The sequence below is a fragment of the Brachycentrus maculatus genome, unplaced genomic scaffold (genome assembly GCF_059751285.1).
Source record: "Brachycentrus maculatus isolate JH-2025_06_01 unplaced genomic scaffold, ASM5975128v1 h1tg001375l, whole genome shotgun sequence".
Lineage (NCBI taxonomy): Eukaryota > Metazoa > Arthropoda > Insecta > Trichoptera > Brachycentridae > Brachycentrus > Brachycentrus maculatus.
In genome coordinates this window covers 31,104-92,103 of record NW_028282028.1, presented here as the reverse complement: position 1 = coordinate 92,103, position 61,000 = coordinate 31,104, and the positions used below count along the sequence as shown (strand labels likewise).

General features: G+C 31.5%; 7 protein-coding genes across 8 annotated transcripts; 4 read left to right on the top strand and 3 right to left on the bottom strand.

Annotated features, from left to right (window-relative positions):
* Window positions 1–1,069: 1,069 nt before the first annotated feature.
* Window positions 1,070–8,175, bottom strand: LOC148299065 (protein-L-isoaspartate(D-aspartate) O-methyltransferase-like). The gene is made up of 6 exons (XM_088276410.1): window positions 7,776–8,175; window positions 6,802–6,938; window positions 6,256–6,481; window positions 5,052–5,137; window positions 3,062–3,139; window positions 1,070–2,014 (listed from the first exon to the last, which is right to left on the bottom strand). The coding sequence occupies exons 1-6, from the start codon at window positions 7,828–7,830 to the stop codon at window positions 1,919–1,921; spliced, it is 678 nt and encodes a 225-aa protein (XP_088132536.1). The 5' UTR covers window positions 7,831–8,175; the 3' UTR covers window positions 1,070–1,918.
* A 754-nt stretch (window positions 8,176–8,929) lies between these two features.
* Window positions 8,930–16,867, top strand: LOC148299064 (ell-associated factor Eaf-like). Of its 2 annotated transcripts, none has more exons than XM_088276408.1 (8): window positions 8,930–9,102; window positions 10,161–10,290; window positions 10,819–10,911; window positions 12,090–12,228; window positions 13,861–14,043; window positions 14,697–14,862; window positions 15,266–15,413; window positions 16,351–16,867. In XM_088276408.1, the coding sequence occupies exons 2-8, from the start codon at window positions 10,194–10,196 to the stop codon at window positions 16,452–16,454; spliced, it is 930 nt and encodes a 309-aa protein (XP_088132534.1). In that variant the 5' UTR covers window positions 8,930–9,102; window positions 10,161–10,193; the 3' UTR covers window positions 16,455–16,867. The 2 variants fall into 2 exon arrangements, with proteins under 2 accessions (XP_088132534.1, XP_088132535.1); XM_088276409.1 differs by having other exon boundaries at window positions 8,943–8,961.
* Window positions 16,868–18,055: 1,188 nt separating this feature from the next.
* On the top strand, window positions 18,056–24,380 carry LOC148299063 (putative protein FAM10A4). Its single transcript, XM_088276403.1, has 8 exons — window positions 18,056–18,121; window positions 18,226–18,414; window positions 19,916–20,001; window positions 20,904–21,115; window positions 21,243–21,352; window positions 22,282–22,441; window positions 23,204–23,383; window positions 23,743–24,380. Exons 2-8 carry the CDS (start codon window positions 18,233–18,235, stop codon window positions 23,944–23,946), a joined length of 1,134 nt encoding a protein of 377 aa, XP_088132529.1. The 5' UTR covers window positions 18,056–18,121; window positions 18,226–18,232; the 3' UTR covers window positions 23,947–24,380.
* A 719-nt stretch (window positions 24,381–25,099) lies between these two features.
* LOC148299062 (large ribosomal subunit protein mL38-like) lies at window positions 25,100–27,125 on the bottom strand. The gene is made up of 4 exons (XM_088276402.1): window positions 26,913–27,125; window positions 26,274–26,839; window positions 25,540–25,701; window positions 25,100–25,427 (listed from the first exon to the last, which is right to left on the bottom strand). Exons 1-4 carry the CDS (start codon window positions 27,101–27,103, stop codon window positions 25,153–25,155), a joined length of 1,194 nt encoding a protein of 397 aa, XP_088132528.1. The 5' UTR covers window positions 27,104–27,125; the 3' UTR covers window positions 25,100–25,152.
* Window positions 27,126–28,955: 1,830 nt separating this feature from the next.
* LOC148299061 (uncharacterized) lies at window positions 28,956–33,920 on the top strand. Its single transcript, XM_088276406.1, has 2 exons — window positions 28,956–29,122; window positions 31,276–33,920. The coding sequence occupies exon 2, from the start codon at window positions 31,460–31,462 to the stop codon at window positions 32,804–32,806; it is 1,347 nt and encodes a 448-aa protein (XP_088132532.1). The 5' UTR covers window positions 28,956–29,122; window positions 31,276–31,459; the 3' UTR covers window positions 32,807–33,920.
* A 1,947-nt stretch (window positions 33,921–35,867) lies between these two features.
* On the top strand, window positions 35,868–42,423 carry LOC148299060 (lysine-specific demethylase 5D-like). The gene has a single exon (XM_088276411.1). The coding sequence runs from the start codon at window positions 36,199–36,201 to the stop codon at window positions 38,584–38,586; it is 2,388 nt and encodes a 795-aa protein (XP_088132537.1). The 5' UTR covers window positions 35,868–36,198; the 3' UTR covers window positions 38,587–42,423.
* A 4,446-nt stretch (window positions 42,424–46,869) lies between these two features.
* LOC148299059 (synaptic vesicle 2-related protein-like) lies at window positions 46,870–55,716 on the bottom strand. Its single transcript, XM_088276405.1, has 13 exons — window positions 55,301–55,716; window positions 54,953–55,112; window positions 54,159–54,255; window positions 53,390–53,514; window positions 52,867–52,930; window positions 52,307–52,432; window positions 51,501–51,572; window positions 50,735–50,874; window positions 49,930–50,087; window positions 49,385–49,496; window positions 49,203–49,287; window positions 48,231–48,320; window positions 46,870–48,126 (listed from the first exon to the last, which is right to left on the bottom strand). Exons 1-13 carry the CDS (start codon window positions 55,428–55,430, stop codon window positions 47,980–47,982), a joined length of 1,506 nt encoding a protein of 501 aa, XP_088132531.1. The 5' UTR covers window positions 55,431–55,716; the 3' UTR covers window positions 46,870–47,979.
* Window positions 55,717–61,000: the final 5,284 nt, after the last annotated feature.

Here is a 61,000-nt window from a genome sequence, read left to right as displayed (position 1 = left end):
CCCCTCTTTAACCTTCAACATCCCAGGGACCCAACTCTAAAATTTAGAATTAGCTTCACATACGGTGCTTGAAAATGATGCGGAATGCATCGAAACATGTGTCACAGTAGATTTTAAGAAATAGTGGTATTTACCAAGTAAAATATTAATTAAAAACAAATATTTCAATTTCATTATTTTTTGTAAGCTCTAATCGGCCCGTTATTAAGAATAGATATCTAGTTGTGGTATAATAGGGTTTTATTATTTTTGATTACTTATTTTATTTTTACTTTATAGCAACAAATTGATTTTTCCTATATGTTGTTATTTCATTACCTCACTTTGTTCAGGATGAGTTAAACGAAATTTTGGGAAATAAAAATGACGCTGAAACTCTTTGGACTATACTCCATAATACTCATAAGCCCCTTCAATCAAGTGGAGATGGTAAAATTATGAAGAAAAATAGATTTGGAAAGCCCATGCGCGGAAAAAGATTTTAAGGTAATGTTTCTTTATAAATATATACATATTATTTGTGTTAAAATTTTGTTTCACCAATCCTTTCTTAATTTTTTTATTTTTCCAGGTGGAGTATGAGGTTACTACAGTCTTATACCTTCTGGTTCTTCAATAACATCTGTGGGAATCCAATATCATTAAGTTGGAATTATTATTTTACATGCTAACCATCCCATGATTATTTTGAATCTCAGAATACTTTATCCTCACAATTAGTTCTATGTACCTTTATTTTCTTTTATGCAGGTAACACCAGTCCTTACTAGAAAAACTTACACACTGAGTACAAAACCCAAATTAAAATAATAATTTATTTCATTTATTAATTATCACTACAAAACACAAATTGTCCAGTGACAATTTTATAAATGTCTTATTTTATCAAAATTAATTTTACATTGTCTATTTTGCACAAACTTCAAACACTTAAAATATGTGTATTTATGTACTCCTCATATTTTTAAATGAGCTTTGGTTATGTTATCTAAGAAAATTTTGCATGTATTTAAAGGAGTGTTATATAATTGCTCTGTTAATAAGGATAATAAAACAATTTTAAAAAATACTTTCATGAATTATATTGAAAAATATTTATCAACAAGAGTTTTTTTATTTATTTATTTAATAACATAAATAATATAAACTGAGGCATAGTTTCAATAATTTAATTAATGTACGCATTAACATCTTTAATGAATTATGTTAGTCATAAAAAATGTAAAATTTAAATGTTAACACATTTAAGTTTAACACTAGAACCGCTGAAATTGATTTTATTTAATTTTAAAAACAGTGTTCTTCTGATGTACACAAATTATTAAATTCAATATAATTTGAACGAAAGAGACTTATGCTTAAAAATAAATATCAAATTGAAGTCAAACTGAAAGGTCTAAGTGCTGGCCAAATGTCAAGCGACTTCAACCCGACATGCTGCATGCCTATAAACAAATTTCCATCTAGTAGGTAGTAAATGGTTACAGTCAAAAATCAACATTTTACTCTCTAATTGCTTAATAATAATTATTAAGAAAAAACAAATAGTTATTTGAAATATACTTAATATTTAAATATGTGAATGAATTTTTGTTTAAAAGATACCAAGTTTTTGGTACCAAGTTTTCAAATATATTTTTTATGTTTAACTGGTTCTACATAGTGTAGAAATTACCACTTACAATCATCAGTTGTAATGTGGTATTCTGTATTTATATAAGTGGTGGAAACAACCAACAGGACAAAGAAGTACAAACAAATAACAAACATTTTCATTTGTGTCCCGGCAACAAAGTGTTAATAAAAGGCTGTACTTTTACAATCAATTTAAATAACTTCTGGCAACACTCAAAACGCGGCAAACAATAAATATTATACACAACGTAATGATAATATATTTGAACAAAAATATCATAGGTCACTCTCTCCATTGGCTGTTTTTATCTGTAAGGGGAACGTAGCAAACGCCCATCAACTTTTTTGTCTTCACGGAACCATCTTCTAATTTATCCACCTTAGAAGAAACAAAAGTAAATTATTTTTCTAAACAATTGTACTGTAAATTTTGTAATGAATTTTAATCATATTTTTTTTTTTTCAATTATTATACGAGACTTTATTGAGGGAATCATCCTATGAACTACCTCTATTGACGTTAAAATGATTAAAAGTCCATGAAAACTGTCCATCAAAACTCCTCCCTTAGTTTTTCCCTCTACCTCCTTCCTTAAACTCCCTTTTTCCTTTGCCCTCCTTATTATCATCTTTTGTAATTTATGTTTTTTTTTTAAATATGTTAATTTGTAATTTATGTTTTTTTTTATGTTTAAGTACTATCTACCCTCTGATTGCAAACAGCTATATATGGTATCAAACGTTTTTATCAATATCACTAGTCTGTTTTTGGTTGGTTGGAAGATATTTCTTTTTAGCAATAAGCCCGCCAATGTACTTATTTATTTTCTGAACATGAAATTTAAATAAATAAAAAGTGAGCATAAAGAATTTATATACATATTGGTATACTTCTCCCTTAAAGATAGTTAGTATAAATAAAAAATTCACCTCGGTTACAATTTTAAAATGAAATTCAGTAATGAAATGTTGTAAACGTGATTGCCTACCATCAATAGGTATTTTAACTAGTTATCTAGTTTGTCTTAGAGCAATATACATTCAAAAAACAATAAAATAATGTATTAAATCGTTTTAAAACTTTATGCTTTGTCAAAATTAAGTAGTTAGCGTTTTAGGAGTTCAGTTCATTTTGGAAATTCAATGTAGATAGCGTCTTATACGCCTGAAAACTAGAAGTAATTTATTTATATATTTTTTTTGTTTGTGTATATTTGTATATAACGGTCAGTTGATAACATACACCAAATATCTCAAAATGTACAAAAATGAAGTTAGAGCACTTTACGTAGGGCACGTCGATATGGGAAAAATAAAGGAGAATATCAGCAATGGTTAAAGCACTCGAGGTAGCATACCCATATTCGTACAAGGTTGTGTAATTTGGACACATTAATGTGCATATGTCCCTTGAAAACAGGCTTACCTGGGTTAAATGCTGAGATCCACCTTCGGGTCCAACCGGTACGATCAATCTTCCACCAAGCTTTAGTTGGTCGATGAGCTGTAAAATAATATATTGCAAGATGAAAGGATCGCTGTAGAGGAGTAGACAAAAGTAAAGGGGTAGACAAAATTAAAAAAAGAAAGCTCCAAATACTCTGTATGACAGGTAAATGCGATCACAGGTGGATGGAACTCTATATCCATAAAATAAGAGTGTGTTCTTAATCACTCAATTTTATACCAAAGATATGCCTCGGGTGAGACGAGATAACTACGACGCGATGCATAGTAATATAGAAGACATATGATTGAAAAATAAGTTTAAAATTCTGGATACTTTCTTTGAACATCCAAATGGAAGATCTGCTCCATATCAAACGTCAAAAATAAGAAGTTAAATATTATAATTAAAATGTAATATCGTTTTAAAATCACTATCAATTGTATAAAGGTATTTGTACAATTGATATAGTACATATATTTAGTATATAGTATATGTAAGTTACATTTGAATTATAAAATGGAAAATCACAAAGTTAGTGCTTCAAATAAAAAAATATTTTTTGAATGTTGAAAGCATTAACTTTGTGGATCATATTGATATATTATTTCGAGAAATAAAAAATACTTTGTGTTCTGATCCACTCACATTTTTATTAACCAACTAGTTTCGGCAACAACCTGTTGCCCTCTTCAGGGTTTATTTATTACTTGTAATAAATAAACCCTGAAGAGGGCAACAGGTTGTTGTCGAAACTAGTTGGTTAATAAAAATGTGAGTGGATCAGAACACAAAGTATTTTTTATTTCTCGAAATAATATAAAAAATTATTAGTTAAATTTTGTTTGAAAGAAGGCTAGAGTGAGCACAATGCTATTTAATATTGGAAATGTTGGTCATACTGACATTTATATTTGACATTTTGTGGAATAGGTAAGTAGTTACGAGTGACATTTACTATTAAGAATAACTATGAGAAATTAGGATGAATCTACCCGGAATTCCACTTTTGGTATGCCAAACACTCTTAGAATAAACAGAAAGAGTCATCATAACAGAAGACATCACACACCTTTTAAATAAATGACATTTATAAAAAATAAAAACTAGGCAAAAAAAACATATCCTCAGTAAAATATATCGCTCACTCCTTTCAAGAATGTCATAAATCAAAAATCGTCAATTTTCAGTTGTGCATGTTTTCGGAATGCCCAGAAAATGTACTATATCCCAGCAAAAGCGGCATATTTTTAACTTAATATTTACCCGCTACAGGGCAGAAAGTGTTGTTTTTGCATTTTGAGGAAAGGGTATTATTTAATTATTTTTTTAAATATAATAATAATAATAATAAAACCCTTATCCGCACCCCAATGGTGCATAGGGCACTGTGTCTTAAAAACGCAGTGTTATCATGATCGTTTTACTTATGAAGGAAAGGTGATCAGCCCTCCGCTTCAGGTACCAGTCCATGGTAATATTGAATAAATATTACAGTGAAAAAATCACTTATAATATACTAAATACACTTTAAATATACTAAATATTTTTCAAATGGAGAAAAAACCTTCAGGTTTTACCTAAAAAGATCTGTTGCACAATAAAAAGTTCAGTAAGTTGCTTCATATTTATTTTAAATATATTATATTATATTTTTAAACTTAAAAAAAATCTCCTGAAAAATCAAGTCTTTTGATATATGACGTTGTTGAAAGGAGTGAGCGATATGTTCATAGCAGTTCAAATTCAAAATTAAGTAGCACACAGATCAAAAACTATAATGAAATAAGGACTCGGGAGCACATAAAATGGAAGAAGTTTTGCCTCTCTTAGCAGTCCTTATGTAGGAATATATATGTAGTATAATGGAACGCCGATAACATTGTGAGAAATTAAATAAAGCTTTAAATAAATAATTATTTGGAAGATGTTTTACTGTATATATATTTGAATAAAAATAAAAACTTACGGCATCTGGCATCACGGGAGCAGCTGCACCAACATGTATAGCTTTGTAGGGAGCTGCTTTATTATAGCCTATTCTTCCATCCCCAACTAAAGTAAAAAAAAAAGTATATGATTTACACACAACGAAGGTTTGATAGTCCCAAGAATTAACAGTAAATATGGGAGTCAAACACTGCAATATATCATTCCAAACATTTTTAATTTGTTGCCGATGGATGTTAGAGGTCAAAATAAAATATGGAACAAAAGCAAAATAAAGGAATGGGTAAATAATTAAGAGATAATTTTATGAAAATTGTAAAAAAGTTTATATTCTTAATTTTTCTCTCTTTTTTGTGTATATATTAGGTTAAAATGGTTAAAAACAATAAAAAAATGTATGCAAAAAGTACTCCACCGACAAGACACACAAGTAAAAAAAAGTTTTAAAAATATACGTAGTACTATATAATATTATCAAATAAAAAATATTATTCATGTTCCAGTGTTCCACCACCTCAATAATTTTTTTTAAGAAATATTTGTTTTTATTATTTATAAAAATACTTTATTCATACTATTTCATACTATTTCTGTGAGCCTAAGTGGCTGATTATTATAAATAGGTAGGGCTTTTTTAAACAAAAAAGGTCCCGGTCTCACTTCATGTCAACCTTTTTACTAAAAGAAATTGTTCATTACCATATTTTACCATTTTGACGAATTATATAAATATAGATTGTAATTATGTAAACGCAAACATTGTTTTGTCTAATTGATCTATAATTTTTTTTTAAATATATCGTGAAAAAGGGTGCTGGTTTACATGAAAAAAAGGGTTTTTTTTCATGTAATGGCGGAACGGCGTTCCAGAATGGAAATAGGTATCAAACTGTGGTAAAGTGGGTTATAACCAAAAAAATATGTATTATTTGATTGATTCTATTTTTATTTTATTAAATATTATTTATTCACATTGGTAGTTACATAATCTAAAATTATGGCATAATACTAATGTAGAATATGTCCTTAAAGACACATCCTGCAAACTACTAGAAATGGGTTCACTTTGAAAAAGTTTGTAAACCTGATCTTATATGTGTAAATATATTTTAAAATAAATATATAGCCATTGAGTCAAATATCTTAAAATGTATGAAGAATTTTTAGAGACAATTATATGGACTCTCATTCGGAAAATATCATAGTAAAACCAAAAATCTAACCCACAAGTTCAACTCTTCCAGAACTTAACAGTGCCGGGTTGTCCTTATTAATATTTGATCGTGCCATAGATACAAGTGAAGGTATGTGGTCTATTCCGACTACTTTTCCTGATTCTCCAACCATCATAGCCATACAGGCAGTCAAATAACCTGACCCAGACCCAACGTCCAAGGCCGATTCCCCAGGAGTGAGGTGATCCTTAAGGTATTCCAGTACATGGGCATGCTGAAAACAATAATGTTCCCACTGATAAGAAATAAAAAAATAATAATAATAAATAAGTAAAAATAAGAAACAGCTTCTACCTCCTCTTCAACCCTCAACGTCCAAGGACCCAACTGTAAAATTTAGACTTAGCTTCACATACGGTGTTTGAAAATGATGCAGAATGCATCGAAACACCTGTCGCAATACATTTGAAGAAAAAGTGGTATTTACTTAACAAAACCGATAGATTTTACCACAAAGTGACTGCCAAATCAAGTAATGAAATGATTTTATTTAATTGATCCCTACTAAATAAATGGTAATTATTTACTACGTACCATATGAGGGGCACTTATGGTGACAGAATAGCCGATTGGTTGAGGTGCATCTATGTATGGGGATCCAGGGCAGTAATTTTTTCTGTCCACAGCTAGCATAGCACTTTCTACTTCATCTGATTTTATGATTGCATTTGCTGGAAAGTTTTCAGATTCATTACAATTGTATCAAACAAACCATCGGACTGTTTCACTTCAAGCGTATTCACAAAATATAGAATTCAATTACGTTTCATACAAATCATTGCTACATTATCAGCCCCTTCATATTACATGTTTATTAGTGTCAGACTTAATTTCAAATTTTCATATCTGCTTTTTATTTTTATTTGGTCACGCTATATCTTTATTACCTTTTTTGGTACCTACCTGAATTCAACGAAATCTGAAATAAAAATCTGTTTTACTGTTTTTTTATCATTTACTCTCTTTACATGCTCAAATACATATCACAGCATCCGTCTCTAATTTGATCCATAATCATTATTTTATTGCTGCGTTATTTCCTTATTATCCCTATTAACACATTTCGGATGGGTGTTTTTTATGCCTGTGGACCACTGGCGACGGGATTTTATAATTGTGTACATATAGTTTAGACTTTTACAAAGAGATTGGTACATTATATTTATATAAACACATTAAATAATTCCTTCTTTTCTGACTTTTAAATGAAGCCGGCGCAGAAGGTAAAAATTACCCTTCCATCCCATACCTTTCCCGTCCATAGTGTGTTAAGTTCATATAACAAATTGCAGATACACTAATTTAATCTAATTTCATCCTTCTCTTGCACCAGGTTGTATTGTATGCTGCTAGTTTGGCTTTCTTTTCTTTTGAGATTCCAATAAATTAATGCTTCCCGCATACGTCACATCCAAAGTCATAAAATATAATAAAAATAATAATAAAACATTTCATTATACCATTATACTGTTAGGTATATAATATTTTGTTATACTTAAGTACATTACCTCTAAGATTTTTCACCATATCAGGATTATCTTTCCCGTGACTTCTCCAAGCCATGTTCGGTATTCTTTTGAAGAACTTCGTGATGTTTTCGAAGTAATTACATAAAAAGTCAATTATTTAACTTTGTCAAACCACTTTGTTTAAAATGTATAAAAAAATCGAGAAAGTTCAGGAAAATTTATATACTTATTTCGATGTGTGCAATAAAGACAAATGTAATATTGTAACCATTTAAAAAAGAGATGTAAACCCAAAAGCTTATCGATGTTCAATCACTCCGAAAAAAATAAAAGATTATTTTTAACAAATTTTCAAAGATCGCATTACTATTTTGATATAATATTTTGACAGCTGTATACGTGACGTCACGTTAATTTGTAAGGTAGCCAGCACACAAACGTCTAGTGCGCAAGCGTCATAGCATTTTCTTCTTCGCTTCGGAATTCCAAAGGCACAAATAATCTAAATGAAAATACAGTTTTTTTCAATGGGAATAATTTTTTTATAGGAGTTCCATGAATCTTCAAAGCGATTGAATAATAAATTAAATGGTAGAGAAAATAAATAAAGGGCTCTTAATTTTAAAATATAGTAATTTTGACATCATTTTATTTTGGTGAACATTTTTAGACCTTGCTAATAACAATAGTCAACACAATTTTTGGGTCTGGGTTCTGCATGTGATATTTTGGTTTCTCTTTTGTTACAAATAAAGAAAAAAATCCGATAAAAGTTTGCTTTTGTAAAAACTATAGCAATTTTTTGAATTGTCAAGAAAAATTACTTTTCCTGTTGCTCATAAAATCAGTTAAAATCTTTAAAACTTACTTATTGACGTAAATCAGACGAAAGCAAACTTTAAAAGCGTAAAATGGAAATTTAAATGTTTTTTCACGTCTAGAATCATAATCTAAGCATAACAGAAACCCAAAAAAAAGTTTTTTCGTTGACCAGTGTAATCTACTCAACACTTCAATTCAATATATTTTTTAATCATTCAGAAATTTCTATTTTTCGCGGTGAAAAAGTATTTTATTGTTTTCATTGAAATCCTCGTGTAGGTACTTTGATAAAAGTTCTTACCTAAAAATACATTTTCTTGTCCTAAAATGTCAACTTGTCACTTTCGATTCTCTGGTTATTTATTTACCTGATAGCTGTCGCTGCGGTCAACCGTCATGAGAAGTGGGTCGTATGTTAGACTTGTTGCCGTATTTTTATTTTGCCATATTTAACCCAAAATTATAAGTTTTGTACTCATTTATTTAATTATGAATATAGCAATGAACGTCCAACGGGTATAAAATTTTAACCATATGTTTTTAGGTGAGAATGACGTATTTTCTCATTATTATCTTACCATATTTTATAGGTTGTATATTTTCGACTTTCATTATTTTATAAGAATATGCATATATCTTGATAACTTCTTGATATTTATACATGTTACTCAGTTTTTTCAATCAAATAATTATATAATATTCTTTCGGCGAATTTATTTATATCAACAAATCGTAATAAACTTTCAAATATTTTTTTACGAATGATAGGTGTGTGCAATGTCATCAATACAGGTATGAGTAGGTTAGGTGGAAAATATTATTTTTCTCGTTTGAATTTGTACGCTGTAAAATTATTTCAATGCATCAAACTGTCTTTTCATTTGAGAGAGTTCCTTCATAGTTTTTTTTCATACAATATATTAGCAAAAACTAAATGGTTACTATTTTTGTGTTTACTGGAATTGAATTTTTTTAACTCTATAATAACTATACTATATAATTATACACAACATAACGTAAATATAAATATAAATATGTATATATATATATATATATATATATATATATATATATATATATATATATATATATATATATATATATATATATATATATATATATATATATAATATATATATATATATATATATATATATATATATATATATATATATATATATATATATATATATATATATATATATTTATATATATATTTATATATATATTTATTTATTTATTTAAAAACCCATAAGGAACGTGGCTTCAAGGGATTAATAGTATTTTAATTAATTTCTATTATAATTTTTTGAGTTGTGACCTCAGACTATGTTATAACTATATGTAGATTTTTTTAGAGCCATAAAAAAACATAACCATCTTATGATATTATTTGTCCGAGGTAAGGTGTATTTAGTTTCTGAAAGCAACTGTTGAGATTTGTAAAAACGACTCTCAATTCTACTTATCCTTACTTCTATAAACCTATAATATGTATGTTTCTATAATCATCCCGTAAAAAGGTTTCTTGTTACTAATCTATTTTTATTTTGTCATTTTTTACTAATAAATGTAAAAACTAATAAAATTAAACTTTTCCAGGTAGTTGACTGAATGGGGTGACCCACAAACATCATGGCAGAAAAGTTGAGATTGGGGTGCGATGTCCGAGAATTGAAGATTGGTGCCAGTTTTCTTAATGATAAATCATCAGCCTTTCATACGCTAAAATGTATGTTGTATAATGAATTCACTGAATACAATAAAGTAAAAAATTAAGTCATTTATACAACCCTTTTTAAAAATAACATTGTTATTTATTCGTTTGACAATAAATGCATTTATCCTTTAATATTAATTTATCTTTCGAATTTGTACAATTTTCTTTTTACTGAATATATGTGATAAAATTTACTGGCCACATTTTAACACATTTCGGACGGGTGTATTTTTATGCCTGCAGACCACTGGCGACGAAATTTGATAATTGTGTACATACAGTTAAGACCTTAACAAAGAGATTGGTACTTATTATTCACATAAAAACATTAAACAATTCCTTATTTTCTGACTTTGAAAGTAGGCCAACGCCGAAGGTAAAAAAATACACTTCCCGCCCTTAAGCATGAATCGACCTTTCCCGTCCTTAGTGTGTTCACACTAGTACTAAAAGTTACTGCATATATTTCTTGCAAGGATTTATTCTAACAAATTATCCTCCATTGATATTGTTTATTAGAATTTCATATATACATTTCAGGTGATTTTAAACCAGCCTCTGTAGACGCCAATAAGATGGCCACAGTAGATGTTGGCACCAACAACCAAGTGACCGTCACTGTACCTCATTTAGGTAGGAAAACCTTTTTATGTCGTATTATTTATTTATTTAATAATTACTCTAGTTATTTTATGCAATATAAGCATATTGTCATAATTATTTTTAATAGTTTGAGTAAAATAATTAACTTTTACTGAACTCAAACTACTTGCTTTATTCTGAGACATTTTATGATTTTTACAATTGTTTGTCTGATCATTAACCAGTTCCCAGTTTAGCCCGAGTGTGACTCGGGCAAGGAGTTTACATTGTAATGATGAGCCCGAGTGTTGCTTGGGAAAATCATATTCCGACTTCTCGATATGGATTTGCCTGAGCCAAATATATTTATGTATTTGTTTTTATTGACTTACTTGAGCGGTGTTCGGGCAGTCTTGTTTCGACTTTTTGGTGACAATTTCTTGCACCAGCAAATTGATCGCCAAAAAAATCAACTGTTAAGTGGTTAATTTATTTAACCACATGAAACACTAATAAAACAACTGATTTTAACAAATTTTTATCCAGTTTTTATTATTATTCCATTATTCAGGGAATTTAAAACAATATTGTCTCCTTAATCAGTAGTGTGACAATGTCTATCCGAGATTACCTTACAAGAGGGAGTGAAAATATAAATTGAAAAATAAGCAGTAAATTTTTTTTTGTCTTCTTAATTGAAACATAATTAAGTTTTTTTATCATTGGTGAATTCTGTTGATGGCCAAATTATAACATAGTAAACTCTCTTCTATAAAGTAAGTCCTGTTGGAGTTGGCCACTTTATGGACATTTGATGGAGGCCAATGATATGATATTATCTATACCAAAATTGTTGTACGCTTATCGCTTCAAATCTGTAACATTACCTCCTTGCCACATTTTCTCTCCATCGTCTGATATTTTGTCATTTAGGTGTGGCTATCCAGAGTTGTTCTGTTTTGGACAGGTTCATGTCAATCTGTTCAACTCAGCCATTCATTTTCCTATTCTGTCAATGCACTTATTATTAGACTCAACAAGTTCATCTTTCTCCCCCGGTTCGCAATTTAAATAAATTTGTATATAACCCGCCTCGCCTTTATGTTTATGGTCAAAGTAACATACGAAAAACGAAATTAAGTTTCACTTCACTTGCCTTTACGAAAAGAAGATAAATTACCTACACCAGCAGATGACAGGTAATATCATTGTGTGTTGTTTTTTTGCAGATGGAGCAGGCGTACCTCAAACAGTTTTTAAGGGGAATCAAAGACCTTATCATAAAGAATGTGTACTTATAATAGATAGAATAACAGGGGAGATGACTCTTGAAAAACTTTCCAGCAATATTCAAGTGAAAAAGACAAGGTGAGAGTAAAAATTAACAGTAATCTAGTTCAAGGGTTATTATATATTGTTTCGGCATTCACTTTGTGGTAAGACATGATGAAATTGTTTGAAAAAACATTTGTTTTTTACTACTTGAGTTTGTTTTAAAATGTATTCTTGCCTAATAGGAAAGGACATAGAGAACAGTAGGCTGGAAAAGGAGAATAGCAGTAATGGTTAGAGTATGTTTTATCACATACCTGTACCTCACATATTTGTTTTTCACCACTTGAGTTTATTTTATTATATATTCTTGCTTTATGGGAATATATCATTTTATATTTTGACCTGAATATGGAAGCATAGCTTTTGACATTAGTCGTTATAATAAAATAAACTCTAGTGGTAAAAAACAAGTGTTTTTCTTTCACAATTTCCAGGATCATTAAGTTTTATAAACCGTGAACTTGTTCTAGTTTTGGGGGAGGTTAAAAGAAGAAAAAAACCTTTTTATTTTTAATATATCCACAGTAAAACAATTGTGAGTCCTAACCATCATCTCATTTTTTTAAATGTAGTCTCGAGCGTTGTAATTAAAAAAATTATATTCGCCACTATAGCAAGTAAAGCAAGCAACCGGTTTACTGAGATTAACTTTGAATAAATTTCTCTTATAATCAATGTGCCAGTTAGTTCAAGGATAAGAAAATGGAGGGAAAAAAACAGATCCTCACCTACTGAAAAATTATTTACGGTCCATGTGCTTATATTATGATCCGCACATGTTTTAGGCAATAGACGATCACCATTCTAAATACTGCACCATCTAAAAATGGGGGAATATCTTTGTTTTATAATTTAACTATGATTTTCAAAATATCACGGATAATCCACTTTGTGGTTCATCAACTATTTCTGAGGTTTATGTAATTTAATAGTACTTGCATTTTTTTTTCTTCAAGTAATGTTTTGCCTACTGCTTTATATAGTTTATCAGATCTTAGTAAATCATAAGTTCAAATAAATAATGAAAGAAAAAAAAATATTCAAAAAAATCTGTATACATTAGCAGTGTGTAAGTTACTCAAGCTAGTACAGGTATGTGATATCAAGTACTCTAACCATTACTGCTATTCTCCTTTTCCAGCCTACTGTTCTCCATTTCCTTTCCCATAAAGCACTTATGTCCTTCACTTTTATCATCTGTAACCCATCTGGATCCTATAATGTGGAGCGCAGGACTTAGTATAATTAATGATCGACAACCTGTTAATTTGATATATGTTTGGATAGTGGTTGTGTATACCAGTGTTCTGCAAACATTTTCTATTCAAGGTACACATACCAAATTAAGAAATTTCAAAGGTGCATATTTACCATATTATGGTAACATATTTAACATATTATGTTTAATACGAAATGTGAGCCTACTTTACTGAGCACAGGCAATCAAAATTTGGAGCAATTGTGTTATTTTCACAAAACTTTAGGTTTTTTCCGCGGCACACCAACTAATCACTATGGTACACAAGTGTGCCGCGGCACACACTTTCCGGAACAATGGTGTATACAATATTCGAATGGAAGTTTAGAAGTTTTAAGGTAGGATTTCCCACTTGATCACATATCTGAAGTTCTATTATATAACAGCAATGTTATTTCTTTCTATAGGCAGGAACCTGTTCACAAAGCTGCGCCCCCGCCACCTCTGCCTAGGGCAGTAGATGCGGGCACCAGCAACTGTACGCAACGCTCCTCATCTCGCACCCGCGTCACCACATCTGCAAGACGTCCGAACACCACACACACACCTCCCCCACCTCGACATCGCTCACAGATACCCCAGGCAGCACCGTAAGTATTAATTTTTTTTTATTAAAATTTTACCTGGTATATACCACTATTTCTTATGTACCAATCTCTTCATTAAGGTCTGAAGTATAAGTACATGATTATCAAATCCCATCGCCAGCGGTCCACAGGTGTAAAAAACACCCGCCCCAAATGTGTTAAAATATATTGTGACACATGCTTCAATGTATTCCATATCATTTTCGAACTTGATATGGAAATGTGTTAAAATATATTGTGACACATGTTTCGATGTATTCCGTATCATTTTCGAACACCATTTGTGAAGCAAAATCAAATCTAAATTTTAGAGTGGTGTTCTTGGGACGTTGAAGGATGAAGAGGGGGTAGGTCCTACCTAATACTGGTATTTGCCAAGTAAAATTCAAATTTAAAATAGATAGGTATTACCACAAGGTCACTGCTTAGTCAATTAATGAAATTATTAACTTTTAATTATGTAGTAAGGTGGTATATGTGTAGATACTTGACTACAAACTAACTACATATGTGAAATGGAATTCTTTTATTTACCTTTTATTTACTTCAAAATTCTAAAATCAAGACATCATTGGTGTACTGATCTGGTCTAGAGTCATTTGTGGGTTGATTGTGCATAACAATCTACTATTTATCTATCTTTTCTTGGTTAATAGGTGGACAGTCAATTCCGGTCAAAGCACCCTTGCTAGCCTTCCTATGATAGGATTGGATGACTTGGCGCAGCCTAGTGCAGTTAATCATATGAATCAGATGCATATCCCGCCACCAATGCCAATGCCCGTAAACGGACACAATGTTGATTCTCAAATTACAAAAACGGTAAGATTTTACATCTTTTCTATAAGTGTCTATCTTCCTTCCTACTCTTCTCATATATTTTGCTGATTGTACTTTATTTTAAACTAGCTAAGTATTACACCCTTTAGTTCTACATATCTTATGTTTAATTTGAAAATGCCCATAAGAACACTAGGGTTTAATATTGGTTTCCTATTTCTGATAATTTTTTTGTCAATGTAACACATCGTAAGTTTCTCTATCTCAATTTTTAGAGGATGCATAAATTTAATATTTTTGTGATATAATACTTCATTCCAAATTTTAAATAAGAAATTATTCAATGAAACGCAACATTATTTTTATTTTATTTTAAAATGAGATTGTGTATTTTTTACTTTTTTTGTTTATGTAATTTAAACCATGAATCTTATCTTATTTACAGCGTGAATCTGATGAAGTGGGTGTCCTCAGTTCTTCCAGTGGTTCTTCCAGCAGTGGAAGTGAGAGTGAACATAGTGACAGCGGAGGAAGTGATAGTGAACCAGAAACTAATCATGCCCCTCCCAGTCTTCCTAAACCAACTGTCAACGGTAATTTTTCTTAAATATGCTTGCGTAAAATTTGATTCCTCTTCGTTCAATTTACATTGTCTTTAAATCTTCATTCACTAAACACAACTATTAACTGTTCAATATCATTGTGTAAAATGTGACTTGGAAACTCAACAAAATGCTAAGTGGGCTGCTCTTCAATAAATTAATTTATTTACAAGCAGACCTTAAGATTTGTTAGAGAAATTCTTATATTAAAACAGAATATATTAAAAAATCTTATATCAACTTTCATTAGATATAAAATATTAAATTTACATATTAAAGTCAAATTAATTACTCGAAAGTGTTTACAAACTAAGTTTCTCTAAAATTTTGTGTGGGCATTTCCCAAAGATAATGTTATATATGTATAGTGCAAAGAATACTTTTTTTCGAGTTTTTAGAAGTTCTTATTTGAATCTAAGTGACATTCAAATTCAACACATGCGCCGGACAAACCTAATCAATATGTCATCTAAATGTATTGGTAATCAATATTATTATAAACACAGAGGTCGTAACATTAATGCCCAGGCATAGCAGACTCTTATATCTTTTACTTAATATATTATTTTACATGGCGCCTAAAAAGTATTTTTACATACATACTCAGATCACAATGTGTACCTCAGCCGTTTTCTGAACCGTAGTATACGTTGCGAATACACTATAGGTATATATATATGGGCATAGATTTTTCACTGTTTTTAATAGGTTACATATTTTTAGGTTATAATTTTATGAATATGGATGTATATGAACTTTATTGGTGAATAAATTGATTTAATAAAACCAAACTTTATTTAATAATATTTATATTATTTATATTTATATTTATATAATGAGGTAATATTACACAGTTGAATCCAAACATATGTATTCTACATTATAGATACTTAATTAGTTTCTGAATAATATTTGTGACATTTTTCAGGTGCGGTGAATGGAAGCAATCAGAGTACTGCTGAAGCATCGATGCCGATGCACCTTCTCAATGACGACCTATGCCTTTCAGAATCAGGCAGTGACTCAGATTGAGTACCATTTTAATTTAAACAAAACTTATTTAAGTACTTTGTATATAATATCAGATCCTATGTTGTATGTTATTATTGTTATAAGCAAAAGTGATTTACAAGTTAGCCATTTTCTGTTGTCAAGTGGATTTTATTTTTATAGAATACTTTTAACATCAGCATCGCATAATATATTACTTTTTCATGTTTTAAAAGTTAGGTGATTCAACAAGAATGTACTAACTTTGCTTACCAATAACCCAATTACTTTTTGCACATTTATACATATACTGTAGTACTTTTGTTTTTTTTTTATTATATATTATTAGTATGTATATGAACTTAATTACTGAGTCTGAAATCATATGAATAAATTGATTTAATAAAATGATTACTTTATTTAATTATGCAAATATAAGAGTGTTAAACTAACAAGTTTTATTTCTTAATTACCTTTATTCTCAATAAAATCTTTCTGACAAACTTGACCGTGGAATGTTGACAAATGAAACTTACTTTTTTTTCATGCATTTTGGAAAAAATACATCACTCATGACGAAAGTGTCGCCATCATCAATTCTTCAAATTAGTTTTCTAAAATGTAAGTTCATCAGTGATCCGCAATATGATTCACACATTTCATATGAATGAATGGTGACTTTAAAAACTTTGAAAAACTTTAAAAAATTACACAAAAAAAGCATTTCGCTCAACATTATGTACTAAGTATATCCCCGCCTGCAAGAAGTTGCAAAACTCTACTAGATGACTCATTAAATTAACAAGCTAAGGTCAGAAAAATTTATTCGATGATTGTGTATTCCCCTTCCCTATTTACTATGTATTAAAACAGTCTTGGTTAAAGTGGAAGGTTTTAAATCCTCATAGTAGTTTGTAAGTATTCAATTTAGTACTATGCTAAATGACATAGAATCAAAAAAATTGTGAAAAATCATTTGCTTAATTTAGACAAATTTGTTTTTAGAAATTGTGAAAATTAATATTTTTATTTGTAAGAGAAAAAATAATTATCCCTTAAATACGAAAAAAATCGTATTAGATCATTCCCCGCCATCCGCAATGATGAGGAGCTTAACAAGCTGCTCTTCAGCGTGACCAACACTATGTAAGTCATGTCATTGACCAAGAAAAAGTCGAAAAAATACGTCGCCTCTTTTTTCCCACCTTAGACTCTGCCTACTTGTCTTTATAAAACTTCTTGAGGTAAAACTTTACGAGAATGGCACTATATAAAAATTCCAAAATTATTTTTATCATATTTCAAAATGTTATTTTTAAAAATATATCTTCTTCTTCTTCAAACCCTTATGCTCATAGCCTCAGAACACGTATTTTATATTTATCTCATTCTTAATTTTTTTTAAACCTAGGTTATTGGGTCTCGTGTATTAATGAAAATGTTTTTGTATGAATAAATAAGAAAACTAAAAATTAACATCAGTATATAAATTGGTGAAGCTGGAACATTCCGGAAAAGCGAAAAGGAAGAAGAAGAGCCCCTCGTTTATGACGGGTTAAGTACTTTTGCATAATATTGATGACTATGTTAAACCGATTTGAGAGAACAGTCTAGAAGAAGCAAATGTCACATTGCGCCGCTCCAGTCGCGCCATTTTGCGGTGTTTTCATATGTTTGTTGTTTTCGGTCAGCACTCGAGAAAATTAACCGTATGGATCTTTTTTTATCTTACATCCAAAATTATTGTTTTAAGGAAATTTACAGTGTTGCGCAACCTCGAGTATGTGTATTAATTTTTAATTATTGTTTTCAGTTCCAAAATGAACTGCCCATTTAACGCCGAGCAATTAACCCAGCTGAAAGCATTTGTGCAAGTATGTAAGACTATGCCACAATTATTGCACCACCCTAGCCTGGACTTCTTCAAAGATTTCATCGTATCACTGGGAGGAACTATTCCGGTTGCGGCTTTTAAACCTGAGGCAACTCCCACCGGCGATCAGTTAGTATAAGTCGTTATACACACATAGCAAACGTATTTTACGTTGTCTTATATCATTATATGAAATACATCATAATCATTTTATAGTGTTTGGATAGGAAGTTTAAATAGTTACGAAAAAACACCCTCAAGCCTTTAAGCGCATAATAAAAAATAATAACAAAATCAATAATGAGACCTATGAACATTAAGCTATGAAATCCTTTTTACACACCACGTATACATGAAACATTTTGATTTCACTTAAATTTATTTAAAATATCTTTACCTTCAAATGAAGGTCCATATCAAATTAAATTGGACCAGTTGGACTGACAAACTTAACAAAATAGCATGAAATAGAAATGGGCATATAAAATAAACTTGCAAAAACAAAATACAAAGGGTATAAGAAACATATGTTTTGATTATAAAATGATTTTGCACTACATTACTCAAAAAATACAATTATAGCCTTGCTGCATACAAATTTCGAATTTTTATATTCCATGAGTCGGGTATTTTCACTTGTAAGGAATATCACATTCTACATATATTTTTAAATTTTTCTCCTGTACCTATAACAATAAAAATAATAAATCAATAATTTCATTCATGATTTTAGTTTGCAACAATTGCTTATTAAAAAGCCATTTTAGTATGTTAGTCATGTCAATCAGATTGAACCAAATTGACAAATCAGAAAACTGACCTGTGCTACAACCATTAATATTCATCACTTTTTTTATGAAATATTCTATATTATTACTATTATTTTAATGAAATTTTTAGTTACTTTTACAGAACAATATACCCAAAAGACCATAGAATTCAAAATGATAATAATAATTTTTATATATTTACTTCCTTAAATGTATAAAATGGATTTTTCATAAAAAATCTAATTGAAAGAAATTTCACAATTGATCCAAAATGAATATGATTTCCTTTTCTTTTTTTCATTGGCAAAAATCGATAAAATATTCAACCGCATAGCACCGCGGCATTCCCAACACTAGTAAACGTATATCTATATTTTTGTGTTCATGGTCTCTATTTTTTTTTCTGACTCACACTTTATTACTAGGACAGACACTAATAAATTATATATACCCTTACTCACCCTATCACCCCTTTTGCCCGCTAAATACTTTGATATACATTTTCGATGGTAACATATTAAATATCATCTTTATAAAAAAATACAATATAATTTAAATTCAGGCGGTGTTAGCTGATACGTGCTAGATAATCTTAAACCACTAAAAAACTAATCTATTAATTAATGGTGTATACTATATAGCGTTCTGTGTAACTACAATATCTCCAATAAATACATTGTGCTTATAATACTTTTGAACGTACTGCATTTCACTATGTATTCACTGTCAGAGCAGATAAAAATAAATAGCTCTAGACGAAGAGCGCATTTTTGCACGATTGAAGCACTGCTTGTCCGCATGGTGAAGGTGGCTTTATCTTTTTCTTTTACAAAACATTTAATAATAAAATTTACTTTTAGTGCACCTCCACCAAAAGAGAAAGAGGAACCTGTTATCCCTAGCGACGATTCTGAACCGGAATCTGAATTAGAATTAGACATGGAAGGTAATTCAATCATTATAGTACAAGTGATTCAATTCAGATAAAAATCTAAATAAATAAATGGACATAATCTACATACATTCCTAACATGAATAACAATAAACTAACAATATTGCCCAAATACCTACCTTTTGGTACAAATTGTGGGTTATTTTAAACTTTCAAATCTACGTGTGTATGTAGTTTTTCCATAATTGCATATGGCATAATTTTAAGACCAGGTGACGGGTGATACACAAATGGAGAACACTTCACAATCTTTGAGTATAAATCTACTTCCTTAACTGAAAAGGCTTTTTGAATTGTTAATAAAAGAGTGTCATTATAGAGTCATTTCTTTATTTGGATGGTTACATAAATATATAATTTTTTTATTTGTTTATATTCTTTTTTAAACAGGTTGGTGCAAAAAATTTTAATATACTGCTCAACTCTTTGCACTCAAAAGTTCCATATATGCATACTGCCAACTCCAACAAATTCTGTAACTCATTACTATTTAGTTGTGTTAACTCACTAAGGATGAAAAAGGTATTTCTACCCTTTCGGTCGATTGATGCTTAAGGAGGGCATGGGTAATTTTACCTATTGCGCCGGCGTCATTTCAAAGACAGAAAAGATGGAATTATCCAATGTTTTTATATGAATATTATATACCAGTCTCTTTATTAAGGTCTTAACTATATGTGCATAGTTATCAAATCCAGACGCCAGCTAATAAGATTCTGATCAAATTATATTGAAATAACGATAAATAACGATATATTAAAAATATAACTTTTGTATCGAAACTGTAGAATGCACAACTCGGGCAGCTTGAAGCATTTGACCCAGTTTGCTAATCTGTTTCGAACCTCACGATATAATGTATTACTTAATAATTCATGTTTTTTAAACTGCTTCAGGTGTTATCGAAGGTGACGCATTGGATGATGCTCAAATAATGGGTGATCCTGATAAAGTTGTAACAGAAGAAGAGATCGATCAATCAGATGAGAAGCGATCTGCTGCAATGCGCCATTTCTCGGAGCAAGAGTTTGATGATTCTCTTAAATTGTACAATGAAGCCATTCTACTTAATCCTACCAGTGCATTGCTGTTTGCAAAGCGAGGACAGGTGTGTTTGTTGTTTTAACCTAAATTTTATTATTTTTATTGATGTACAATTATTTGCCAATATTCTTTATCATATTATACATGTAGGATGTGTTTATTATAATTTTATGTATTGCCTCTTTTCGCAGGTGTATTTAAAGCTCAACAAACCAAATGCATGTATCAAGGATTGCACTCGAGCTCTTGAATTGAACTGCGATAGCGCAGCAAGTTACAAATTCCGTGGAAGAGCTTATCGGTAAATAATTTTGCTTGTTCCTGATTCAATGTTTTAAGCCTGTCTAATGATTTTCACATTAAGTTGTGAAACACCTGATTATCTGTATCACTATACAATTTTTTTTACTTGTTTTTACATATTTTTTATGCATGCAGTAAGTAAAGTATTGATTTATTGAGATGTTAAATAAATTTCAAATACAGATGTTTAATTAAAGGTCGAAATGCACAAATCAATATTACTTATATGATTTCAAATTAATTTAAACATCATATCTAAGTTGACAGTTGTTTCGTTAAAATAATTGCCATTTGCGTCCTGTGTTGGATTATTTCTGTGTTGGCCATGTGATCCGCTTGAATAATACGGGTAACCGCCATGCTTGGGACACATCGCGTATTTACTGTGCAACAGATCTTTTTAGGTAAAACCTGAAGGTTTTTTCTCCATTTGAAAAATATTTAGGATATTTAAAAAAATAATTAAACAATAACTTTTCTTCAAAATGCAAAAACAACACTTTTTGCCCTGTAGCGGGTAAATATTTAGTTAAAAATATGCCTCTTTTGCTGGGATATAGTACATTTTCTGGGCATTCCGAAAACATGCACAACTGAAAATTTACAATTTTTGATTTATGACGTTCTTTGAGCGACATCTCTGACCACTTTCATAATGCATGGTAAATAGGTGAACATATTTATAAAATTATGCATTTTTTTTATTAACCAGGAAATTTATTCAATTGATTTTTTTTTTCACCACTATTATCATCAATCAAGACACCACTCTTCATATATATTTTTGTTCAAAATCATGTTGTAAAAATATATTATAAATTTTTATATATTTATTGATTTTTTTATTGCATTTGTTTGTGGAAGAATTGAAAATTATTTTTGGGAAACTTAAATTTCTAAACCTATTCCTGTTCTCATTTATTTCAGACTTCTTGGACAATTTGACAAGGCCGCATCAGATTTGAGGGAGTCATGCAAAATTGACTATGATGACCAGGCTCAGGAATGGTTGGCTGAAGTCACTCCTAATGCCGACAAGCTGAGGGCTCATGCTTTGAATGCTAAACGACGCCAAGAGGAAAAAGAGGTTAATTGAGTTCCGAAATATACTTTCTAACGATTTTCTTCTTCTTCTTCAAACCCTTATCCGTACCCCAATGGTGCATAGGGCACTGCATCATATAAACACTGTTATCTTGATCGTTAACACATGAAGGAAAGGTTATCAGCCCTCCGCTTCAGGTACCAATCCAGGGTAATATTAAATAATTATTAGAGTGAAAAAATCACTCTTATTTATTTAACCCCCCCTTGGAAATTGAACCCGGGACCTCCAGAACGGTAGCCGAGCGTGCTGACTACGGAGGGGATAAAGATTTTATTGGATCCAATTATTAAGTTTTGTAATTGTTTTTGGATGCAAAGCTGGTTTAAAACTTTTTCAACTATTTTGTTAATTTAAAATGCACTTCGAACTGCTGAAAACCACTTTTGTGGTTTAAAGTGAAAACTATATTTTCTTAACAAAGAGAATGTAAAATATATTTAAAAACACATTTAGTAAACTAAGGTATTACATATAAATTATGTATTTAATACCTTAGTTTACTAAATGTATGTATGTTTAATAAGAGTATGATAGGTTTTCGGAATTAATTCCGAAAATCTAATACATATGTATATGTATTATGATTTCTCAAAAGTTAGGTTAAGCAATTAGGTTTTTAACCATTCAAAACAATTTGAGGTTTTAAGTTGATGATGATTTCAAAAGATGTTTTAAACATCTTTAGACTTGTTACAAACATGGAAATTGTGTTGGTATATTATTATGGCACTTCATTTGCAGCACAAAGAAAAATTGAGGCGTTATGAAGAAGCAAAGGCTGCCCACGCTTCGGCTGCAAAAAACTCGTCAGCTAAATCGGGAACGGGAGATGCTGCTGGAGAGCAAGAACCTGCTGGACCCTTCAATATGGAAGACTCCATGGGATGGTTCAATGACCCTGAACTCATTGCAGCTTTCCATGTGAGTGGAATCAAATAATAAAATGAAATTATTACAGATTTCTAGACTGTAATTTAGATTTTTCGGTTTGGCATATGGCAACACTGACCACAAGGCCACAAGCGAGCAGTTGTGTTCTAAACGAGCACTGATCGCGAACAGTCAGCAATGGCGTAACATTGTAACGTAACATGCTCGCCGCGATCGATGTTACGACGAAATGCTCCGGTCAGTCACCACCCTAAGACTTTTACTCGAGTAATTTTTACACATTTGTCAAAATATTAGCACATGTTTGCATAGGTTTTGAATATATGACTTTTTTCTCAGTGACAATGTCAGTGAAATGTATTACATACAGATTAACATTTTTTTTTTAGGATCCTGAAGTCGCAGCCGCATTTAAAGATGCCAGTGCTAATCCAAGCAACATTTTCAAGTACCAAAATAATCCAAAAGTGGCAAATATTCTTAACAAACTGTCATCGAAGATGGGAACAAGTGGTGGGACTGGATTCCCAGGATTCAACCCTCCCCCAGCTGGTGAAAAATCGCAACCCAATGATGATGTAGGACTTGACTGAAATGATAAATAACCTTACACATTCAAGACTGCCACAAACACGAAACTATTTATGAACTAGTCACTCGGCTTCTTATATACATAAATATTGGTCATAAATATGAAATGTGGCTTTTACTATGGACTTCAGAAGAAAAAATACTATAAATCAATCTGCATTCATTTGATTACTCTTTTGTAAAAAATAATAAAATGATATAACTTGTATAAGTTTGGTTTTGTACTCAAAATATAATATTGCTGGATAAAAAATACTATTATTATATACTGGTGGATAAGCTTTTTTTATTATTAGATTGAGAATGTCTTTATAAGTTGCGTAATGCATAATTAGAATTTTTATCACATATAATAATAAAATTATGCTCATCAGTTTAAAATCATACTTTATTTTTGTCTTAGATTTATGAATAAATGAGTCGTAACGAGGTTAAATGTTGTTTTATTGCATAACTAAATTTGTCATTCAATATACTGAAAATAAATAGCATACAAGGTCCAGTTTACAATTAGTTTATCAAACTTAAATGAGCAATGTTGATGAGAAACTATTTTTGTAGAAAACCCTTACCCACGGGCTACTTACCACATATTATATATATGATTTAATGCATGTGATCTGTTACCTATGGCAGCCTGTATAAATGAGCCTGCGAACTAGCTAAGTTAGGTCGCAGGGTTTTGGGAGCACAATGTAATGTCTCACAGCCGCATGGTCCACGCGCTTTACTTCAATTTCTTGTAGAGAAAGAAGCCATTACCTATGAATATAAATTCATGCGTATACTTCTTTTTCTAGATCCGAGATCTGTTTTCCTTAAAAAGATTTACTCCTGAGATGCTGACGACGACAACTATTTCTGATTGCATCATAAATGGTGCAAAAAAAAGCACTAGGATATATGATACACATTAACCTAATTGAATAGTGGTATCTCTCCTCTATATAACAATATCATAGTAATGCGCACCGGTAGTATGTTTGCAAAGATATAAACAATATTAGTGTTACATGTTTTATCAACTAAAACTTATGTATTTCTGTATTCTAGAATCCATACACTCTCTGCAACATGCACAAGATGTTTCATATACACCATTGTTGCCTCATCCCGATACAATCTGATTTTATAAAAATAAAATAAAAGAATCAATTAACTACATATTTATTTATTTATGACTACAAAATGAATGACAATATATAAAATTAATAGTCATTAATTCTTCCCCATTTTAGCCTGATCTTCTTTTCATGGAGTTTTAGCCACGAAGGCATGTCTTTAGGGAAGGCGTGGGCATTAGGATATCTCAATGGTGGGTCGGGTTTCTTGAAAGGATCTTCTGCTTTCAATAGTCGGAGCAAATATTCTTTGTTTATCTGTTTAGGATCTCTATATCTATCCATGTACGTATTGAAAGGCTTCCTATAAGGAAACCAAGTTTGCGGGGCGACGTGACGGCGAGGAAACTCGTATTCAAACACTGAAAATAGAAATATCAAACTCAATTATGGTACCAATCAATCTCACAAATGTAACACCATTAAATAAAGTAAACTCCAGAGTAACATACTTTATTATAAATATACACTTACCTGGCTCTCTCATGTTCAATTTTTTATGGAAGAAATTAGTCAATGTTGGATCCCAATCTGATTGAAAAAATGATAAGCCTGCGGGAGTGATAACGTCTTGACACTCTTTGTACCAGTCTCTTGTCTTAAAAGTTCGATCTCTAAGCGGTGAATCAAAATCAACTAAAAAAATATAGGAATATATTGTTTTTAAAAATCAAAGTGCAAAAGATCATCTGTTCTTTGTAACATCAAAGAAAAACGTATGGATTTTTTCTGTTCATATATATATAATATATAATAAAACCCTTAGCCGCACCCCAATGGTGCATAGGGCACTGCTTCGTATAAACGCAGTGTTATCTTGATCGTTTACACATGAAGGAAAGGTGATCAGCCCTCCGCTTCAGGTACCAGTCCAGGGTAATATTGAATAAATATTACAGTGAAAAAAAATCACTTACATTTATTTGACCCCCCCCTCGGAATCGAACCCGGGACCTTCATATACATAAACATTTTGACATGCTTAGAAGGCATCAATGGAAATATTTATATTGAAGAAAAGAAATTGTTTACATCATTGTACACATATTTTTTTGGATTAAAGTGAGTTTTTTTTAAATAAAGGACTGTACTGAAATTATGAATTATTTCTTGGAACAAAAAGAATTGTTGATTGTATTGTATATGTTATATGGGTGGCCCAGTTGTAGGCCAATGACCTATGCCTTCTTAATTAAAAATTAACAAACCTGATTTTAGAGGAAACTCCACCTTTTCATTCTGTTTATAAAGAACAAAAACATATCTATGGTAACCAGTGCCCTTAGGAGGTATCGGTTGCAAGTACTTAACTACTGTTTGCCCTTTGCTGACATCATTTCCCGGTATATTTGTAACACACCAATGTATATACTCTTTGCCTGCTTCGGTAAAATGCCCGTCTAAGTTTACTAGCGTCAACGTCCACAAGCTATCTTTGTCACTCTCGAATAATACTTCCGGAGCCTCGGCTGCTTCTGCGGGCTTTACAACATTCCCAAAGTACACAGGACACAAGTTTTCATTATAGGAATATAGAATATTCAGTTGCACTCTAGGTATGAAGTAACCTTCATCATACAGATGCTGATAAACCCCGTAATGTTCTGCAATCCTTTTGATTTGGTACGGTCCATTATATTTTTGCCAATCCTTTTCCACTTCTTCTAAATCAATTAATAGTTCATGATTTCGTGAGAGCTTTTCCAAGTTCTTATCCGTCCTTTGTTTTTTAACATGATCGAGGCGCTGAGACAATACTTGTGATCTCGAAAAACTGCAACAAAATAAGGTTCAGAATATATGGAAGAAACCTCACGATACAACAGTTGCAGTAATAAATATGTAACCTCAAAGCTGGAAAACCGATATTGATCCTTTTAGTATATAACTCATCTTTAACTTTTAAATCATCGATACGTTGCTGAAGATTTCGAGCTACGCCGGGGGGTTTTCCACGAATCGTATGACCTCGCCTGACAAAATAAGATTTTTGGATATAAAAATCGTTCAAGATACATTTCCAAACATTGACAGCCATCTTCACTGTTAGCACAGACGTTAGGTTATTTTCGATGTTGCTATTAAATTAACTAAAATAATTTTTATCAACGACAATTTTTACGACATTCCAATGCCTTCTACATTTTATAATTCTAACTAACTAACTAACTAACCATCACGCCGCTTCCCCGCAGGGGTAGGCAGAGAGAATAGAGCGCCACACCACTCTGTCCTTGCAAACATTCTTCGCCTCTTCCACGTTCATGCATCTCCTCATACATACCCGCCGATTGTTACGACACCTAACCTGACCACTTTCAAGTATTTGGCATACGTGATCGTGCCATGTTTTTCTCGGTCTTCCTCTGCTTCTTTTCCCGCTAACATTCGCCTCATAAATTTGTTTTACCGTTCTTTCCTCACTCATTCGTTCTACATGTCCAAACCATCTCAACACACCTTTCTTAATTTTATCGATAATGCTTATCTCAGCTTTGCATTCTTTCCTTATTTCACTATTCGCACATCTATCATACATCGTTTTGTTACACATTCTTCTGAGAGATCGCATTTCGACTGCATTCAGTCTACTTTCATCCTTCTTTTGCCAACTCCATGTTTCACTTCCATACATTAGAGTTGGAACCAGTACTCCGTTGTGCACTGCCAGTTTAGCTTCCTCTGATAGGTTTTTATAATTCAGTATTGTTAAAAAAATAAACAAAAAAGGTGGTACAATGGTAATAAAAAAACAGATATCTTCCAAAAAAATTGGTTAAAATGCGCTCCCTCAGACGAATGTGTGGAAAATCATTGTTTGACAGAATTAAAAACGAAAATATAAGAAAGGAATGTAAGGCTGAACTAGAAATAATTGAAAATATTAGAAAGAGTTATTTACGGTGGTATGGACATGTGGAGCGAATGGATAGCGAGATAATGACTTAGAAAATATATGTGGCGAATGTGAGAGGGAAAACAGAACGAGGACGACCGAAAAAGACTTGGCACAATCAGATCAATCAGAACCTAAAATCTGGTGGTGTCAAAAGTCTGCGTAATCGGAGGGCATATATGACTAGATGTACGGATGTGAAGGAGGCGAGGAGTGTATGTCAGGACAGAAGAGTGTGGCATTCCAACGACGTGATGGTAGTAGTAGTAGTAGTAGTAGTTAAAAGTAAAATGAACGCCAGTTTTCTACAACTCAACGACCACCTAGTCTTCTAGCTGGCCATCGTTCAACGGGATCAAACCCCAGGAGCCGCCTGTCATTTTAAACATGTTTTAATAATACATAATTAATAATACAGAAATTCAAAACCTTCAAGCTCTTCAATATGTGGAAATAAATGGCGAATAACAAACAAATGACAATAGTTGCTCTTCTTTCATCACACTCTTCACGCTTACTCGGAATATTAAGGCGCACCCTTCTGCGTACTATCGAGTTCCCGATTAACAGATGTTTTCATGGCCTTGGTCCATGGAGAGATGGATCGTTTCCGTCTATTCATACGCGTGATCGCGGAATTTTAGTTTTATTGCCTCTGAGAGAGTCTTTCACGATTCTATCGTTTTTTTCCATACCACGCCATTCATATTATTATTTGTATATTAACAAACCCCACCCTCAATAATGAAATCAATATTAGAGCAATAATTTTTGCCGCCTCAACGCAGGGATCTTTTCAATTCGTAAAAGAGATAAATTATCATAATTAAAATTTAAAGTAGCATGATAAATACACGAGTGAAAATTCTAAGTAATGACACTCCACAGTTTTTGAAGGAATCGGCGCCAACCTATATACTTTAGTAGTCTGTGATAATAGTTTAGTAGGCATTAGTTATACGTCACTTGTTTACACTTGAATATAGCTGCAGTTGGTAATAATTTCTTGAGGAAACTTAAAATTCCGAGAAACTTGGCTATGGCTTGAACAAACGTATTGTTTTTGAGTTTGCAAAAGTTTTTAAGTTGAAGTTCTTTTTTAACTGTTCTGAATTATAACTTGTAATTAACGTTCTAGGTTGTTAAGAGTATAATGAATTGGTAATTATTTAACTTACTTTTAAAAGTTAGCCTTATATTATTATGATTCAAGGTAACATCACACTTACCTGTTGATTATTTTCGTTTTTTTTTAAGACAATGGGCTGCAATGTAGCGTTTATTTTCTTACTTATAAATGATAATGTGATAAAGTAAATCTGAAAAGTATGTTCGCATTACTCAAAAGAATTCTTGTTCGATAGGAAAATGAATTATTGGGCTTTGAAAAAGTTTTTTTGACGTTGATCTTCATAATGCAACAAGTGGTTAGTGCGTGGCTGATTTTTTTTCCGCTTTTATTGGATTGCAGACGAACGCTTGTAAAGACTTTTCATCATATTTACACTTTTTGTCTTGTACCGCCTTACCCGTTTATTTTGTGCGTTTATTAAAAAATAATAAAAGTGTTATTTAGTAAACATCAACAAAATATTGTATTGTAATAACCTGACATTAGAAATGTCAACAGCAATGGTTCAAAACACTAAAATGATTTAAATGTATAAATATTTTTTTAAATGCGTCTGATTTCAAGCAATGTATTTATTTTTCTGTAACACGGTTGTTTTATATTTTTTGCCGCTAATAGCATGTTTTTTTTTTAAAGCAATTTTTCTTTATCAAATTTTATATTACTTTTTCACTATTATTTTAAAGATATTGTGTAGTGGTTATCGTATTGGGCTACTTTGCTAGAGGTCCCGAATTAGATTCCCAGGGATGTCGAATAAATATTACACCCTAATATTTATATGACCACTGATGCGATATATTGCCCTATGCACTGTTGAAAAATTGTTAGAAAACGGGTCTCGTTTTATCGGTAGTCCTGCAACTACTATTGTCACAATTATGCATTACTCAGTCGTTTAATGTAACAAAACCCCTTCAGATTTTTTATTCATACAGTTTAAAAAATTAACAATACAATTTACAGATTTTTAAAACTGTCAATGCAGTGGCAATTAAAAACCAAATTAACTACAGTTAATTAAAAGAAATACATATTTTTCTATGCTTATGTAATAAAATATGTAAACATATCTGCCAAAAAAGAAACAACACAGTATTTTTAACAGCTTTTGTTTGGCCTCATGATCCTTTTTTTTTAATCTACTTTTTTTGTAATTGAAGACCATTGCTACTTAACGGAGTATTTCAGTCTCCATTTTTAGCAAAATCAGCCAATAAATAAAATTATGTGTAAGCAATGGAAAATAGCCAAATTGGTGTATTAAGTGCAAGCGATAAATTTCAGCAATTTATCATTCATCTAGAGCAGTGGCTCTCAACCTGGGTTCGATCGAACCCCACGGGTTTGTTGAGTCTGTCTCCCGGGTTCGGTGGAGGTCAAAACACCATCCCCAATTGTACAATATTATGAAAAAAAAACAAGTTAAATATTTGTGTTTTTATTACTTACACAAATATTTCAATTTCATACTATTTCTGTGAGCCTAAGCGGCTCATTATTAGAAATAGGTATCAAATCGTGGTAAAGTGGGTTCGAACCGAGAAACTCTGACTTAAGAGTCCGCGACACTAACCACGGGACCACAACCTGATACGAAACTAATCTACTACAATAATGATACGATGTACGATATATTCATTTATCCAATAGATCTAGTATATTATTTAAAAGGAATATATCAAATATTATGAAAAATGATACGAAGTACAAAATATTCATTTATCCAATAGATCTAGTATATTATTTAAAGGGAATATATCAATCTAGCAATAAATGTTTTCAATTAAGGGTTTGGTACCTCCAACACGGTTAAGAATCACTCATCTAGCGCATTGGCTCTCAAGCTGTTTAGTGTCACAACCCCCCTAAATAACCAAAATGGTTTAAAAAAATATGTTTCAATTACATTATTTTGACATTTATCAACACTTGATTGTGTCAAGAATATGATTTTTTATATACGGATAGTATTTTTGGGCTGCCTGTAACCCCCTTTTGTGCCTTATCGTGACCAGTGACCACCAGGTTGAAAAAACAATGCTCTAGAAGATGCTCAAGGATGGCGGAACTTCTGTTCAGAGAATTTCGTTAAATATGTTTAATATCTTATCACAGACGCTTTGTTTGATTAACTAATTATTTTTATTTTGTTTTAATTGTCTCTTTTTTTACATTGCAGGTTCTTCCTTATATCCATATCCAAGAGCTGTTATTGAAAGAAAATTTGGCATTTGCGTTTGAATGCAAGATTGCAGATTTATAGTTCACCTGTTATATTGCAATTAACAAAGCTGGCGTCCGTAACCTTACAAACTACTTGTAGGCAAGGCATTATAAGGAGTTCTCAAGACAATGTTCCATCGATGGAGGCTACAGATACATCCTGGGAATGTATGCGAAGTGAAGTTCTACAAGATACAAGTGAGTCAGATTCCAGACTGGCCGGGGAGTTTTCTGCAAGCTCATCCTTACAATTCTGTCTCCGTTGGAATAACTACCAGTCAAATCTCACAAATGTGTTTGATCAGCTCCTGCAAAATGAATCTTTTGTCGATGTGACACTCGCATGCGATGGACGAAGTCTCAAAGCTCACAAAGTAGTTCTGTCAGCATGCAGCCCTTACTTTCAAACTTTGTTTTTTGAGAATCCCTGTCAACATCCTATTGTTATTATTCGCGATGTAACTTGGTCTCAGTTGAAAGCCGTCGTGCAATTTATGTATAAAGGTGAAATAAATGTCTCGCAAGAGCAACTAGCACCATTATTGAAAGTAGCCGAGATGCTCAAGATTCGAGGACTGACTGAAGTTAATCCGGATCAGGATGTCACTGAAGGAGATACATCCTCACATTCCAGTAATAAAGATATTTTTACTAAAAGAGAATTACCCCATTGTGATATTGAAACCCCCAAGTGTAAAATTCGTAAAAAGAGTTCTCCGACCCATCAACCCCCAAACACAAACAGTTCAGAAATTGGATCTCCTTCGTATCTAGATATAACTACTTCTTTTCTTCAATCTCAAATAAAAAAAGCAGTTACATCTCAACAAAATCATGCTTATTCACCTGTACCGATCCCGGAAGTAAACACATTTTCTTCATCAGCTGCCACTGTAACTTCATTTCACAATGATACGACAAACTCTAAAGGATCTCTCATTGAATCTCGCGAAGACAATACACATAAAGTATGGAAGAACAATCAAAGTTTACTCGGTGCATCTACATCTTCTAATTCTGACTTTGCTGGAAGCCCCATGAAACATAATAACAAACCCATGACTTGGACCCAAGAACAGTTGCAAGATGCTATTCACGCCGTAGTTACTCAGCGCATGCGGTTCACGCAGGCCTCTGTGAAATATGGGATTCCTAAGGGCACACTTTATGACAATATTCTCGGAAAATCAAAAAGGATGGTCGTGTTAGATGAAGCTGGCTTATCTAATGACGAGGAAAAAACTGTTTTAGAGTTTTGTTGTGATGTCTCAGTCTCGCCTTATAACAGACGTACGAAACGTTCCCTCGCCATTGTACTTACTTTTGTCGAAGCACTGAGACGAGTTCGTGATCCAGAATTCACATTCACAGGTTTAGCAGGATTTCGTTGGTGGTGGGCTTTTTGCAAAAAACATTCCATTGTGTCATTGTATTATGACAACCAAACAATACAAACTAATTTTCCTAGTGCAGATTCATCGGCCTGACGTTTATATCTCTATTTGAATCTTTATAATTCCATATATTTTTATATACATACTTAAGATATAATTTTTTTCCATTTTTATTACCATAATTTTTTACAAGCAATTTTTGTAGTTTTATTTTTTTATCCCTTAAAAATATGTTGTGATTTAATTTATCTGTTACCTTTTTTATTAATAACACTAGAACCCCAACCAGTTATTTTAACCAATCAAATTATTGGACTAACTTTTAAAATCTTGTATATATAGTGAACTAACAATTGCTTACTTTTTGGAGTAATCACAGTGTGTAGTATAAATTTACAGCTATGTACATTTAATCACTTTAAAGTTATAATCTCTTGCTCTTAGGATAAGCATCAGCTGCTAAAGCGCAGTAAAATTATGTAATAGGTAACCTAAATATTAATAATGATACAGGTAATATAATAGGTAAACCTGGCAAATTTTTCATGCCTCTCCCAAAATAGAGGCAAGCACTGATCTCTACAGACAAGCATAGGGGCTGCATAGCAGTACTATATCATAAAAAAATATTCTATACTACTTTTTTTTAAATTCTTGAAACAAAAAGTAGTATTTTTTGTAACTCCTAGTGGTTAATTTGTTTCTCAGTATGTGATACTTGTATGCGGTTCTAGTGTTAATAATCAATAGAGTATTTTTTATTTGTGTGTAATTCAAAGCTCTGAATCACATGTTTAAGGGCTAGAATCTAATCCATACATGAAATTCAAACTTGATTGACTTTATATAATTTGTATTTTGGACAGATATAAAAAAATGATCTCTTAGGTGTTTTATATCCAGGGTTTTTAAAAAGGAAAAATTGACATAAGTAACTGATTATTTACGGAAGACTTCATACATTCATTAAAATAATAAAAACACTTAATATTCTACTTATTATGTCTAGCTTTATTTATGTAAGGCCATTTTTTACATTAATATAAGAAATTATAAGAGTAAGTGTAAGAGACAGGTTGGTGGGCCTGTAGTTTGATGCCCTCTGCGGTTGACTAACTATCTGACTATGGCTCCACCTGACGTTGGCTGTTATGCCTCAGCATATTTGGAGGGGAGATAAAATACACATTTATTGACAATAATAAATAGTATTGAGAACTCATCCAATTGTGTTCATATTCTAACCAAACCCTGCCCATACACAGTAATAAACAGTAAGGTTTATCACATTTCCTTGTTTAAATTAACTTATTATATGTTATGTTATTATATAAAAAATTGTGTAATATTATATGTAATTGTGCATAACAGCTTTTAAGATGTTTCTCATTTTGCTTTACTCTCTTAAATTTGATGGTTGGATGGTAACTTCACTTTAAAATAGGAGAATAAAGAAAACATAAACATTATTTTGGTTACCCGCTTTATAGATTAAAGTTATGAAAGATCATTTCAGGCAGTTGAAAATTTCCATTGTTTTAGAGGGAGGTAGTATAGATAAGTTAATGGTCAAGCTAGCTGCACTGTACACATACAGGTGTGACATTTTTTAGAAAAGGGGAAAGTGCAGATTTATCTCGACCCCCACCCCCTGCCACCACTGCCAACACTGGACGTTATAAGAACTCTTTTAGTGTAAGAAAGTATAGGTAAGTTAGATTACTTAGTATATAATTAAACACATAAGTAATTTTATAGACTGAAAATCGTAAAACTAAATTATATCATTAGAATTATAAAATTGCGTAAACGCACATCTCAAACGAGATAGTGAGTGTTTTTGTCTAAAAATAATCGCTCAAGATTTAGATGAAATTATGGTAACTTGATCATGAAGAGTAAACCCAATATCATTTAGCAATAGGCTATAAAACCTTCAAAGTCTATGTAGGGACAAGCGGTCTTTTATAAGCCGTAGCTAGAATTCAGTCACTAGGAGATTAGGTGATTCTGGGAATATCCGTCGTAGCTTGCCCCTTTGGACACATCAAATTCATTTAGAAATTTTAGAGATAAATATCGTATTCAACATAATCTATAAAGGGATTTTTATGATTTGATTTGTACTTAAATTTTTTTTTAAATATCAATTATAAAATTATCGGTTTTATTGACCATTTAAAAAAATACCCTTTTACTCTTATGCACTAAAAATATCAGTCCAATAAATAGTTAAAGATTAAACATATACTCAGACTGATATCTCTTGTGGTATGAAAAATATGATGGCCTCATAGATAGGTTCAATTGGCTTATAAAATTTTAATATTTTTTTCTTCGGTTCCTAACCTGATTTAATAATGATGTTAGAGTTAGTTTAAAAAAAATAATGACTGCATAAAATAATTAAAACGTAATTCATAAAATAAGGGAGGAAACATGATTCGATTCGGGTATTCCAAATGTATCAAACTTATATTAAAACTTCGTACCACTCACGCGCTATTTTTTTTCCCCTGATTAAAAATATTCTGATTTCGGAAAATGACATGTGCCCCAGAAGGGCTATGGGCGCGGGCAAGTATAATGTACTTAGTATCCGAGCTTTTTTCATTCATGTTTTCAGCTGGGATTTCCGAATGGAAGAACCTCTACAAAAATACTGAATGCGGAATAAATTAAACATAAAATATTTTTCCCTTATTCCATCAACCTTTTCGTGGTCTTAAAACGACTGGGTCACATTGAATAATACCGGAATGAAATTTACTTTAAAAAATCTTGTTATCTCATTAAGTACAATAGGTTAAAATATTTTGAGTAGACAATGTAAGAAAACACATAAACATACTGTTTTTATTTACTGTCACCACTTTTTATGGATTCGGTTTTTTAAAAGGTATTTTTTAAAGGATGTTTCCAAATCGGAATTGTTTTAATTTATTGATTCAAATTAGTTATCATTATTTCTCAAATTATTCGAATTTACAATGGTATTTAATGTTACCCTGATTTTCTGTGTAGAAAAAATAATCATTTGTTTTGGAATTCGTCATCGATTTTTTGGATATCGTCATCGAAATATTTTCAATAATAAAAGTTTGAGAGCTCCTGGCTCCTTAGATGTTTGTAAATTGATTTCAAGATGGCCGCGTTGTGGTGTAATGTGATGTACTAAAAAAACAAACAATTTTGCGAAGTGATCAAGTTAAAAAATTGACATGAGGTTCTGATAAACTTCACCGTTGAATATTGTTACTTAAGTAAATCATTATTGTTTTTTGCTACTGGTGGCAATGATAAGTCTATCGTCGCAAGTTTTCGGACATTTTTAGCTGCCATTTTTACTTCGCAGGAAATCACGTATACTTTTCGTTTGTTTTGCAGCCCTGGATCAGTGCTTTTAAAAGTGGTAAATGTGTGTTCGCGATCAGCTGCGGTGTAGTGATGTGTTCGCTCTAATAAAATTACTTTAAAATATAAAAATGGATCTAAAATCTATAGAGAGAACTATTTACAATAGTCGAAATGGGTTTGATTTCCTTCCACCACCTGAAGCGCCAGTTTTCGAGCCCACGGCTGAAGAATTTTCCGACCCCCTTGGATACATCAATAAAATTCGGCCTATTGCGGAGAAAACAGGCATATGCAAAATAAGGCCCCCTAAACGCTGGTGTCCACCATTCTCGCTCGATGTGGATAGACTTAAATTTACTCCGAGAATTCAAAAATTAAACGAAATGGAGGGTGTGACTAGGCTGAAATTAAATTTCCTTGACAAAATTAACAGATTCTGGGAGATGCAAGGTCATCCACTGAAAATTCCTTCCTTTGAAGGCAGGAAGATAGATTTGTTTTGTTTGTATCATAATGTGAAGCTGGAAGGCGGATTTGAACAGTGTTCGCAATATAAATGGAAGAAAGTGGCAACTTCATTAGGATTCACTATTAATCCGCAATCATTAACCTTTTTAAAACATACTTATGAACACATATTGTTGCCTTTTTATGAGTTTTGGTCTGAAGAAAAAAAAGGATCCAAGATTTCTAACGATTCGAAAGATAACATTTTGAAAAAAGAAGAACCAGATAAACCAAATCCTGTGACTATTGACGCGGTGGTAATTGACGCAGATGCCTATGATTCTAGTCCTACAAAGAGTACAAAAGATGAGTCAGAAGAGTACAACACCGATGAAAAATGCAACAGAGAGTTAAAGAGATTACAGTGTTACGGAGCTGGACCCAAGATGCCCGGTTGTAATGTCATTCCTTCCATACTCAACGATGAAACACATGGAAAATTTCGAAAGAGACCTAAAATAGAAATTGACCCATTAGCGATATATCATTGCGTTATATGTAAAAAAGATAATAAAGATAATGAGTTACTGGTTTGCAATGGATGCTCAGATACTTACCACACCTTTTGTCTGAAGCCGCCCCTTAAAAATGTACCGGATGGCGATTGGAGGTGTTTAAGCTGTATAGCTGAAGAACTACAAAAGCCCGATGAAGCATTTGGATTTGCCCAAGCAGAAAGAGAGTACACGCTACAAGAGTTTGGTGAAATGGCTGACACATTTAAGAAGAATTATTTTAACATGGATAGTCATTCCGTACCTACTACCCTAGCGGAAAGAGAATTTTGGAAAATTGTTTCCAGCACAGATTCTGATGTGGTAGTGGAATATGGTGCGGATCTTCATTCTATGGACCATGGTTCTGGATTCCCTACTAAGTCGTCCATCAATCTGTTTCCAGGAGATCAGGAATATGTAGAGTCCGGATGGAACTTGAATAATTTACCCGTTTTAAATGGCTCCGTACTGAGGTTTATAAACATAGATATCTCAGGTATGACAGTTCCTTGGATGTACGTGGGGATGTGCTTCTCCGCTTTCTGCTGGCATAATGAAGACCATTGGAGTTATTCCATCAACTTCCTGCATTGGGGAGAACCCAAGACTTGGTACGGAGTACCCGGTGCCAGTGCGGATATCTTGGAGAAGACCATGAAGTCTGTTACGCCCGAACTGTTCAAAAGTCAACCTGATCTATTACATCAACTCGTTACTATCATGAATCCTAATATCCTCATGGACGCCGGAGTTCCTATTTTTCGAACAGATCAGCATGCTGGAGAGTTTATTATTACATTTCCCAGGTCGTATCATACAGGCTTTAATCAAGGATATAACTTTGCAGAAGCTGTAAATTTCGCACCTCCAGATTGGTTGCCTATCGGTCGCGAATGCGTTTTACATTATAAACATTTAAAAAGACTATGCGTATTTTCACACGATGAGTTGATTTGTCGCATGGCATTGGAAGCGGATAAATTAGATTTAGCGGAAGTGATACCTACTTATAAGGAATTAGCCGCGATGGTTGAGAATGAAAAACTGCATCGAGCGTCGCTGAGAGTAAAAGGAGTGAAACAGTTTGGTCGCAAGGCTTTCGAACAGATGGCCGATGACGAACGTGTGTGTTACGTATGTAAAACAACATGTTTTATGTCTGCCCTAGCGTGTGAGAATTGTCCCAACATGGTGTGCTTAGAGCATGCTGTAGGATTGTGTAAATGTGACTCGGAGAGTTTGGTTCTGCACTATAGGTATGAAATTACAGAACTCGACGTTATGTTAAATACCCTCAAGCAAAGAGTTCAATGCTTCGATAATTGGATGACAGAAGTTAAAACTCTTCTCTCTTCACCATCTTGCCGAGGCCGTACCGATAAATTAAAGGACTTGATAGAAGAGGCCGAGGATCTACATATACCAAAATGTAAATTGTATAAAAAACTATTAGATGAACATTGTAAAGTGACTAGTTACGCCACTGTTATCATCGAGCTGGATGACGATTAATTTTTACTTAACTCGGTTTAACATCACCTTTAGTACAAATTCCTGTTTCAACAGTATTAATTTGTTTTGAATTTTCCATAATACTTAATAATTACTTCAATTTTAAGTGGGCATTTTTATAGACTACAAATGTACATATTGTACAGTTCCTCATTTATTTTTTGTGTAGGAATTAGAGACATGAAATAAATTATCCATTTAAGTATAAACATGTTACAAATTGGTACAATTTTTGTATTGTATTTTTAGTTATGTTTCTATAATAAATATTTATGCATATAAGACCGAATTTGTGATTTTATAGCAGCTACTGGAGTATAAATATATTTTTTTACATCTGGATTAAAATGTACACTTTGTTCAGTAAATACATACACACCATTCTAAACTATTATTTTCAATCAACAAAGATTTTCTGTAATTCCTTACAATTTTTTTCTAAATCTTTTTTACAATATACATTTGTAGGTATATAATGTATCTTTTTCTTAAAAGTCTTTATTTAATTACAAATGGTTTTCTTATAAGTAACAATAAACAGATTGAATTTGTAGTAAATGATTGAAAAAGTAGTGAACTCCTTGATTTGTTTAATAAATTGGGCAAAAAAAAATTATGAATTATTTAAAGTAAGATAATAAAACACTGTTTTTAGTATTACTGATTGTATTATTCCTATTAAAGAATAACTAACGCTGCTCCAGCTTTTGAAGAGCAGTATCATAATATCAATTGATGGGATGGGCGCTCTTCTAAAACTATAGTAGAATGAATTATTTTTAAAATTAGAGTAATAAAATTAAGTTGTACTAATAGCAGAGGTTATTGCATTATGTATAAGTTTTGTGAAGCCTTACAATACCAACTCCTTAAGCATTTGTACAAGAATTTTCTAGAACTGCTATCTGGCATTAATTTCTCTTTATTATACTTTTGTAATTAAGCTTGTGTCTTATATGTATAATTTCATATTAATTTTCTGTGAAACTGCTTTGGGCATGTATAAATAAATAAACAAAAATACCTTTTGAGTATGTAATTACATAAAATGTTATTTTTTTGTTTAACAAAAAAGACCATTCACAAGACAAAGATCATTTCACTATTGCACATGTAACAAATCATATTTTGATTCTAATGATGGCAAATTTTGATAGTTGACCAATTTATTTAAATGAATACAAAACTAATTAAAACATCAAGTTGAATCATCGATAGAAATATAATTTATCTTGTAAGAGCAAACATAATTTAATTGGTTCTAGTGATATACATCTCTAAGATTAAATGCGAAATCGTCAGATTTCTGTGAAGTAAAAACTTCATCATTATGAGCATTGTGGTAGTCATCGTATTTATATTGATATAAATTATATATTCTTTATCAGTTCATAATTCTGAAATTATTTTTTTTTTTTTAAAAGCCACTGATTGTTATAATGTACATAATTCCTTTGTATAATAAACTTTATTATACTTAGAGTAGAGGCTCAGTAGCAACTATTTCCAAGCAACTTTATTAATCACAATAACAGAAAACTTTTATGGTAAACTGCCAATTTTCGATGTTTAAGTGTAAAGAAGTATAAAATTTCAACACATTCGATTTTTTGGGTATCAGAGGTACCTGGTGGTTTTTGAGTGACTAGTTTTGTTTTCTAGTTTAAATTTGCCAGTAGGCCTATGCCCTTGATGTTTTGATTGCATGATCTTAGTGATATTTCTATACTGTTTTGCCTGATGGACTAGTTATACTTTCAGACATTCCCAAGTTTTTTAGTAGAGTTCGGGCTCAATTCATGAACCGCAACTCCAACGTACTGCAACTGACTTTTATATATAATATACAACCTTATTTGTCACATTGACTAGACTGTCAGATCTGTAGTCAAAGTGAGAAGTATTCACAACGTCCACTTTATAAAATTTGGTGGCTGCAACTCAAGGTTCATTCATTCGAGTATCTGCCTTTGGAATGATACAGGCTGTTTTTATATATTCAGGTTGAGATATCTTAGGTGTTTTATTTTTAGATTTCTTGTTGGTGAAATTACAGAAGAGATATTCTGTGTTTTAATAAAGGCTTAACTTTCTTGCGATTATTTTCAGATTACAGTCTCTTAAAATTTTAAATCCTTTGATTTCTTGTCATATAAATATAGATATTATTTTATGACATAACGTGAAGTATAAATAGTTGTGTTATGGTTTTCTACAAATGTCATGGTGAAACTCTGAAAATGATGTTTTGCATAATTTCTTCTGAGGTTATATTATTTACATTCATTGGTACGAACTAATAAAATAATTTAATTTCTTCTTAAAAAGTTTTTTTAACCAGCATTTTTTTGGTTGTATAATCTCAAATTAAAAATCCATTAGTATTTTATAAATGTAATTTCAAGTTACAGCTACCTCATTAATAAACTTGTAAATATGATGTAAAAGATCTCAACATTTATTAAAATTTTGTATTTAATGTTAAAAATTATTTAAAATTATAATTAGTAACTTAAGATTTTTGAATGCCATCTTATTGAAATAAAAATAACAATCCCCTTACCAATTCACAATCTTAATTACAAATAATTGATGGTACATAAGAAATTATCATAATAGCAAAATGTATACATGTTTATACATTTTGTTGTTCTTACACCAAATTGATACTGTAGATTAATTTACATGTGATTATATTATATTTATTTCCAGAACCATATCTATAGAGATATACAAGTATAATTATCTGACTTCTTAGATTTGTGAATGATTATTAAATAATATGTTCATATCATAAATATTTTTTTTTATTATTATTTTTAATATTTTTTCACATATATAATTTGTAAAAATTCTATATTCACATTGTGCCGCTGCATATTTAAAGTTGGCTATTTTTATTTTGCCTGCAGCAGCTCTAAACAGCTATTAAGTGATATAGTAGAACCACTTGCCCGAGTTTTTAATCCAGGATACATCCCTTCTTTCCATGCTGCATTCACCTTCGACTTTGGCTTGTAATACAATACATATTATTAGTATTTCATTCTATATCAGTCATACCTACAATATTATAAGACTAAATACCTTTATTTTTTATCATTTTCATTTAGTAACATAATCACTTATTGTAGTTGATGAAAAGTTAACTGCGCATTAACAAACCGAATGCCAGAGAAGTATTTGCATGTACTTTCATGTTGTTTAATTTCAATTTATGACTCAACGGGTGGTTTCACTGACATCTATGCAACTAAGCCAAAAATGGTAGCAAAAAATGTGCAAATAAATCAGAAATAAATCTTTACAAAATGATTAAATGGAAAAAAAATTAAAACAATGGAGGAGGTGAAATCAGCACTAGAAACGTTATTTGCATCGAAACACAAAAGTTTATATTCAAATGGCATTAAAAAGTTGACAGAAAGATGGAAGAAAGTAATTTAAAATAATTGAAAATATGTAATTAACTAAAATAGTAAAGTATATGCGAAAAAAATCTTTTTTGTTTTCATGAAAAAATACGAAGTTACTTATGCATCAACCTAATATTTGATCGGTCAAAACAGCATATAATATTACATTGAATGCACATGATGGTAAACAGCGATATTAAAAATAAGTATCCATTAAGATTAAAACATTAATTTTTTTTTCAACTCAGAGACTCCCAAGTCAAAAAGATTGGTTGTGGTAGAGTTGTTCGGAGCCCTTCTTGCAATCAATCTTCAACTTTCTCTGCAGGCAGTATTTTTAATGCATTGGTCCATGTAAGGTTTGTAGTTGGGTCTGTCCAAGTGGTGAAAATATTCCAATTGGACAAACGTAGACCAATTTGACGGTATCCGTTCATGGGATCTTTTACCCTCTACTTGTACTACAAATTGCTCCATTGAATTCCATTTACGTATTCAAAGAACCTAAGGAGTCGCGATTGCACAATCGACAAATGCCCCACTTTTAAAATTATAAGAAAGAAAAAAAGTTGAGACTACGATTCAAGGTGGCTTACAGATTTAAAATAAGTTAATATAAAAAGATGTTGAAGAATATAAACCGGTAAAGCAAAAATTATGCGATTCTTTTCAATATCTTAAGTCAGTGGTGGCGAACCTTAACCATACCAATTTTTCCACAGACGAGTTGAGATGCGCCATACAACTCAAGTACAATTTTTTACCTTTATGTTTGTAAAATAGGGGTAGGATCTGCTCAAGGGAGGAAAAATAATAACTCAACCGTGCAATTGCATGGATTAATTTAGACCATTTCAAAAGCCACATGTTTATTGGAGCACTAATCTACCTGCCTAAAGTAACATCTCACAAGTTTCATTCCGAGTTTCAGTTCAGACACCTAGTTAAACTTGTTTGAAGGCTTTACTAATTGAACTGGGATCACATTGGTGCTGAAAATTTTAGGATGGGTTCAGTTATGAAGCCCATTTAAAAAAAAATAAGCGAGCGCACGGATGTAATGTACTTTTTGTAATCAACTCACGCCCTACATTTAGCACATGCCCCACGGTTTAGCCACCCCTGTTTTAAGTTATATTTTATTTTTAGAAGCATTTAAGGTATTCAATTGGATAAGATACCTGAACTGGAAGTTATAGGTTATAAAATACTTTGTTACTTAGTTTTTTTCATGGAATAAAACTTATTCCAAAAAAGTCTAAAAAACTTCTTTATCCACACAATTTTTGCAAATATTTTATTCCACCTCAATGCCAACAAAAATGTAAGTAAGGTTCAATACAATTTATCTTTATTTTAAAGTAAAGAAATATGTAGTTTAAAATCAAATCCCCCGACCTTTGTTTTCCCAAAAGAATTTCTAGGTGGTCCCTGCATTAAGATATTATTTTGTTTGAATATATTTTGTAATTGAACTTTTCAAGTAATACAAATCAATATATGTGGATATATGTAATTGTAACATTTTTTAAAATTAAAGATTAATGATGTTCACACGAATATACCACCAAGTAAAAAGTATAAGAGTTTGTGAAAAGTTTTAAGTTAGGTTATTCTCAGTGTAAATAAAAAAGGTAACTACTAGTGTGTCATTGTATTTTAAGAATTTGTATAAATTTAAATGTGATATTAATTTCAAATTACTGATTTGAAATATTTTTAATCTTTAAGATTATTATAATACTTTTCTATTTAAACAACTTCTCATCTTTAAAATGAATATATCTCACAAATTCAAACAGTTATTATTTATTAATGAACATTTTCTATTCATAGTTATTTTATACTTAAACACAACTAATAGACAACAGGTACGGAAGCACCTCATTGATAGAATAGTGCTTTCTCATCCAAAGTGAACGACAATGAAAATACATTTTTCTTAGGCTTTAAAGAGTTAAAATATAAAATTAATTAATTTAACTCTTTTGTGATGTAGAAATATAATAAATCTTTGTTATTTCAAATATGTATGTATATGTATATATTATATTGATTTTCACTGATTTCCAAATATTAAACATTGTAATTTGTAGCACAAAAGCACAGCTCTAAGCATTTAGCTTAGTTTAAGTAATAATATTAAGAAAACTGCAGTTCAAAATAAAACTGTATTATATATCAGTTAATTAATGTGATTTTTATTTCATGCTGGTTTTATTTTTAATTTGGGATACACTGCATAAATTGAATATGTTTTTGCAATTTTGAAAATTAATTTTTTTTATTATCTACATTATTTTACTAGTCTTATGTCTCAATAAAGTTATCAAATAAAAACAAAAATATTTTCTAATGTTAATTATTTGTCAATTTTAGATTGTACTCTACATTGCCATTATGTAGTTTAAATTGTGTATACCATTGAATAATTTTTTGTGGCTTTTATACAATAAACATATTTATATTTATCCGTGCCAGTGAAAATGTAGACAGTGAAAAAAAATTTAAAACTACACTTATGATTTGTTACTCCAAGATTTTATTTAATTTTTCGTGGTTCAAATTTTATTTTACTTTTATTTATGTTTTTGTATTTTGATTTTATTTTAAAAAATGATCAATGATCGATTAAGAGTATAAGATACAGCAATATTTGTGATTTGATTTTTTATTTTATTTTATAAATCATAGATAGTATGTGTGAAAATATCTGCATCACTTTTAAGTTGTAATATTTATGAATAAAATAACTTTAAAAAAAAATTGTGCCTACCTTTCTCTTCTCCCACTAGTAACTTGAATATGGTCTCCAGAAACATAGTTTTAAGACTTGTTGCTTATTACTTGGTAAATTAAATGGTAAAAGGAATTTATATGTACTAAGCTTTAGGACTATGTTGAAAAGAATGAATTCTTTATTTCTTTAAAAAAAATGTATATGAATACATTTTTACTATAACTTTAACTTTTTTTTTTGCGGATCCTGCGTTTAGGACTCGCACAGTCCGCATTTAACAGTATGAAGGCTGTCTGGAGATTGGATTTATATTCGGTGAAGACCAAATGGTGCCTATACAATGTCTGCATTGGTCCTGTTCTCTTATACGGCTGTGAAACACGGCACCTTACAAGGACCCAGAGCAGCCTTGTACTGAGCTTTAAGAATAGGTGTCTGTGGAGAATTTTAGGCGTGCGGTGGTTTGACTTTGTGAGGAATGAAGAGATAAGGCGCAGGACTCGGCAAATCTTAGTCACAACTGTCGTCAAGAAAAGGCGATTCAGTTGGCTTGGCCATGTACTCCGCAGCCTCAATCAAGCTTGCCTCTTTTACAAGGCATCAGGTTCGCGCTGCCTAGGACAACCACTGCTGACAATTCGTTGGCAGTTCTCTTCAAAACTTCGGGACGCAGGTCTGACTTCGGGATGCAAAGGAGCTGGCAGCCGACAGAAAAGCCTGGAGACAGTTTGTGGACTCCATATGCTCCACTTAGTGAGCGGATATGGTTTAGTCATAAGTTTTACTTAGTAAATACCACTATTTCTAAATAGTACTAATTACTAAGTAAGACTAAGATTAAAAATGGATAGATCTTACCAAAAAGTGACTGCCGAATCAATTAATGAAAATCAATATATTAACCCTGTTATTGAATAAATCAAGTACATATAAAATAAAAAATCTTACTAAATCAATGATAGATATTGAGGAATGAAATCAAAACATGAATAAATTATTGTGAGTAAAATAGTTTATTTAAGAAAGTTTCATAATTTCAAAATATGCAGAGAGTGCGATGTCTGGTATACTATATTTCTTTCAAGCATATATTTTTTATGTAGTATTATAATACTAGTTATGGATGAATGAATTTTTAAGAAAGTAATTGTTAGTGAACATATTAAAATAAAGTAATTATAAATAAGAAAAATAAATATATTAAACTCCATGTGCAAATACATTTATATTGTAAATTAGCTTAATAATTATAATGCTTTTGTGAGGAACATATACATACAAATATATTAAAAAGCATCGCAGTTACATATGCGCACTTTACTATAAATGCATTGAAACTTAAATTTAAATATTATATTCTCGTTAAATGCAAAATTTCACAACCTTTGAATGATAAAAGCTTAAAAGGAAATTTAAAATTGTCACTATAATAAAAAATATAATATGTAGAAACCAAGTAAGTAAAAGAGATGATCAATGGGGTTTATTATTAAGAGCTAAAATAAATCAAATAGAATCAATGAATGAACATAAGATTATTTTATTTTTTTTAAATCTCACTACATTTTAAACAGAATAAATAACCCTAGCTTTTTATATTTTTTTTACGCATAGCCAGGCCAGAGTGTATATTTTTTATAATCTCAAAAAGTAAACGGCTTTACTACAACCATTAGAATTTATATATTATTAAAAAATATAAATGTATTACTTATTTACTTATAACCCTTATCCGCACCCAATGGTGCATAGGGCACTGCATCGAATTGACGCAGTGTTATCTTAATCATTACTTACATGAAGGCAAGGTGATCACTCTTGCGCTTCAGGAACCAGTCCAGGGTAATATGAAATAAATATTACAGTGTAAAATCACTAATATTTATTTTCACTCCCTTCTGGGAATCGAACCCGGGACCTCCAGCACGGTAGCTCAATACACTGACCATTACACCACGGAGGCGGACAATAAATGTATATATGAACATATAATATCAGCATACAGACGCAACGCTTGGAGTGTGCAACGGTTCGCGTTATGTCGATAGCGATGCATTCTGATCAGATCTGACAGTGAACACGCTAGGAATCACAGCGAGGCATATTGCAGGGTGCATATCTTTGTAGTTTTTTATTTTATTTTTTATTTATTTAAAAAAAAGGACTTTAAAGCGTTTACTTTAGATGCTTGTCTGCAGGTAGGAAAGTAAGGATAGGGAAGGCCAATGTGAAAAATACATCACAAACATCCAGAGCAATTGAAATAAATCTTTCTTGAATTCATATTGCAATTGGCGGGGATCGAACCCGCGATGTCAGTTTCGTAGTCCATTGTCTACCCAATTACGCCACGACGCCTGACCCGCTAGTTGTTACAAGCACTTTTCTTTTGGAGAAGTTTTGTGCTTTGACAAATAATCAAAAAAGCAGATTTTAGATTAGAGACAATTTGAAAGACAAGAAGTGAAAACTATTCTAAATTTATGATATAATACTGTCCAAGTATTAATATTTATCCAAAAGTGAAAAATATTAGAATTGGCGAAGCACTACAAGCATTATACAAAACCAGGTTAAGAACACAAATTTACTTACGTATATGTTAAATAATAATAATAAATTAAGTCAAGGATTAAAAATATTCTTAAGTTAAAAATAAATTAATAAATTGTTTGGCTTTCAAAGTAACGAGTAGGAGTAACAAGTTAAAAATACGTATACAGGCTGTCAAAAAAGAGAATAAAAAAACTAAGGGCCCTGATGTAACTTTAATTTCAGGAATTTTAAATAACAACACGAACCAACCACGCATGAATAAAATAGATGCTACACTCAAACAACTCCATATGTAATAGGTTTTCAATAATTTTTTGGCAATCACAAGACAATCGGTATTATTCTTGTAAAAATCTGTAAAGATATAAGGGAGGTATAAAGGATGAAACTTTATATTTAAGGGTACAAAAACCTCAACTTGATAAAATGCTGCATTTCAATGAGTGAATTTTGAAAGTAAAAATGATAAACGAAACTATTGATGTTTCACATTTTTATAAAACAATGAGAATCTTACAAATATTTTTACATTTGTATGTTTAATCCGATATTTTTCAGAGTGAAAACAACCAATTTTCAATTTCGATGACACAAAATAACACAATTTAGTGGTGCCATTGTAAAAATTAGTCGTAGTTCTGATTTCTCCTCTTTTGACAGACTGTATATGAATACTGAATTTTAAGTACTAGAAGGTGATCGAGTGATGGAATCTCTCATTTCTTGACCTTTTGTTTCAAATGGTAAAGCGAGTGATGCAACAGCGGCAAGGAGTGCTGCCACGGCATATACTTCAGTTGCAAGGCTAATCGATGACTTAAGTAAAACCTGCAAAGTAAAATAATTTTAATAATGGCGATAGTGTTATCCATAAAAAATGTTAAAATACAATTTAAAATCAGGAGCTTGTCAGAAAATAAACTTATATTTACCTGAGCAACATACGGAGTTATCATGGCGCCTAATCTAGCAACAGCACTACATGCTCCCACAGCAGTTGCTCGTAAAGGTGTCGGATAAACCTGTTTAACATTTTAGGAAATATTATAGATTATAGATGGTTTGGACATGTAGAATGAATGAGTGAGGAAAGAACGGTAAAACAAATTTATGAGGCGAATGTTAGCGGGAAAAAAAGCAGAGGAAGACCGAGAAAAACATGGCACGATCAGGTATGCCAAATACTTGAAAGTGGTCAGGTTAGGAGTCGTAACAATCGGCGGGTATGTATGAGGAGATGCATGAACGTGGAAGAGGCGAAGAATGTTTGCAAGGACAGAGTGGTGTGGCGCTCTATTCTCTTTGCCTACCCCTGCGGGGAAGCGGCGTGATGGTTAGTTAGTTAGTTAGTTTATAGATTATCGCCATTATTGCTAAAATTCATATCTAATTTCTGCTGGTAAGAGCAACCCTATTTTTTTGTGTCTTCGATACAAGTTTTTATTTTTAATGCCGTAGAATATTTGCACTAAAGGGAATAATTTGTACAATACAACTATGTCCATGATACAAAAGGTTGTAAAAAGTAGATGGGTATATTCTGACTCTCATCAGAGCAGTAGAGTCAAAATAATTATTGTTAGATGTGACTATGTTAATAGGATTATTATTTATAAATATTTAAACATAATTTTACATGAGATACAAGATTATTACTTTTATATACGAGAAATACAATGACACTGAGCTGAACAAAAAGTGAAGAAAGTTAGCAGGTAGACTTTATTTAGAGACAACTTTCGTCTCTTATTTCTAACTGTGGCGCTATCTATAATCGACTCATATTGCAGTTTTGAATTAAAAACAAAACATATATAAAGATTTTGTCATCTTTTGATAGTCTTCTCCATTTATGAAAAGGATAAAATATCTCCCTTTTTTAAAAAAAAAATACATATATTTACCTCTGGTGTATAAACATACGCAGCTTGAAATAATCCAGCAATGATTCCTCTTGCTAGGAATAATATACATGTGAGGAAGGTTCGGCTGTAAAAATATTAAAATACATAAATAAAAATGATGTGCTACGTTTTAAGAACAAAATACGCCATAATGGTGAATGTAACGTTGAATTTTGACTTACTTATGTGTTGAGATTATAAGAAAACTTATGCACACTGCAAAGATGATAAATTGAAATGCCATTGTTTTCTTCCTTCCGAATCTTTCAATGACATAGATTGTAGCGAAAATTCCTAAAAAAGAGTTTTGTTGCCTATAATTATTTCATGTAATTTTTTTAGTACAAACATACAAATTTACAAAAAATAGACACATCTATAGTTTTCAATACATAAAAATGATTATTAATTTTGTGGTTTCCCAAAATAGATTTGTCAATCTTTAATTTATGATTATATAAAATATGGTCTGAATTACGGAAATATTGTAATTATTTTGATAAATATGAAATTAGGGAAAACGCCATCTTCATTTTGAAAAGGGTAGGTCAATAGAATTTGCAATTTTTTCCTAAAAAATGTTATTCACTTTTTTACTAAATGACAAAAATAAATTGTAATTTTTTTTAATTTCCACAAGAATGTATTAAATACCCAGTTTCTTGTCCTGTCCGATTGAATTATACCATTCACTCAATTAAGAGGTTGATTCTATCCGAATACGTACCAGGAAATTCTGCAAGGGTTGTCCATAAGAGATCCATATAATCTGTGGTTTGCAATGGCCTACAGTCTGCCGCACAGTCACCGTCGTGATCTATCGATGTTTCAAATAGCTCCGTTGTCATTAAAACCAAACCGTAATAGCAAAAGGCACAAGTCATCCTGCATAAATAATAAAGATGGTTACGTCATTAAAGTACAAAATAAAATTTATTTACATTTTCACATATCGTAGTCGTACAGGAGAAAGTGACCAACGAACAAAACGTAAAATGTTCAGGAGGGCCATTTAAGTCACTTTTGCTTGGCAAGAAAATAAACCTCAATGCTATTAGTCATTTTTAACAAGTCAATATATTATACTTCCAAGTTTAAGATACTTTGAGATTTTTTCAGGGCAATATTAAGCTAGTAAGGTATCAAATAGTCAATGATCACGTTTTTGTAAATAGTGAGAGTGAGATGATCTTTAGAAAAAGACTAAAAACACATTTGTTTGCTAAATCATTTCCACCATAATATTTTCCCCAATTCATTCACCGTGAAGCGCCCTTGAGGTATTTTTTTACGAAAATGGCGCTATATAAGTTATCCAATTTTATTATTATTATTATTATTTGTACAAAATGCACTTGGTCACTTTCTCCTGTATGACTACAATATAAAAAAGTACACACAAAAGCTGTCGAACAAATGAAGAAAAAAATAAAGTTGCAAAATTCTTAGCCACAAAATCAGCCACATTTAGTGCAGAAATAAAATTTAATAATTCAAGTTTTATAGAAAATCATTAAATACAAAATGTTTACCAAATAAACCACAGCAAAAGCGATGTATTTCTCAATGGGGGTGAGAGTAAAGGTCTCAAGCGACCTCTTTGTCCTAAGGCGGCTGTGTCATCACACACAAGTCTTCCCGTCAACATTGGCCGTCCATTATCTTTTGCAACCTAAAATGATTTAAACATAAAAAATAAATGACATTTTTACTTAATGAGTATCATGTTCAGGGATTGTTTACAACTTACAACCATTTTCATACCTAATTGTTAACATACATTTACTAACAGTATAATAGCCCCCCACAGCTCAAATCTCTGGAGCTCTTTTCAAAAGCAAGAAAGAGAAATTACTTAATACCATAAGATGTTTCATGTCATCTAGCCTTAGTGCCAATTGAAGGGCAGGCGTACTGTTTTGAGGACATTAGGGAGAGAATGTGATTTTATAAACTAATTTACATGCTGAATTTGATTCTTGTTAATGCTTTTAGTTTTTTTATTTATTAAAACATATATATTGTATTAATAAATTTAGAATGCTGATATTTTAACATAGATGAAGAAGAATACGGATGTCTGGGTATTTACAGGGATCACAAAGTGTCATAGGCTGGATCTCTTTATGACGATGTAATTTTGTTCACCATTATTTTTGCCAAAATAAAATTTATATTTATGTACTTTAAGATATTTCATTAAAACTTAGAAGATACTCATACTATTACTTTTATTAATTGACATTAGTTATAGACTATAGATTAAAAGACCTCCTTTGATATTATGGGAAATTGAACTTGTTCCAATGTAGCTAATGCCAAGTCAGGCTTACCGCAGGCAACATGGTATCTGGCAGATTCAGGGAGCCACTAAAAACAAAATTTAATCATTTTTTAGTCATTTAAATTTACCTTATTTCTTAGCAGATTTCAATAATAATGATACCAATTGTCTTATAATTAATTTAATAACTAAAAGAAACAAACTGATAAAATCTTAGTTTAGACGAAACTGCAGGTAATTAAATTGCTGCTTTCTTAGCAACCTTCTGGTTGAATTGTAATAACGTTACACCTGATGTAGAAGCTTTACACTTTATGCACTCTATATTCAACTACTATCGTTTTAGTTGTTGAGGCATTTTGTAATGGGTTGAAAAAAATAAAATGTTTTGTTATTGATTCTGTATGTGAACGGGTTGGAATTTAAAGCATTTAAAATATGTGCTCGGCTTGCTTCCGGGGTGGAGCAATTCTCTAAGATCTCAGAGTTTTGTAGCGTGAGTTTAATTGGACCATGATGTTATATTTATATCTGAAAAGGAACTCCATCACTCTTTTCAAATGAAAGATGTTATATTTGTTTACATATTTATTAAGATAAGTGATGTGGTCAAAGGAATGAGATCATGCGATATTTATACCCCTCCATAAAAAATATTGACATTTAAAAAGCTTTGAACTTAAACGTGCCCAATTGAGGAAGTTTTTTAATTGGGATTTTTTTATGTATTAAATGTCTTCAGCAAGCAATATAGAAAATTATTACTTAATAATTCTTATGCATTGGATTTCGATAGTTATATTATGGAAAAAAAACTTACAGGACATATCATTGCAAACAGCACCAGTGGAATGGTTGACAAAGCGAGCAACCAGTGAATTCCCAATGTTGGCATGACTGCAAGGGCAAGAGCGACTTCCAGACACGCTCCCAAAGCCCAGAAACACTACAATGAAAAGCATTTTTTATATAAAAAAATATATAAACATACACATCGGTAGTCAGTGATCTATTTGACATAAATGATGCATAGGAATCAGTTTGTAGAATATACCACATATTTTTGTACAGTAATCTACATACACACACAGATATATATTTGATGTAATAAAACATGCAGACCTTATCAGTATGCATTAGTGCATTCAATAATAAATTTGATTGATGTGGTTTTTGACATGATGGAAAGGAGTCATTAGTCATTACTTGAGATTAAAAAATAGTTAAAAATATAATAATTCCAACGTTGTCCTAGTTAGATAACAATCCAGATGATGGCCAAATGTTATATCAACTTCTACACTGGAAAGGTTACTGAGTGCTGAGAATTTTTTTTGATACAAATGTATTCATTATCTGAAAGTAATTGATAATACTTACATCGAGTAAAACAACACATTTTGCACGTTGTTTAGTTGGCAGGAATTCTGCATAAAGTGTAACACTACAAAACAAACACAATGAGGTGGAGCGATGAAAAACACAAATACAGGAAATCTATGAAAACTCAAAATACATGCAGATTTAAATCTATTAAAAATAAAACACTTGGAAATAAAAACTGTAAAGCAAAAATGATTACATAAATCAACAAAATTACTATATTAATTCAAGAATAAAAAAGCAACCAAAAAACACTTATGGCAAACTTATGACCAGGTCATGTAATTCAAAATTCAAACAAACTGGTTTTTAAAACGCAAAGATGATAGAAATATTTTAAAAAAAAAACAAAAACTGAAAACATACTATTACATGCATGAAATTTTTATCTGACAGGCAATATTTATTCTAAAATTGAAATGATTTAATTCTGTAAAAATGCATACTACATAAAAATAGTGAGTGATATAAATATATGAACCCAAAAGCATGGCAATTTGTTGCAAAATACAATACTTACGACTGAGGAACACAGCCAATAGCAAATCCTACTAATCCCCTTAGGAATAGTAACCAGAGGAAGTTGGGGGCAATGGCACTCAGCAGTCCATAGTAAAATAGTAAAACACCGCACATAGAGAGAGCCTGATAAACATGAAAATATATACCATGTATAAAAATATAAATGAGAGTGGTAAAACAAACCCCTTTCATTAATTAAGATGTAATGATTCAAATAGGACACTTATCTAGACATTCCCTGCGGACATCTTACTGCGTTCTGAGACATTAAGATATTGACATAGATAAAAAAGTACCTATTGTTAAATTTGAATGTGTAACAAGTAATAAATCAATTTTTTGCCCCCTACTTCCAATCAGATAATCCATAGAGCACCTCATCGGATCATTGTGGTGTTAACATGATCAGGGCAAGGCGATTATTCCCGTACTAAGTGAAACCAGAAATATTTGTTTCACAAAGATCTGCATATAGTGGTGGTTATTTTGATAACAGAAAAATATCACAAGGTATTGATACACACGTATTGATATATTTTGAAAACTATTATAGTATGGTAAATGCATTTTATGATTTATTTGAAAAAATCTGAATGCCAGTATGTGTACAGTATGATATTCACGGGGAGTGTTAATATATTTATGTTTTGTGAATATATAAGTAGATAAAAGTATATTGAATCTCCCTTTGGGACATATTTTGATGTTTAGATTAAGGGGAAAAATAATTTTATTAAAAATTAAATTAAAAAAAATAAAAATGTTACCGTTTTTCTTCCATATCTGTCGCTAAGATTCCCCCAAAATGTGGAACTCAGCATCATGCCCAAAAATACTACAGTTGTAGTAAGAGCTTGTTGGTATCTAAAAACAAGAAAACAATTTAAAGAAATGGTATTTTTAAAATTTTATTAAATAGCAACCAAATATTTTTTTCTTATGGTCCCACTATTTGATTTGACAACATTGTTAAGCAAGATTTGTCACCACCACTTTAGTCCCCGTCCACTCCTTTCAACCTATATAACCCTGACATATTATGATGAACATCCTTAGTGCATGTTAGACCTCGGCCTTTAGTGCATGGTCCTCGGGTCGACCAAAAACGCATGTGATATTTTTTATGTAGTTGTATATGTGCGAAAAGTGCTATGGAAGCGACGTGTAGTATTTTTTGCATACTGGTGTAGTGATTGTCCTGACGAAGAGACGGGTACCTCTTGAAATAGGTAGACTAAAGTCTTAGTGAGTAGTTGTATACTAACATTACTAACATTTTGTAAAAAAAGTAAAAATTACTATTTAAAAAGTAAATACTATAAATACTAAAAATATTTCTCTACAATGAAATATATGATTTTTAAGATTTCACTGTCTAAAACTAGGGGTGTTGTACATAAAAATAATGTATCATTACTGTTATAAATTATCTATTAGAATTTCAATGACTGACCTACTTAAAAAAAGTAGAAAACTATTAGTGTATTTGAATGTTTACATGATTTAAATTTATAGTAAATGCTGATTAATGTTATATGTTTACGAAAATGCTGTCGGTTACTTTGAAACATTCCATTCACAGTGTAGAGCGGGAGATAGGATGCTGAGGATAGTCATTTCCATTGAGTCGGCCATCCAACATAGTCCCGTACAAAGAGAAAGTTTTACTTGGAACCATCCAAATCCCAGGGCATTGACAGCTTGAGTTACAGTAAAGGTATCTGGAAAAATTTAATTAAATAAATTAATTAATAAAAACACATGATGAATGATGTCACTATGTGTCAGAACAATAAAGATATGATTCCTGTAATTTATGAAGACATTTCTGCCGGAATAGAGCTCTGATAATAATTAGTTTAGTTCAAAGAAGTTTAACAAAGAACAGTTCAAATAACACATATATTACCATCTGGGACGACAGAAACAGTAGCCATTTCTATTTCTTGCACAGGCCCTAATGGCAGAGGTGGAGCTCTTCCTTTCTGACTGGTCTCTCCACTTTCGTCCAGATCTTGATATCCTTTTGAACGCCCCATTTTGATGTTGCTTACAACGTGAAAGAACGGTATAAATAACACTAGTTCGAACTACAGAAGCAGATTCTAGATAAACTTAATCGATTTCTAAGACCGATTTGAGGGCTCAAACATCAATTAAAAAAAAAAGGTAAACTATTTTGCGTACGGTTTATAAATCAAATATAAATTTGGTTGATAATATTATAAATTATATAAAACTTGGGTCGAAGACCCTCCAAGAAATCTGTCATGCTTCGAGAAATTTAAACGTCACAACATTCATAACAGTAAATGTCAAAATAGTATTGCCATAATATAAAATAGATCGAATATGTATTTTTAATTTCCCAATTCCAAAATAGAAGACGCAAAACATGTGACGCATAAAAGTCCATGAATATTTATTTATTTATTTTATATCTACGCCTCAAGCTTGTGTATTTAACAGTATAAAGTATTTTTTTAGATAATCACGTAACTCAGCAAGTATGCTGGTATTAACAAACAAAAAAGTTTTTATAATATAAAATATTTTATTATTTTATTTTTTATTGTAAGAAATCAAAGCTTTTTTCCACGGCTATTCAGTTGTTAATAGCGTATTTTTTTTTTGCGATAGGGGAGAGTGCCCATGGATGGGACGTTTTTGATTTTGCCTCTCTAGTTTTTCTTTGTAAAATAAATCATAAAAAGTAAACGTGGTTTCTCTTTATTCAATCTTTTAGCTACAAATATGCCATACTTTGTTTTCTAAAAAAATTAACTTAACTGACTGAAAAATCGATTTCAAATAATGTCCTAAAATGTCCCATTCATAAACACCCTCCCATGAGTGGGACACCAGTATACCATGAATGGGACATCAATTAAAATACAAGATCGATGGAAAAATTATATTTTAAAACAAAAATAATTGGTAGGCACTTTCATATAATACGTAGACGCATGCAAAAGAAATTTTACTCAACATTTTTGGCAAAAAAAGTTCAGATATCTTAATATTCCACAATTTTCATGGGCCACATAATTTACGTTTAAGCCATTGCATAACACTTAATTGGTATTCTCCTTCACAAATGTGACACTTATTATCCTCCTTTAATTTTGTTTTTGTCAGTGATACACCTTCTATTTCAACTGATTTATCTGAACTGATATCTCTGTTATCACTCATTGAAATATCTTCTATGAGTTCTTTTAAACTCTTTTAGCGTTGGGCTTATTTTTTGGACTATCTATAGGTTTTCCTTTTCCATTCTTCAATAATTGTATTTTCAAAAACTTGTCCTTTTCTGGAGTGTCAGAGATTATACTTGATTTCCCTTTTCTAATTTTTTTCTGTACTGTAGAACATATTCTTCCAGCTGAATTTAAATACGTGGAAAGCATTTCTTCTTGCTTCAGAGTAAATTAACTAAAAAAACTAACGAACTATCACGCCGCTTCCCCGCAGTGGTAAGCAGAAAGAATAGAACGCCACACCACTCTGTCTTTGCAAACATTCTTCGCCTCTTCCACGTTCATGCATCTCCTCATACATACCCGCTGATTATTACGACTCCTAACCTGACTACTTTTAAGTATTTGGCATTCCTGATCGTGCCATGTTTTTCATTCGCCTCATAAATTTATTTTACCGTCCTTTCCTCACTCATTCGTTCTAAATGTCTAAACCATCTCAACACACCTTTCTTAATTTCATCGATAATGCTTGTCTCAGCTTTGCATTCCTTCCTTATTTCACTATTCGAACATCTATCATAGATCGTTTTGTCACACATTCTTCTGAGATATCGCATTTTGACTGCATTCAGTCTACTTTTATCCTTCTTTTGCCAACTCCATGTTTCACTTCCAAACATTAGAGTTAGAATCAGGACTACGTTGTGCCCTGCCAGTTTAGCTTCCGCTGATAGGCTCTGTTATTCCTATGCTAGGTGTATGTAAAAATATCTAACCACTAGAAATATCAGCCTTTACTTGTTTAACATGTCTATAAAGTGAAGATTTTCCTTTTGCATATGTCTTTGCAACCGACGAAATATTTTGCTTTTTATTTAAAACCTCTTCTACAGCAGCTTCAATTTGAACGTTGGTTACGCGTGTTCTTGGCATTATAACCTAAAAACAATATAATGTTTACAATACGTGTAATACAAACGAGTAAAAACGATTTTTAACGTAAATAAAAAGTATTCGTCATGAATGGGACAATTTTCCCTTTGAGTGGGACCGTCCCATTCATGATCACTAGACGCGTCCCATTCAAGGAAATGCGTGATTTTTAGAAAAATAGATAAATCGATACATTTATACTAAAGTAAATTTGATGAAACTTGCTTTATAATATACGGAGAGAACCGACTTAAATAATTGTATGTATCAATTGGAGCACTTATCATAACTTATATGTGCAAACAAAATCAAATTAAAGTATATAATTTACTTTTTGACCCAAAAAAATTGTAACACGTCTTACTCGCTTCACTGTCAGTCGAGAACTGTGGTTTGAGGATTAATCTGTCTAATATCGTAACGTTAATGTTGGGTATTTTTTTTTTTTTTGTTACAATAGTTTGGGCTAGAGGACGATTGTCCCATTCATCCTCTGTCCCACTCATGGGCACTCTCCCCTACTATATTTCGTTAGAAATTGTTGCTGATGCTACGGCCACCATTACATTTTCTGGGTACTATGATACTGAAATTGTGCGAAATAAAAAGTTGGATTTATTATTGATTAATTTATTGAAAAACGAACAGAATACAATTTACAAAATCATAAAATATAAAAAGAAAAAGAAAAAGAAAATTCCTATTAAAGGTTTCCACTTTAAAATAATCTGAAAACTGTCGTATACATAAGTAAAACTATATAAAATAAGTATAACTATATAATAAGTATAAAAATGAAACGTTAAGTCAATGCTAAAATTCAAAACTGAAATGATCAAGTCAATGATAAAATTCCGCATTCAAAGGCCGAATCTTTTAATTTAAACTTCTTGCGACTTCATTCTTAAACGTTTTGAAAGAAATACTATTAATGTCTATTTGACTATGCTTTTAATATTTAAATTATAATTCATTCAATTTAATAAACAATGAAAATGAGAACACAATTTACTTATATTAATTGTATTTACGATTCAAAGAGGTTCAAAATAAATAAAAGTGATTTTTTGGTCGACTGCTGATATAATTTTACTTTGGATTGTACCTAAAGCGCTGGACTGATCACCTTTCCTTCAAATGATTTTCACTCAAGATAATACTGTGTCAATCTATTGTCCATTGGGTACGTATCATTGTCATACTGAGATATCATTGTCGACGTGATCGTATGAGGAGATAAACGAAGAAGCTAAGCTTGTTTGCAAAGAAGTAGTATTTTTTATGTTCATTTTCTACTCCCAGCGATTCATGGAAAGGTCTATGCTTGGTTTAAGTCTAAGAGATAAAATATGAAATTAGTAACAGAACCAGAATAGCGGATATCATGGATAGCGTAGCAAGACTCAAGTGGCAATGGGCGGGACATGTTGCAAGTCAGAACACCACAAGTGGTTGCAAGTCGAAAGGTGGACCATAAAAATTTTGAGATGGAGACCTTGGTAGAATAAACGAGAAGACCTCAATAAAGATGGTCCGACGACATAGCCGCTGTGAGGTTTAGAAATTGGATGCAGCGACAGGCGGAAAAAATTAAACGGAAGATGCAATCCATGAGTGGAGAACAGAAGGCTAAAGAAGAAGAATTCTACCAATTCGGAAAGTTCGGTGTTTAAATGTTATTTTATCTCCTAAGCACGTGCTTACTGTGTTTATCAAACGATCCACCCCTGTATAAGACCTGCGTAGGTATTTGTGCTTGATAAAACATTTCCAGAGCTGTTTTTCTGGGGCGACTGAGGTACCTTAATCGCGTAAGTACCCTACCGAGGGGTTGCGGGAAGTAGGCCATTGCAGGCTGCACCACTTCTCCACATAGCCCGTGCCTCCCTATCCAATGATTATTGATCTATTTTTAATGGGTCGCCCAGACTATAGGGGACATCGCACTCGATAACAGGTAAGTACTTAGCGACATCGGTATACATCTTCCGTGAATATTTAAAAAATGTTGTTTATCTGGATGTTATTGACATTTTCGTGAAAATATCAATTCATGCTTTTTTGAGTTACCCTTTGTCTGTAAATGTCAATTAAATCAAATTAAATTAAATACCTGACTATCTTGTAATAATTTATTTATATGTATATACGTCTACCTCCGTGGTGTAATGGTTAGCATGTTTAGCTAACGCGCTGGAGGTCCCGGGATTGATTCCCAAAGGGGGGGTGTGAAAATACATATCAGTGATTTTGTACTCTAATATTTATATAACATTACCCTGGAATTATCCCTGAAGAGCAGGAGTGATCACCTTGCCTTCATGTAAGTAACGATCAAGATAACTTTGCTTCAATACTATGCAGTGCCCTATGCACTGTTGGGTGCTGATAAGGGTTAGAAAAAGCTGAAGAAATATAATTAAATTTGAATTCCTTAATATAATTAAATACACATTCGACAATGTTGAAAATGTTTTGTTCGTCATAGTAATATCAAATCTAATCAAATAATGTTCAACAGTTAGAAAGTATAATAATGTTATACGATGTATAAAGTGATCACTTAAACCGAATCAACTGATCACGTGACCACTGTATACACCACGTTTTTTTCTTAAAAGCACTTTTTTCATTATTTATTGACTTTGCGTTAATTTTGTATAACTCCAAGTTTATACTTTTAGTATTTAAATCAAACACTGATTTGAGTCTACTGAAGTATTTATTTTTAAAACATAAATTCCGTGACAATTATTTCGCATTGTTAGGGCATTTTCAAACTAATGTAGGACATTAGTTTGAAAATGCCCTAACAAGAAGAAGCAATTGTCACAGAATTTATGTTTTAAAAATAAAATAAACATTTAAGTAGACTCAAATCAGTGTTTGATTAAAATAATTAAATTACTTGTATCATTTTACCTCAACACTAGCGATGAGATATATTACAATTGTTTTTTTACAAATCCCATCGACGACAACAGCTAACGACATAAAAAGGTTGATGGGAAACTTTGCTACCATGAAACCTTACTTTTTACATTTCCGAAGACTTTTTTTAACCCTCCATGCCACTGTGAAATTTTTTATTACAAATCACATCGACGACAATTGACAACAACAATAAAAGTCGTTAGAAGATTTTATTATCATGTTTTAGCAGACAAGCTACTCAGTGCTCAAGCGCTTCAAAATAGTTATTTATAGCCTAAAAGATATTCTTCGATTTTATTCTGGTTCCCATCCCTTTTATATATATTTTGAATACACCAGTATAGCCTAATTTGTAGATGAGGTATTAGTCAGAGACTCGATATAAAAATTAAATTAATGAATTTTGACTAACGCGAGATCCGAAACGGTTTGCGTTGTCTTGATCAGTTTTTTTACTTTGATTTTATAAAATTTTACAATATCAACGATACTCACCGTTAGTAGTTCATTTTTTTTCAAGATATTTTGAGGGCTGCATA

What these genes read in the sequence shown, in the direction of transcription:
- LOC148299059 (XM_088276405.1), bottom strand. Translation starts at nt 55,430, where the DNA reads ATGGGGCGTTCAAAAGGATATCAAGATCTGGACGAAAGTGGAGAGACC. An exon ending in TGTTTCTGTCGTCCCAGATG is followed by an intron (nt 55,113 to 55,300) that starts GTAATATATGTG and finishes AAATTTTTCCAG; the next exon opens with ATACCTTTACTGTAACTCAA. An exon ending in CATTAGCTACATTGGAACAA is followed by an intron (nt 50,875 to 51,500) that starts GTTCAATTTCCC and finishes AAATCATTTTAG; the next exon opens with GTTGCAAAAGATAATGGACG.
- LOC148299065 (XM_088276410.1), bottom strand. Translation starts at nt 7,830, where the DNA reads ATGGCTTGGAGAAGTCACGGGAAAGATAATCCTGATATGGTGAAAAAT. An exon ending in CCATAAGTGCCCCTCATATG is followed by an intron (nt 6,482 to 6,801) that starts GTACGTAGTAAA and finishes TATTGTTTTCAG; the next exon opens with CATGCCCATGTACTGGAATA. An exon ending in CTCCCGTGATGCCAGATGCC is followed by an intron (nt 3,140 to 5,051) that starts GTAAGTTTTTAT and finishes ATTATTTTACAG; the next exon opens with CTCATCGACCAACTAAAGCT.
- LOC148299063 (XM_088276403.1), top strand. Translation starts at nt 18,233, where the DNA reads ATGAACTGCCCATTTAACGCCGAGCAATTAACCCAGCTGAAAGCATTT. An exon ending in GCAACTCCCACCGGCGATCA is followed by an intron (nt 18,415 to 19,915) that starts GTTAGTATAAGT and finishes ATTTACTTTTAG; the next exon opens with TGCACCTCCACCAAAAGAGA. An exon ending in TGTTTGCAAAGCGAGGACAG is followed by an intron (nt 21,116 to 21,242) that starts GTGTGTTTGTTG and finishes CTCTTTTCGCAG; the next exon opens with GTGTATTTAAAGCTCAACAA.
- LOC148299064 (XM_088276408.1), top strand. Translation starts at nt 10,194, where the DNA reads ATGGCAGAAAAGTTGAGATTGGGGTGCGATGTCCGAGAATTGAAGATT. An exon ending in AGCCTTTCATACGCTAAAAT is followed by an intron (nt 10,291 to 10,818) that starts GTATGTTGTATA and finishes TATACATTTCAG; the next exon opens with GTGATTTTAAACCAGCCTCT. An exon ending in ATTCAAGTGAAAAAGACAAG is followed by an intron (nt 12,229 to 13,860) that starts GTGAGAGTAAAA and finishes TTCTTTCTATAG; the next exon opens with GCAGGAACCTGTTCACAAAG.
- LOC148299060 (XM_088276411.1), top strand. Translation starts at nt 36,199, where the DNA reads ATGGATCTAAAATCTATAGAGAGAACTATTTACAATAGTCGAAATGGG.
- LOC148299062 (XM_088276402.1), bottom strand. Translation starts at nt 27,103, where the DNA reads ATGGCTGTCAATGTTTGGAAATGTATCTTGAACGATTTTTATATCCAA. An exon ending in ATCGGTTTTCCAGCTTTGAG is followed by an intron (nt 26,840 to 26,912) that starts GTTACATATTTA and finishes ATTTTGTTGCAG; the next exon opens with TTTTTCGAGATCACAAGTAT. An exon ending in GGAGTTTCCTCTAAAATCAG is followed by an intron (nt 25,702 to 26,273) that starts GTTTGTTAATTT and finishes ATATTTTTTTAG; the next exon opens with TTGATTTTGATTCACCGCTT.
- LOC148299061 (XM_088276406.1), top strand. Translation starts at nt 31,460, where the DNA reads ATGGAGGCTACAGATACATCCTGGGAATGTATGCGAAGTGAAGTTCTA.